We start from the raw sequence: 71815 nt of genomic DNA, 5'->3' as shown, positions 1-71815 counted from the left end.
CTAGACCCTTCTTGAGCCCTTAACTCCCAAAACCCTGGTTTAAGGGAAAGGTTAAGCAAATGTGCAAATCATGAGTTAACCCTTAACCAAAGTTTAATTAACATTATAATCTACAAAATGCAGAGGGGAAATATTACAAAAAGGCCCCTTAAAGACCCCAAATCCATTCTTTAAGTGGAAAGCACACTAGAGCTCTCTAATCCTCTCTAAGTCAAAAATAAACCCTAATCTAAAGATCAGGCGTGTTTACTTAGTAAATGGCACCAAAACCACTTGGTCTGAATACCAAAAAGGAGCCAAACTACCTAAGGAACCCACTGGAAAAATTTGAACCCGAGCCAAATTCGTTTGACACGATTTGACATCACTTTTGTCTCGGGGTGAACAGTGAGACAACCCAGGATTGGCGTCCGCAAATCTCCCTACCAAGGGCATATCTGCCATTGGAACTCACATACAAGAGACAGCCCTAGGTGCTAGGAAGAGGTCTGCGCCAGATTTTTGCCAAGATTCGCACGTTTGCGATCTCAGCAAGCTTTTGAACAAGGGCAGAAACACACCTCCATGTGTTAGATGCGCCCTAAACTCGCCAGAGCACGCCCGGCGCCCGACCCCGCGCACCCCGTGTCGCGCCAAGCCGAGCCCCTGCCATTGCCCGCGCCTATAAAGCCAGCCAAGGCTTCAACCGCTCGCTCTCGACCTCGCCGGAGCGCAAGATCACCGGCGTTTGCCCGACGCACAGCGTGCCAGCGGCCGCCCGAGCACCCACCGCCATAGACCGGCCAACCGAGCCATCCCCAGCCCCGTCCGACCCTCGAGAGAGACTCTACATGCCTCGGTGAAGCTCCCAGAGCGAGGAATCAAGCTCTGCCTCGCCTGAGACACCAGATCAAGGTCACCAGACTTCACCCGATCGCCAGCGAGCGTAGACCGAGCTCCACAGTGAGCTTTTCTTCAATTCCTTGCATGGGTAGACTCCTTAGCACCCCGTGAGGCTTTCCATGCCCTTGGATTGAACTATATCGTCGTGGATAGGCCAGAGCACCCACCGCCAACGAGCTCACCCGCCTGCGCACGTGGACCGGCCGATTCCGGCCATCACCGTCGTCGAGCCGTACCTCGTCGTGACCGCAAGGACATCCCGAAGCCAACCCCGTCCTTCGCCGGACCTCCCTCACCGCCGGTAAGCCGTGTCGCCCTATTTACTTCCGCGGGTACTGTTCAAAAGGGGGGAGGGACCTCGGGGAAGAAGGAATAGAAGTCAGGGGGTTTTTGAATTGTTAGAGACTCAGGTGAATAGTTGCGCAGGGGTATAAGTTAAAGGATTATTTTAGGAAAAGCCCAGGGTCCTCGGTGTAAACTGGTTTTCCAGAAAACCTTTTAAGCATTTCTCTTTTAAATACAAACAGAGCTTGTAAAATTCATAACTTCAGTTTTATTCAACCAAATTTAGTAAAACCAATTTTGCTAGATTCTAAACAAGGTAAACTACTTAGGAAAAATATAAAAACCTCTAAGTGTTGCAGAAGAATTTAAAGTTCTGAATTAAATAGTGTTCTAGCCAAAAGCTAAATAAAAGAGGGAAAAATAGTTACACTGTTAGACTGGGGTTAAGAAAAATCAAAGAAATACCTAATCACTCCCTAACCTGTTTAAAAATAGTACACCCCTCAGTACACTAAATTAAGGTAGTGTTTGCCAATTAAATCATTTTTATCCTAAAGTTAAAGAAAATAGAAAAGGTAGTTTAAAATAAGAACCAGGGGGCAACCACATTTTTGCTAGCTCACTTATTTAGTATAGTTCACTGGAAAATTTTATTAGACCCTCTGTTAGTGCAAAAGAAATGCATTTCCTTTTATTTTATGAAAACAATGGAAACTTAGGAAAAATCTTAGAAAAATAATCCTGAGGAAAAACCACCCCCAGCTTTGGGATAAATAATATTTTGTTATTATGAATATAGGAAAAATATGAGTTTTGCTGTTTGATATTTTTCAAATAACAAGTTAGTTATAAGTACCTTTTTGGAATTAAACTTTAGAAAATCACAACTAAATATTGAGTAAGTCTTTTTCTGTGATTTTTGACACAGAGGCCTAATATCACCTATGAATCTTAACAAAAATAAAATTTAGTGCAGATACCTCACCTAAATTAGAGCTATAGTATAAAGTGCCCTTTTTCCCCATACTTTTGATAATTTTACACAAGTAGTGTCTGAATTAATTTCAGCCTCAAACTTCTAGAATAACCCACAATGGTAAATGTTTACCCATTGTAATTTTTATGACATTTTTGAAAAATATAATCTGACCATGATAGTTCAAAATGCTTATTTAGAAGCACAATGGAAAGAAAAGGGAAAATGTTGGGAGAATTAGATAAGGGACAATCAAAACCTTTAAGTACCTCATGGGGCATAACAATATAATTAAAAAGTGTGACTTCCTTCAAAATCTCAAAGATGAGAATCTACAACCCTTAAGTATACCCAAAAGAAACCCTAGAATCTCACTCAACTTAGTACTATTTTACCATGCATAACCTCTACAATTTATCGTGTCATTAATAAGCATATATCTTATTCATTGCATTCGATAGACTGTAATCTCGCTAACGGGGAGTACATCCTCGTGCTGGAGCAAGGAGTTGCTCAGGAGGTAGCCCAGGATCCAGCACCAGAGCCTACCATCAAGGATCTGCCTGCCCCAGCTTTGGAAGGCAAGCCCCGGTTTATGCATAACCAATTATATTATGCTATTTTACTGCACTTATTGGTTGTAGGCTTGTATTGTGCACTTAAGTGTAGGAGTTGACTGAAACCTTAGTTGCATGAACTCAGGTTTTTCCCTTGTGGTGGATACTAGTATGCTAGGTCGAGTAGCTGTTTTACTAATTAGGGATCTCGGTAGAAGTTGAGTGATTTTTCTAGCACTCGCGCGAGGTCAGGAATTGGTTGTATCCATTTTTATATCATAATGATGTTGGTCTATGGACAACAATCCATGGGGATTGGTTGTCTACGAGACGGAAAAATTGGAATAAGGATTAAGGTGTGGTACCGTGTGTCAAGCATTTGAATGTACTAAGCACATGCCGAGAAATATGGTAAATCGGTAAGCCTAGTACCTAAGTGAACCTGCCCGCAGACTTTGCCCCTCACGCGACCTGAGACGTGGTCTCCCATTCCGGTTATGGTGGGTACAAGTGTTGTCACTGCACGATAGCAGTCGGGGTCAGTGAGGCATTGTACGCCAAGGCGGTGAGCCCTGCTCTGTTGCCAGGGAATCGATGGGGACAGCTGATGTGTGTGGGGACGGAGTGCCTCGCCACGTCGTGTGTTTAGGTTTACCTTGCAAGGTTGAAACTCGATTCGAATTGTCTGCTTCTCGCAGCTAATGAGACTGCTTGATCCATGCTGCTACATTGAGTAACAAGTGGAAATGTAATGACTTGGCAAAAGTTGTTGATTGCTAAATGTTTGATACCATGTATGATTAGATATGTACACATTTAGTCTTAAGAGAGTCACACTAAAACTTGAAAAAGCTAAAACTTGATTTTAGACTCAGCTAGTGCTTTTGGCAAACCAAACCCCTCAGCCAAACAGCTGCATGTCTAGAGGTAGAGGAGTAGACTCCTCACACCGGGTAAGTCTAACTGACTATTAGTATACTCAGCCTTGCTTGTGGCATAATTTTTACAGGTTCTCTGGAGGACATGGTTGCTGGAGTGACTTGGTCGTCCATCTTGCCACCGGGTTGGACAGTCGAGCGGGACCCTACCTCATCAGAGGAGGAGCATGAGGAGTGATGGGACAGGCTTCCCCATCTCTCCGTTTATTTATCATTAGTTTTATTCCGCTGCATTTCGAACAATGATCACTGTTTTCGTTAACAATCCGATGATGTTGTAATAAATTTAATACTCCTTAATATTGGTTTTATGCTTTATTGTATTTGCTCTGTGCCTCACCATCGAGTGAGTACGTGGTACTTGATCCTGTTAGTGGCCCCGTCGGACTAGATCCGAGGGACTGACGTTTTATTCCCATTTAAGTGTGGTCTAGCCTTTAAGGTTGGACTTAGGCACTAAGTTGGAATAATTCAGGCGGTTCCGCCATAAATAGTGTGCTACCTAATAAATTAATTGTACTTAGGAATGAAGGAAAGGACCAGCAAGGTCATGGTGAAGGACTTGGAGGCGTGGAAGGCCAGCAAGGACGTTCGGATCAAGGTGGAGGACCAAACCGACGTCCGTAATCTGTCTCGATGCTGCGACACCGTAATTGGCCTTTGGGCCTTGTATCTTTGTTGGGCCCATTAGGGCGCGTCCAGGGAGAGAGTCACGCTCCTAACCCTTATATAATCAGTAGCCGCCACCACATTAGGGCTCGGGTTTTGCTTAAGTTAGATCTGTCAAGAACAGTCGTCGTAGATCGGTTTTTGAGACCCCAACTTGTGAGCTTAGTCATTCATCCGCAATATTCTAGATTGTGTTCTTTCTTGTTCTTGCTTGTGTCTTCGATTCTCAGGCCAGAATTAGCCCTCGTGGTGAGGTCAATCGCGCAGTGCACGGTTGATAACCGGAGGAGAAGTGGTGCTGCGATTGCAGGGTTCTAGTCGTGTTGATTGGAAGCCGGATCGTCTGTGTGACATCTCCACCAAATCGATAGTTACCTTCACCTGATGGAAGATCGGGCACCCCCGTTCCTATCAGGAAGCTTTGTCTTTGCCAAATACTCCTTTTCCCTTTCAATATAAGACTAAGTATAGAAATACACTTGAAAGCACATTAGTCTTAGCCTTGGCACAAGAAGAATAAGAAATATGCATTTGAACCAAATGAAAGACACATGATCAAAGGTATATGAATTAGCTATGTGTGCAATGTTTCAATCAAAGTTCCGAGAATCAAGTATATTTAGCTCATTCCTAAGTTTGCAAAAAGTCTTCTCATCTAGTGGCTTGGTAAAGATATCGGCTAATTGGTTGTGGGTGCTTACATAAACAATTTCGATATCCCCCTTATGTTGGTGATCTCTCAGAAAGTGATACCGGATGTATATGTGCTTAGTGCGTCTGTGTTCAATAGAATTATCCGCCATGCAGATTGCACTCTCATTATCACATAGGAGAGGGACTTTGCTCAATTTGTAGCCATAGTCCCTAAGGGTTTGCCTCATCCAAAGTAATTGCGCACAACAATGACCTGCGGCATTGTACTCGGCTTCGGCGGTGGAAAGAGCTACTGGATTTTGTTTCTTTGAAGCCCAAGACACCAGGGATCTTCCTAGAAACTGACAAGTCCCTGATGTGCTCTTTCAATCAATTTTACATCTGGTATAATCGGCATCGAAATACCTAATTAAATCAAAGGTAGATCCCCTGGGGTACCAAAGCCCAAACTTAGGAGTGTAAACTAAATATCTTATGATTCTTTTCACGGCCCTAAGGTGAATTTCCTTAGGATTTACCTAGAACCTTGCACACATACATACTAATAGCATAATATCCGGACGTAAAGCACATAAATAGAGTAAGGATCCTATCATCGACCGGTATACCTTTTGATCTACGGATTTACCTCTCGTGTCGAGGTCGAGATGCCCATTTGTTCCCATGGGTGTCTTGATGGGTTTTCCATTCTTCATACCAAACTTCTTGAGTACGTCTTGAATGTACTTAGTTTGGCTGATGAAGGTCCCTTCTTGGAGTTGCTTGATTTGGAATCAAAGGGAATACTTCAACTCCCCATCATTGACATCTCAAATTTTTGTATCATTATCCTACTAAACTCTTCACAAGATGACTTGTTAGTGGACCCAAATATAATATCATCAACATAAATTTGGCATATAAACAAGTCTTTTGCAACAGTTTTAGTAGAGAGAGTAGGATCGGCCTTTCCGACTTTGAAGCCATTAGTGATAACGAAGTTCTTAGGCATTCATACCATGCTCTTGGGGCTTGCTTCAGCCCATAGAACGTCTTTGAGAGCTTATACACATGGTTAGGGTACTCACTATCTTCAAACCTGGTAGGTTGCTCAACATAGACCTCTTCCTTGATAGGGCCATTTAAGAAGGCACTTTTCACGTCCATTTGATAAAGCTTAAAGTCATGGTAAGTAGCATAGGCAAGTAATATACGAATTGACTCAAGCCTAGCTACGGGTGCATAGGTTTCATCAAAATCCAAACCTTCCACTTGTGAATAACCTTTTGCAACAAGTCAAGCTTTGTTCCTTGTCACCACACCATGCTCATCTTGCTTGTTGCGGAATACCCACTTGGTACCTACAACATTTTGGTTAGGACGTGGAACTAAATGTCATACCTCATTCCTCGTGAAGTTATTGAGCTCCTCTTGCATTGCCACCACCCAAATCGGTTCTCTTAATGCATCCTATATCCTGTATGGCTCAATAGAAGACACAAAAGAGTAATGTTCACAAAAATGAGCAACTCGAGTTCTAGTGGTTACCCCCTTGTGAATGTCACCGAGTATGGAGTTAACGGGGTGATCTCTTTGAATTTCTTCGTGGACTCTTGGGTGTGGCGGTCTTTGATCCAGAATCTCTTGAACATATTCCTTGTCTTGATCATCTTCATCTCCCCTTGATCCATGTCCTCCTCTTGAGGTGTCTCATCATCTTGATCTTCATCTTCTTCTTCTTGAGCCTTGTCCTCATCTTGAGTTGGTGCAGATGCTTGATTGCAAGATGATGGTTGATCTTGTGCTTGTGTAGGCTCTTCGGATTCCTTTGGACTCACGTCCCCAATGGACATGTTCCTTAGTGCGATGCACGGAGCCTCTTCACATCTAGTTCATCAAGATCAACTTGCTCCACTTGGGAGCCATTAGTCTCATCAAACACAATGTCACAAGAAACCTCAACTAATCCAGTGGACTTGTTGAAGACTCTATATGCCCTTGTGTTTGAGTCATAACCTAGTAAAAAGCCTTCTACTGCTTTAGGAGCAAACTTAGAACTTCTACCTCTCTTAATAAGAATAAAGCATTTGCTCCCAAAAACTCTAAAATAAGAAACATTGGGCTTTTTACCGGTAAGGAGTTCATACGATGTTTTCTTGAGGATTTGGTGAAGGTATAACCGGTTGATGGAGTAGCACGCGGTGTTAATCGTCTTAGCCCAAAACCGGTCCGGTGTCTTGTACTCATCAAGCATGGTTCTTGCCATATCCAGTAGAGTTCTATTTTTCCTCTCCACTACACCATTTTGTTGAGGTGTGTAGGGAGAAGAGAACTCATGCTTGATGCCCTCCTCCTCAAGAAATCCTTCAATTTGAGAGTTTTTGAACTCTGTTCCATTATCGCTTCTAATCTTTTTGATTCTCAATCCGAACTCATTTTGAGCCCATCTTAAGAATCTCTTTAAGGTCTCTTAGGTTTGAGATTTTTCCTGCAAAAAGAATACCCAAGTGAAGCGAAAATAATCATCCACAATAACTAGACAGTACTTACTCTTGCCAATGCTTATGTAAGCGATCGAGCCGAATAGGTCCATGTGGAGTAGCTCAAGCGGCCTGTCAGTCGTCATGATGTTCTTGTGTGGATGATAGACTCCAACTTGCTTCCCTGCTTGGCATGCGCTACAAATCCTGTCTTTCTCAAAATGAACATTTGTTAATCCTAAAATGTGTTCTCCCTTTAGAAGCTTGTGAAGATTCTTCATCCCAACAGGGGCAAGTCGGCGATGCCAGAGCCAACCCATGTTAGTCTTAGCAATTAAGCAAGTGCCTAGTTCAGCTTTGTTATCATTAAAATCAACTAAATATAGACGACCATCTAACACTCCCTTAAATGCTATTGAATCATCACTTCTTCTAAAGACAGTAACACCTATATCAGTAAAAAGATAGTTGTAGCCCATTTTGCATAATTGAGAAACAGAAAGCAAATTGTAATCTAAAGAATCTACAAGAAAAACATTAGAGATGGAATGGTGAGGAGATATAGCAATTTTACCTAAGCCTTTGACCAAACCTTGATTTCCATCCCCGAATGTGATAGCTCTTTGGGGATCATCATTTTCCTCGTATGAGGAGAACATCCTTTTCTCCCCTGTCATGTGGTTTGTGCACCCGCTATCGATTATCCAACTTGATCCACCGGATGCATAAACCTACAAAACAAATTTAGGCCTTGTTCTTAGGTGCCCAAACGGTCTTGGGTCCTTTGACATTAGAAACAAGCACCTTGGGTACCCAAACACAAGTCTTGGGACTCTTGTGTTTGCCCCCATCATATTTGGCAACTACTTTGCCTGATTTGTTAGTGAGCACATAAGAAGCATCAAAAGTTTTAAATGAAATGTTATGCTCATTTGATGCATTAGGAATTTTCTTTTTAGGCATTTTTACATGAGTGGTATGCCTAGAACTAGAAACCTCATTTTTATACATAAATGCATGAAGAGAAGCAGTGTGAGGTTTTCTAGCATGAATTTTCCTAATCTTATGCTCAGGATATTTTGTAGGATATAAAATGTAGCCCTCTCTATCCTGAACCATGGGATCATTACCCTTTACAAAATTAGACAATTTCTTAGGGGCATTAAGCTTGACATTGATTCGGTTCCCTTGTTGGAACCCAATGTCATCATTAATGCCAGGACGTCTCCCATTATAGAGCATGCTTCTAGCAAATTTAAATTTTTCATTTTCTAGCTTATGCTTGGCAATTTTAGCATTTAATTTTGCTATGTGATCATTTTGTTCTTTAACCATAGCAATGTGATCATCAATAGCTTCAACATTTATATCTCTACATCTAGTGCAAATGGAAACATGCTTGACAGTAGATGTAGATGGTTTGCAAACATTCAATTCATCAATCTTAGCATTTAGACTAGCATTTTCATCTCTAAGACATGAAATTGAATTATTGCAAATGCTAAGCTCTTTAGACAAATTTTTACATTTTTCTACTTCTAGAGCATAAGCATTTTTCAATTTAACAAACTTTTTGTTTTCCATAACGAGCAAGTCCTCTTGGCATTCCAAGAGATCATCCTTCTCGTTAATGGTTTCTATTAATTCATTTGACTTTTTCTTTTGGTCCATGTTAAGGTTAGCAAAGAGAGAAATTAAATCATCTTCATTATCGCTAGAGCTACCCTCATCATTGGATGTAGTATACTTAGGGGTGGCTCTAGAGTATACCTTCTTTTTCTTGTCGTCATTAGTGTAACGCCCCGAATTTTGCAGTTGAATTTTTTCTTTTCTTTACTCGCCAAAATTCGGGCGTTACCTTTTCCTTTTCTTTTTCCCCTCGCTAAACCTTGACCTTTTTCAAAGTTTAGCGGGATTCGGTTTGGAATTCCCGTATGTATAAAAACCCTAAATACTTTATGTTGTTTGATGCACCATGCCGCCCTTGCATTTTTGGTTGTTTGAAAGTGCAATCGCATTCATCTAAAAGATCGGATTTCGAGAACAAGCGGAAAATCTTTTATCTTTCTTTCTCTCTCTTTCTCTCTCCCCTTTCTCTCTCTCTCCCGCGCCCTGGGCCGACCCCGGCCGGCCCAGCCGCCCCCTGGCGCCCCCCCTTGGGCCCAATTGGCCCAAGCCGCCCCCCCCACCCCCTCTATTTTTCCCAATTCTCTCTCCCTCCCTCTCATTTTCTCTCATTTTCTCTCCCTCACCCTAAGCCGCCGCCGCCCCTGCCCCCTACCCTAGGCCGCCGCGCCGCCCCCTGCCGCCGGCCGCCCCTCGCCGTCGATCCCCGCCGGTGAGCCCCCTCCCCCTCCTCCCTCTCCTCCCTCCCCTCTTCTCTCCCCACCCCCCGCGCGCCCCCTGGCCGCGCCGGCCGCCGCTGGCCCGCCCCGGCCGCTCCCCTGGCCGCCCTGGCCCGGCCGCTGGCCGCCCCCAGCCGCGCCCCGCCCGGCCGCCAGCCGCCCCTAGCCCGCGCCCCGGCCGCCTGGCCCCCTGGCCGCGCCCCCCTGTCCCGGGCCGGTTCAGCCGGCCTCGGCCCCGGCTCAGCCGCCCCCGGCCCCAGCTCGGCCGCCCCCCGCGCTCGGCCGCCCCAGCTCGGCCGCCTGCCCCCGGGCCGGTTCAACCGCCCCTAGGGCCGGTTCAACCGCCCCCCCCCCCCCCCCTCTGTTTTTTTATTTTTTTATTTAATTTTATTTACTTTCTGTGATCATAATTACTGTATTTTAAGTAGGCTAATCACTGTTCATGCTATGGGAAAATAGGAAGTTTAATTTAAAATTCCGTTATGCTATTGATTCACGTAGTTAATTGTTTACCCTGTGCAATGTTGATCAACTAAAAGTGATTAGGTTTCCATTAGTATATATAAATATATATAACAGAATTATTTTGTTAAAAACCAATTGTGTCATTAGTGCATAAGATTTAACCCCCTGCGAGACCTTTCCCGTTTCTTTCTAACCATAACAAATGCGTTATCGAATGTCATACTTGATGCATATTCACTTTATTTGTTATCTTGTATGGTGTACTGTTCTTTTGTATTAAATATGTGGATGGATGTATGTATGTTTGCGCTCGCATAGAGAACGATCCGGTCGAAGAGCCCGAGGAATTCGCAGGAGAAGCCCCTGAGCAGCAGTCGGTTGGTGGAGGCAAGTGTCCTTTGACCTATCTCTGTCCTATTCATTATTTAATTCACCTCCCGCATTACACATTTATACCTAAGGATTGACTAGTTTTTGTTATCCATGTCCTTGTTTACCTATTTGGGTCGGATTATTACTACTTAGTCTGATGCTATTGCTCAACTCTAATCAATGAACATGATGTGATTATCTATGATACGCTGTTTTCCCGTTCTTCTTTATGATCATACTTGTGGTTTTCAAGGGGACTCGAGCGGTTTCTCGAGTGCCTCTCCGTAAGGACCTGTTCTATGGATGACCGCCCGGGAAAACAGTGCAACCATGAGGGTGGAATGGGGTGCCCTTAGCTGAATAATTAGAGGATCCGGGATGTAGTTCACTTAGCCGTCGTGCCGTCAATGGGGCTCGGTGTATGCGGCTCGCTCTGCCAAGTTTGGGTTCGCCCCTTGGGGAGGAGTGCGGTGCATTTAGGAAACCTAACGGGTGGCTACAGCCCCGGGGAATCGTTGTAAAGGCTACGTAGTGAAACCCTGCCTATTCACCTTGGTAGTGTTTAAGGGTTTGATCGGCCCGAGGCAAGAGGGAATCACGGCTTGTGGGTAAAGTGCACAACCTCTGCAGAGTGTTATGAAACTGATATATCAGCCGTGCTCACGGTTATGAGCGGCCAAGGGAGCTCCAGAGATTAGTGATACTTGATCAGAGATATTTTGGTACAGGTGGCAATGAGATTGATGGTTCTGGTTATGATTATGGTATTGGTAAGTGGTATTCTTTCCGTTTGGAAAGGATACATTGGGTTAATAACTTGGGTTAATGTTAAAACCTGGCTTTCTACTAGTAAGTAATAACCTGACCAACTAAAAGCAACTGCTTGACTTATCCCCACATAAAGCTAGTCCACTACAGCCAAACAGGATACTTGCTGAGTATGTTGATGTGTACTCACCCTTGCTCTACACACCAAACCCCCCCCCCCCCCAGGTTGTCAGCATTGCAACCACTGCTCAGGAGAAGATGAAGCTGTGGAAGGAGACTTCCAGGAGTTCCAAGACTACGACGAGTTCTAGGTGTGGGTTAGCGGCAATCCCCAGTCGGCTGCCTGTGAAGGCCGTGTTATCTACGTTTCGTTTTCGCACTTTGATTTATTGTAAGAACTATATGGACGTCTCAGACGTATGATGTAATCGACTATTATTTCCCCTTTTAATACTATTTGAGCACTGTGTGATGATGTCCATGTTATGTAACTGCTGTGTACGTGAATAACTGATCCTGGCACGTACATGGTTCGCATTCGGTTTACCTTCTAAAAACCGGGTGTGACATAAGTGGTATCAAAGCCGTGCTGACTGTAGGACCGCTAACCTAGAGTAGGAATGGTCGTTCTAAGGACTATAGACCTCTGTCTCTGCCTTGACTTTGATATCTCTTCAAAAGTTGGTCATACCGACCAAGCCTATGTTCTACTATATATTATACCTTGCTAAAAAAAATTGTGTTTCATTCTGATCCTTCATTTACTTATTACTTGCTGGTCATATTAATTCTGTTCTCACCCTTTTGCTTGCGATGTCTTTTGTAGATGGCTCGACTTAGACACACTGCACGAAAGTCAGTCATCCCCTTCTTACCCTCCCGCCTTGCTGAGCGTCCGCTTCGCCGTCCCGTGGCTGGACAGTCCAGCCACTTGGAGAGACTGCACCACCGCCTGCATGAGGAGCAGGAACGTCGACGACAGGAGCAGCAGAGCTCTTCCTTCTCGCTCCACCAGGAGATAGAGTCTGTGAGGAGCTGCTCTCCTGTGCTTCCCCTGGAGGCGCCCCCTGCACCACCACTGGGCGTCCCAGCTTCTGGAGTAGCTGCTGGAGGAGACCCAGACGACGGAGATGGCGACGACAGCTCGAGCCACGACACCGACTTCTCTGCTAACCTTGAGCCGGAAGGATGGGTTGCTCGACCCATCACTCGCGACGCCGCTCGCGGGTGTCACTTCCACGATGCGCTCGACACCCTGCTACGTCGGGCATTTGACCGGCATACTTGGTCCGTCGAGTATCGCTGTGTGGTCTACCAGCACAGTCGCGGGGTCTACCCGGATCGCTGGGAGGCAACTTGCTTGGTGCGCTGCCCGGAGAACAGTCTCCAGGGAGCGGAGGCTTGCTCAGAGCACTATTCTATCTCTGAACGGGACTCAGCTGAGGCCGCCATGCAAGATGCTGCACGGCGTGCGCTTTCGCACTACTGCTCGGTTTTCGGTGGGGCAGCTGACGGTCTTGACCTGAAGTATTACCCCCGCCGTTCATCTGGCAGCACAGGAGGCGTGATTGTCTCACCTGTCGGTGAGGGCAATCCTAGGTTGAGCAGCACAGTCAACCTAGCCGCCGTGCTAAACACGGAGCTGGACCATGCATTAGACGAGCTGAGTAGGGCTCGTGCTGAGATCGCCCTGCTGCGGGCTGAGCGCGCGGAACGTCGTCACCTGGACGGTGGTTCCCCCGCTCCCGTCGGGACTCAGCACCCGTACCGCTCACCTCAGCGTGGACACCAGTCTTATGGCAATCCCGACTGCAAGACCAAGATCAATCTAGAACCATAGATCGTTAGAGTTGGATCTTGTAATTAATACGAAATAAATATATACATGGAAGCTTCAGTCTTAGCGTTAGTCTCGGTCTTAGTTAGTTTTAGTTAGACAGGGTAGTTTGCTATATCCTGTGCATTTATGTTTGTCATGATGAACTATGTTTGGTTTGGATCTTTGTAATGATTGTCACCAGAGTGTGGGTATCCCCTGCATTTTGGTTTACATATTATGTCAATAAAGTTAGTTATATAGTTGGGAAAACCTTTATTCTACTTTCCTCTTTATCTGAGAAGCTGTGTGGTCTGTGTTGGAGATCAGTGAAGATGCTCATCTGTTCAGTGCTGTTGGAGAATTCTATACTCTTTTCTTATGCTGCAAGATTTGCCAGATCAGTTCTGATGTGTGGTTGCGTTCTGCAGATGTCAGAGAACAGGCGCAGAGGAGGAAGGCGTGCTCAGCAGGAGCAAGCCGGTCAGCAAGATGAGGCGCCCCAGCAGCAGCAGCTGCCGCCCCCGCCCCCGATGTCGATTGAGCAGATGTTTCTGATGCAGACTCAGGCAGTTCAAGCCATCGGTCAGACTCTGGCCGCCATTCAGCAGCAGCAGCAACAACAACAACAACAGCAGGCTCCACCCCAGCCTCAGATGCCTCAGATGCCTAGAGATAAGCGTGCTGAATTCATGAGAGGTCATCCACCAACGTTCGCTCACTCTTCTGACCCCATGGATGCTGAAGATTGGCTGCGCACTGTGGAGCGAGAGTTGCATACCGCTCAGTGTGATGACAGGGAGAAAGTCTTGTATGGTCCCCGTCTGTTGAGAGGAGCAGCCCAATCATGGTGGGAGTCTTACCTCGCCACCCATGCCAACCCCGACACCATCACCTGGGAAGAGTTCAGAGGTAGCTTTCGTCAGTACCATGTGCCTGCAGGTCTGATGACAGTGAAGAAGGAGGAGTTCCTGGCCCTTAAGCAAGGGTCATCGTCTGTCAGTGAGTATCGGGACAGGTTTCTGCAGTTGTCTCGCTACGCTCCCGAAGATGTCAACACCGACGCCAAGCGACAATACCGTTTTCTGAGAGGCTTGGTTGACCCTCTGCAGTATCAGCTGATGAATCACACCTTCCCGACATTCCAGCACCTGATTGACAGAGCAATCATGACAGAAAGGAAGCGTAAGGAGATGGAGGATCGTAAGCGCGAGATCAGTGGACCCCAGCCTGGAAGCAGCAGCCGTCCCCGTTTCTCAGGCAATCAACCTCAGCAGTTCAGGCAGAACCAGCGTCCACCTCAGCAGCGTCAGCAGTATCAGCAGTTCCAAAGGCAGTATCCTCAGCATCAGTACCAGAATCGTCAGAGCAATCAGTCAGGAGGAGGCCAGTTTCAGAGGCAGAATCAGCAGACACCTCGTCTTCCTGCCCCAGCAAATCAGCAGAACAGTCAGGCAGCACCAGCTCAGGTTGGAAACAGGGCATGTTTCCACTGTGGAGAGCAAGGCCATTGGGTGATGCAATGTCCGAAGAAGGCAGCCCAGCAGCAGTCAGGCCCCAATGCCCCAGCAAAGCAGAATGTGTCTCAGCCTGGAGCAGGCAACCGCTCTCAGCAGCGCTATAATCATGGAAGACTGAACCACTTGGAGGCCGAAGCAGTTCAGGAGACCCCCGACATGATAGTAGGTATGTTCCCAGTCGACTCCCATATTGCAGAAGTGTTATTTGATACTGGAGCAACACATTCTTTCATTACTGCATCATGGGTAGAAGCACATAATCTTCCAATTACTACCATGTCAACCCCTATTCAAATTGACTCAGCTGGTGGTAGAATTCGAGCTGATAGCATTTGTTTAAATGTAAGTGTGGAAATAAGGGGGATAGCGTTTCCCGCCAACCTTATAGTAATGGGTACTCAGGGAATAGATGTCATCCTAGGGATGAATTGGTTAGATAAGTATCAGGCAGTTATCAGTTGTGATAAAAGGACAATCAAGTTGGTGTCCCCACTAGGAGAGGAAGTGGTGACCGAGTTAGTCCCGCCTGAGCCAAAGAAAGGAAGTTGTTATCAGATGGCTGTCGATAGCAGTGAAGCAGACCCAATTGAGAGTATCAAGGTTGTGTCTGAATTCCCAGATGTGTTTCCAAAGGATTTACCGGGTGTTGGGGACTTGTTCTCAAATGCTATGAGTTAAGAACAAGGCAACACAGAAAATGTTAAACATTAAGATCCTTCGTCCTTCGAAGCATTATTTCCCTTAGGATATAACGATCCCCGGACGAAGGTCATGAAGGATTAACCTTCATCACTATAATATACATTAGTAAAAGACGAAGCATATGAAACATAAAAGATAGCGTGAATAATCGTATAACATTATTCATTTAACTTTATTAACTCATCATAAAGGAATAGAAACAATATTGAATTATAAATGTACCTTCGGCTTGGAAGGAAATGAAAATACAAGTGTGACGCAAAAGCAAATGCCAAGTCCGCGTGAACAGTACGGGGGTACTGTTCACCTATTTATAGGCACGGGGTACAACCCATACAAAATTACATACATGCCCTTTACATTTGGTGATAATTCTATAGCATTCTATCGAGGTCTAAATGGCCTTTTCATCTTTAAGTCGGTTCCCCTTTCTGCGATCATGCCGAAGCTTTCCTGCTTCACAGCTTCGGCACTGTGTCAACCTTCGTATCTTTTGAGCTTCTCCCTTTCTGATTCAAGTCCGAAGATACCTGTTCACACATTATACTCCAGAAACATTGTTAAATCATGTTTTTGAGGACCTTCGGAAGCCGAAGGCCCCCAACAGTAGCCCCTCGCAATATTAATTTGTTTGAAATAATAAATTCAGATTGCGATATGAACGAAGGCTTTATGCCGAAGGTCCGAAAAAACACCTTCCCTTTGCTAGAATAGCAACATTCAATGACAAGTGGGGTCTTTCAACTTTCAACGCATCAAGCGTATAAATACGGCCATACCGCAAACTTATTTTGCACGCTTTCTGGCCAACCACTCCTGCTCACTCATTTTTTAGCTCTTGTGCACTGTGATCTGCTAAGTTTTTAGCTTTGAAGCTTCGGCTTTTAGAAACAGTTTTTTAGCGCTTCCGAAGATGTCTGAAGCTGCTAAGAAGGCTGCTGCTGAGATGAAGCTGAGTCTTGATGAAGAGAAGAACCTAGGGTTTCTTATAGCGATGTCGAAGTCCAACACAGAAAAGATTACCAAGGAAATTCTGGAGGGGCTGTCTGAAGATACTGGTGACAGTGAAAGTTATGATATGGACAGCGGTGGCGAAGACTCCGAAGATCGCCCCTGGCGACCAAGCCATTCAGTTTATGGTAAATCAACTATCAAAGAGAATCATCTTGTTAATATGAGAGGAAGGTATTTCCGGGATCTGTCCATTGTGAGGGCGGACGAAGGGGAAAAAACTTGTCCACACCCTGAAGAAAATGAAGTTGTGGTGTACCGAAGCTTTTTGAAAGCTGGATTGCGATTCCCCTTGAGCAGCTTCGTCGTGGAGGTGTTGAAAATCTTCGAAGTCTATCTTCATCAACTTACTCCCGAGGCAATTATAAGGCTAAATATCTTCGTGTGGGCCGCGAGGAGTCAAGGTCTGAAGCCTGACGCAAGAAGCTTTTGTAATGTTCATGAATTATTATATGAAACAAAGCCTTGGGGCAAAGAACAGTACCATAACAACTTTGGCTGCTACAGCTTCGTTTCTCGGTCCGGGGCAAGCTGTCCCGTACCAACCTTTCGGAAGAGATGGCCCGGGGATTGGATGACAGAATGGTTTTATGTGAAGAATGACCTATCAGCACGAGAAGACATCAAAGGTATAATTATGCGTCCTATTTGGCAAAGCTTCGGCCTTCGGAGGCCGAAGGTTGAAATGAACGAAGCCGCCGAAGAGTGCCAAAGAGCCTTCGGCGTTGTCTGCTCTTTTATAGGAACAAGGGACTTAGTACAAGAACATATCGCCTTCAGGGTGTGGCCGCTTGCTGAGAAATGGGAAATGCCACAAGAAACCATAAAAGAGGCCGACGAAGGTGAGCTTGTGAGACTGAAGTACACCTTCAAATTTGGAGATAAATTTATTGAGCCAGATGATGAGTGGTTGAAAAGCATTGACAATTTAAGTGATGAGCTACTCGGGACCTACTCGAAGGCTGAAGATAACGCAATGTCAGCAGCCTTCGGAGGCCGAAAAAAGAAGAGACTGAATCGGGTATTTGATGCCATTGGGTTTGTCTACCCTGATTACTGCTATCCCATTCGAAGGCAGAAGAGAAAAAACACAATCTCTGCAAAAGAAGAAGCTGCAGCTGCTCCTAGCGAGCCAGAACCGAAAAGGAAAAAGATAAAGGTTCTTACGCAACGGCCGCGTTATATTGAACCAGCTTCGGTGCCGGAGTTTACCGGGAAAACTTCTTCAGCCACCGAAGCTGAAAAACTAATCCAGCCAGCCTTGTTGCCAGAGATCGCAGAAACGGCCGAAGTGCCACCAAAGATAGAATCAGAACAATCAAACATTTTGTTGTCAGAAACAAAAGAGAAAACCGAAGCGCCGCTCACAGAAAAAATTGAGGAGGTAAGAGAAGCAACTGAGGGCTCCAAAACATCAGAAGTTTTGAGTCCTACAGCAATCATTGGGACAGCAAAAAACCAAAAGGGGCCATCAGTGACCCCAAAAAGGAAAAGAATGGTAAATGTACTAGACGTCTTGGAGACAATTAAGTCTTCAAGCACAATTCCAAAAAAGAGTGTTGAAGTTGCTGAAGCTTCTACTGAAGCTTCGGCTCAACAAGCTGAAGCTGAAGCTGGGCCTTCAGAGCCCTTCAAAGAACATCCTTTTGAAGCCGAAGCAGTAAAAATTCCGGAACCAACATTAGTTGAAGAAACGGACACCGTCATCCCCGAAGCACTTGCCGGCATGCATGATTACATCATACGACATGCTTCGGGGAAAAAGCTATCTGAGGAAGAAACTCATGAGGCCAACCATTATGCAAAGGAGCTGAAATATCCGAAGGGGGCAGTAATATTCAATGGAACAAATGAAGATGACTTCTTATACTGCCTGCCTGATAACAAAGAGCTATCCGTCTGCCGAGAGATGGCGAGAAGCATAGGCTTTCCGAAGCTTGAAGCTGGGTTAAGTGCCATGACGAAAGAGGATCTCGCAGACAGCCTCGCGTACAACAGCCTGAAGGTACGGGAATTAAACACTTGAGAAAAAACCCCCTATTTTTTTTTACGCAACTCATTCCTTTTTTCTTATATGAATTCTTTTTTCATATAGGGCCTGATCCTAAGCAATGCGTTAAGAGCGCAAAAGAGCGCCGAAGATGAAAGTTATGAAATTGCGTTTAATAATTTACGCTCCGAAGTTATCAAACTGAGAAACGAAGCTTTGGAAAAAGATAAAATTCTACTTACACTGGTAGATAAAGTGAAAAAAGACGAAGCTGCTTCAAAGGCCCAGGCCGAAGCTCAAAAACGCGAGATTAAAGATCTTCAGAAACAGCTGGCTAGAGCTAAAGAGGAGCGCGCGCTTGAGGAAACGAAACGAGAACTTAGTGATTTTATGGTCAACAAATTGGAATCAAAAGTTAAGGAGCTTCGCACATCTCAGGGGAAATGCTATGTCAAATCTGTAGAATGTGTGAATAAAATTAAATCCAGCTTCGCCAGCGTAGGCGCCTTTTCCAGCGAAGAGAATTTCTCTCGAGGCAATCCCGAAGGTCCGCTGGAATGGATTAGCCACGAAGCAGAGGCCTTCGAAGAGATTCTGAACAGTCGTGGCGACATATGTGCTTTTTCGGGCGCCAGAGGAATTGCTTCCGTCTTAGAGAAGAAAGGTTGCGAACATGTAAAATTTTTAGCTCAATCCGAAGCTACCTTATCTACCGAAGACATCAAGGACCCCTCGGCCGAAGCGAGCGTGGTTGGTGGCAAATTTTTTACTGATATCTGGAACGACGGCGGCCGAGGAATGGCGCGAGAGATCATTGAAAGAAGCGAAAAAGGCATTCACGATGCTAGAAGAGTAGCAGACGCTGCCGAAAGGAGTAGGGAGCCCGAAGGACAGTTAGGTACCAACTAGTCGTTCTTGTTGCGTTGTAATTTTCATTTTAAACTTTGCTCACGATTTGTAAAAGTACTGAAGAAGTGCTCTCTTCGCTCAGAAACTGTTGGACGATCTGCCGACCCCCACACAAAAGGGGATGAAGAAATTAATCAAATGGCCGAAACTATCATGGACAAGGTTGTTGACCAACTTCTGAATGAAGCCGCCGAAGCAGTATTGAGGGAAGATTAGGTGCTATTTGGAAAAAACATTTAAAGTGTAATCTATGCAACATTTTGTACATTTGAATGTAATATACAAGTCTCTTTTCATTATTGAATTCTTTACGATGCATGAAACTTTAAATACATACCACTTTTGAGCCTTCGGCGAAAAAACACCTTCCCTTCTTTTCATGCGTCGTGAAGAAGATAGCCTTTGTCAAAATTATTCTGATGAATGACATCGATGCCTCGTGAAAACATTTTCCGAAGCTATTTTCCGAAGCTATGCAACTTTGATATTGATCTGATAAAGTTCGCCCATGTTTCGTGAAAATATTCCCCGAAACTGTATTCCGAAGCTATACAATTTCAATGTCACTTTTTCAAAGCATCCCTTCGAAGGTTGAGAGTGTCCCCTTCTCTTGCCAAATGCGATATGATGTATGATGCTTATGCTATGCAAAATGATGTGATGATGTTATGTTATGCATGTGACATTTGTTCCGAAGATACACATAAAATATATTCGTAAGCTCTGCATTCCCTTAGGAACGTCTTTGGAGCTTCTTCGTCTTTTACTTAGACGGCATCAGCGTTGACTTTTCGCTGTAAGCCTCCCTTAGGAGCTTCTTCGTCTTTTACTTAGACGGTATCAGCGTTGACTTTTCGCTGTAAGCCTCCCTTAGGAGCTTCTTCGTCTTTTACTTAGACGATATCAGCGTTGATTTTTCGCTGTAGGCTCTGCATTCCTTTAGGAACGACTTCTGAGCAGAAAACTTACGCTGCGCTCCCTTTGGAACGACTTTTTGTGACTTTATAAACTTACTCTGCGTTCCTTAGAACGACTTTTTGTTACTCCGAAGGATTTTTAGTCCGAAGGTCCTTCTTGGTAACGGAAGAAATTTTAGGCTTCGGCAACTTAGGCCTGTGAATCAAATAAATTTTTCTCGTGGAAACAACGAAATTATTACATGGAAACCATCAATGTTCTTTGCTTCACAGAAAATAAAACTGAATAGAAAAGACTGCTATCAAAGGTAGGATATGTCAATAAATGTGCTTCGACTCTGGCACAGTGCTGTTGACTGTGCGAGCTTCGGACTGTTCTCTGAAGTCCCTCTGCCGTGGAGCGTATTGACTCCCTTCTGGCTGTTGACCTTGCTGCAATGGAGGTGGAGGCGGAAGCTGCTGCCAGGAAGCTTGAGGTTGACTTGCCGAAGCTACAGAAGCCGCAGGGTGGTTGTCTATGTATTGTGGGACATAAGGCGGATGAAACGAAGCAGTATGCATAACCTGCTTCGACTGAGCTTGTTGAGATGCAGCTTCGGCTAGTTCCTTTTGCTTCTGGATTGTAACATGGCACGTCCTAGTGGTGTGGCCCTTGCCCTCTCCACAGAATAGGCAAAACAGTCTCCTTGGCTGATCTCCGAATCTTCCGCCGAAGCCCCTGGCGCCTCTGCCTCTTGGAGCTGGTGGCCGAAAGGAAGTTTGTTGTTGCCCCGAAGCCTGTGAGGAGCACTGCGGCCTGTTTTGCTGACTCCCCTTATCATCATTCTGAGTGCTGTGAATGGAACGGACATGCCTCGGGTAGTATCTTCCTCCGAAGCCCCTGGTCATCTCAGAAAATCTGAAGGCCTCCTCCCTTCTTTGGCGAAAGTCATTGTCGGCACGAATGTACTCATCCATCTTTTGGAGCAATTTCTCCAAGGTCTGAGGAGGCTTCCGAGCAAAGTATTGAGCTGCAGGTCCAGGACGAAGCCCCTTGATCATGGCTTCGATAACGATTTCATTGGGCACCGTTGGTGCCTGCGCCCTCAATCGTAAGAACCTTCGGACATACGCCTGAAGGTATTCTTCGTGATCCTGAATACACTGGAAGAGGGCTTGAGCTGTAACCGGCTTCGTTTGAAATCCTTGAAAGCTGGTCAGTAACATATCCTTCAGCTTCTGCCATGAAGTGATTGTTCCTGGCCGAAGGGAGGAATACCAGGTCTGAGCAACATTCCTGACGGCCATGACGAAAGACTTCGCCATGACTGCAGCGTTGCCCCCGTACGAAGACACTGTTGCTTCGTAGCTCATCAAGAATTGCTTCGGGTCGGAGTGGCCGTCAAACATGGGGAGCTGGGGTGGCTTATAGGATGGAGGCCAAGGAGTAGCCTGCAGCTCAGCAGACAGAGGAGAAGCATCATCAAAAACAAAATTTCCCTGATGGAAATTATCATACCAGTCGTCTTCGTTGACGAAGCCCTCCTGATGAAGGTCTTTCTGATGAGGCCTTCTGTTCTGCTCATCGTGAGTGAGATGGCGAACTTCCTCAGAAGCTTCGTCAATTTGCCTTTGCAACTCAGCTAGGCGGGCCATCTTCTCCTTCTTCCTCTGCACTTGTTGATGTAGCATCTCCATCTCTCTGATTTCTTGGTCTAGCTCTTCTTCCTCAAGCGTCGGGCTAACAGCTTTTCTCTTCTGGCTTCTGGCCTCCCGAAGAGAGACGGTCTCCTGGTTGTGGTCCAGCGGTTGCAGTGCTGCAGCCCCAGCCGCTGAAGCTTTCTTCGGCGCCATAGCGAAGGTCTATAGCTTCCGAAGGTGTTCACGAAGACTCGAAGTGGAAGTGAGTTCACCGGAGGTGGGCGCCAATGTTGGGGACTTGTTCTCAAATGCTATGAGTTAAGAACAAGGCAACACAGAAAATGTTAAACATTAAGATCCTTCGTCCTTCGAAGCATTATTTCCCTTAGGATATAACGATCCCCGGACGAAGGTCATGAAGGATTAACCTTCATCACTATAATATACATTAGTAAAAGACGAAGCATATGAAACATAAAAGATAGCGTGAATAATCGTATAACATTATTCATTTAACTTTATTAACTCATCATAAAGGAATAGAAACAATATTGAATTATAAATGTACCTTCGGCTTGGAAGGAAATGAAAATACAAGTGTGACGCAAAAGCAAATGCCAAGTCCGCGTGAACAGTACGGGGGTACTGTTCACCTATTTATAGGCACGGGGTACAACCCATACAAAATTACATACATGCCCTTTACATTTGGTGATAATTCTATAGCATTCTATCGAGGTCTAAATGGCCTTTTCATCTTTAAGTCGGTTCCCCTTTCTGCGATCATGCCGAAGCTTTCCTGCTTCACAGCTTCGGCACTGTGTCAACCTTCGTATCTTTTGAGCTTCTCCCTTTCTGATTCAAGTCCGAAGATACCTGTTCACACATTATACTCCAGAAACATTGTTAAATCATGTTTTTGAGGACCTTCGGAAGCCGAAGGCCCCCAACACCGGGTATGCCACCAGAGCGGAAAGTTGAATTTGCTATAGAGCTTCTTCCTGGAACCGCCCCCATCTCTAAGAGAGCTTACAGAATATCTGGACCAGAGTTGGTTGAGCTTAAGAAGCAGATCGATGAGCTGTCAGAGAAAGGTTACATCCGGCCAAGCACCTCGCCTTGGGCCGCCCCTGTCTTGTTTGTGGAGAAGAAAGATGGCACCAAGAGGATGTGTATCGATTATCGAGCTTTGAATGAAGTCACGATCAAGAACAAGTATCCTTTGCCCAGAATAGAAGATCTGTTCGACCAGTTGAGAGGAGCCAGTGTGTTCTCCAAGATCGATCTGAGGTCAGGTTATCATCAGCTCAGGATCCGACCTTCGGACATTCCGAAGACGGCATTCATTACCAAGTATGGTTTATATGAGTTCACAGTGATGTCTTTTGGTTTGACCAATGCACCAGCGTTCTTTATGAACTTCATGAACAGTGTATTCATGGATTATCTTGATAAGTTCGTGGTGGTATTCATTGATGACATTCTGGTTTATTCTCAAAGTGAGGAAGAGCATGCAGATCATTTGAGGATGGTATTGCAGAGATTGCGAGAGCACCAGTTGTATGCAAAGTTGAGCAAGTGTGAGTTCTGGATCAGTGAAGTCCTGTTCTTGGGTCACATAATCAACAAAGAAGGATTGGCTGTGGATCCGAAGAAAGTGGCAGACATTCTAAACTGGAAAGCGCCAACGGATGCTCGAGGAATCAAGAGCTTCATTGGAATGGCCGGATATTATCGGCGATTCATTGAAGGGTTTTCGAAGATTGCGAAACCAATGACAGCGTTGCTAGGCAACAAGGTTGAGTTCAAGTGGACCCAGAAATGCCAAGAGGCCTTTGAAGCGCTGAAAGAGAAGTTGACAACAGCGCCTGTCCTAGTCTTGCCTGATGTGCACAAGCCCTTCTCTGTGTATTGTGATGCTTGTTACACAGGTTTGGGATGCGTGTTGATGCAAGAGGGAAGAGTTGTGGCTTACTCGTCCCGACAGCTGAAGGTTCATGAGAAGAACTACCCAATCCATGATCTAGAGTTGGCAGCAGTGGTTCACGCACTGAAGACATGGAGGCACTATCTGTATGGACAGAAATGCGATGTTTACACAGACCACAAGAGTCTGAAGTACATATTCACTCAGTCAGAATTGAACATGAGGCAACGAAGATGGTTAGAATTGATCAAAGACTATGAGTTGGAGATTCATTACCATCCAGGAAAAGCGAACGTAGTGGCAGATGCTTTGAGCAGAAAGAGTCAAGTCAATCTGATGGTCGCTCGTCCGATGCCTTATGAGTTGGCCAAAGAGTTTGACAGGTTGAGTCTCGGGTTTTTGAACAATTCGCGAGGAGTCACAGTTGAATTGGAACCTACCTTGGAGCGCGAAATCAAAGAAGCGCAGAAAAATGATGAGAAGATCAGTGAGATTCGGCGATTGATTCTAGATGGCAGAGGCAAAGACTTTCGAGAAGATGCAGAAGGTGTGGTATGGTTCAAAGACCGCTTGTGTGTTCCCAATGTCCAGTCTATTCGGGAGTTGATTCTCAAGGAAGCTCATGAGACAGCTTATTCAATTCACCCTGGCAGTGAGAAGATGTATCAGGATCTGAAGAAGAAATTCTGGTGGTACGGAATGAAAAGAGAAATCGCAGAGCATGTGGCTATGTGCGATAGTTGTCGAAGAATTAAGGCAGAACACCAGAGACCAGCTGGATTGTTGCAACCGTTGCAGATCCCTCAGTGGAAATGGGATGAAATTGGTATGGATTTCATAGTCGGATTGCCTCGCACTCGAGCCGGCTACGATTCCATTTGGGTAGTAGTGGACCGTTTGACCAAGTCAGCCCACTTCATACCTGTCAAGACCAACTACAACAGTGCAGTATTGGCAGAATTGTATATGTCTCGGATCGTTTGTCTTCATGGTGTGCCAAAGAAGATAGTGTCAGACAGAGGAACGCAGTTCACCTCTCATTTCTGGCAGCAGTTGCATGAAGCCTTGGGCACGCATCTGAATTTCAGTTCAGCTTATCACCCGCAGACAGATGGCCAGACCGAAAGAACCAATCAAATTCTCGAAGACATGTTAAGAGCCTGTGCGTTGCAAGATCAGTCCGGATGGGACAAGCGATTGCCTTATGCAGAGTTTTCCTATAACAACAGTTACCAGGCCAGTTTGAAGATGTCACCGTTTCAAGCGCTGTATGGAAGGAGTTGCAGAACTCCGCTGCAATGGGATCAGCCTGGAGAGAAGCAGGTGTTTGGGCCAGATATTTTGCTTGAAGCCGAAGAGAACATCAAGATGGTCCGAGAGAATCTGAAGATAGCGCAATCAAGGCAGCGAAGCTATGCAGACACAAGAAGAAGAGAGCTGAGCTTTGAAGTCGGAGACTTTGTCTATCTGAAAGTGTCACCGATCAGAGGAGTCAGAAGATTCGGAGTCAAAGGCAAGCTAGCACCCCGCTACATTGGTCCGTATCAAATTCTCTCAAAGCGTGGAGAAGTGGCTTATCAGCTCAGCCTGCCAGAGAATTTGTCTGCTGTGCATGATGTCTTTCATGTGTCTCAGTTGAAGAAGTGTTTGCGTGTGCCAGAAGAGCAGTTGCCAGTGGAAGGTCTGGAAGTCCAGGAGGACTTGACCTATGTTGAGAAGCCAGCTCAGATCCTTGAGGTTGCAGATAGAGTCACCCGAAGGAAGACCGTCAGAATGTGCAAAGTCAGATGGAGTCACCACTCTGAGGAAGAAGCAACCTGGGAGCGTGAAGATGATCTGATGGCCAAGTACCCGGAGCTCTTTGCTAGCCAGCCCTGAATCTCGAGGGCGAGATTCTTTTAAGGGGGATAGGTTTGTAACGCCCCGAATTTTGCAGTTGAATTTTTTCTTTTCTTTACTCGCCAAAATTCGGGCGTTACCTTTTCCTTTTCTTTTTCCCCTCGCTAAACCTTGACCTTTTTCAAAGTTTAGCGGGATTCGGTTTGGAATTCCCGTATGTATAAAAACCCTAAATACTTTATGTTGTTTGATGCACCATGCCGCCCTTGCATTTTTGGTTGTTTGAAAGTGCAATCGCATTCATCTAAAAGATCGGATTTCGAGAACAAGCGGAAAATCTTTTATCTTTCTTTCTCTCTCTTTCTCTCTCCCCTTTCTCTCTCTCTCCCGCGCCCTGGGCCGACCCCGGCCGGCCCAGCCGCCCCCTGGCGCCCCCCCTTGGGCCCAATTGGCCCAAGCCGCCCCCCCCCCCCCACCCCCTCTATTTTTCCCAATTCTCTCTCCCTCCCTCTCATTTTCTCTCATTTTCTCTCCCTCACCCTAAGCCGCCGCCGCCCCTGCCCCCTACCCTAGGCCGCCGCGCCGCCCCCTGCCGCCGGCCGCCCCTCGCCGTCGATCCCCGCCGGTGAGCCCCCTCCCCCTCCTCCCTCTCCTCCCTCCCCTCTTCTCTCCCCACCCCCCGCGCGCCCCCTGGCCGCGCCGGCCGCCGCTGGCCCGCCCCGGCCGCTCCCCTGGCCGCCCTGGCCCGGCCGCTGGCCGCCCCCAGCCGCGCCCCGCCCGGCCGCCAGCCGCCCCTAGCCCGCGCCCAGGCCGCCTGGCCCCCTGGCCGCGCCCCCCTGTCCCGGGCCGGTTCAGCCGGCCTCGGCCCCGGCTCAGCCGCCCCCGGCCCCAGCTCGGCCGCCCCCCGCGCTCGGCCGCCCCAGCTCGGCCGCCTGCCCCCGGGCCGGTTCAACCGCCCCTAGGGCCGGTTCAACCGCCCCCCCCCCCCCTCTGTTTTTTTATTTTTTTTATTTTATTTTATTTACTTTCTGTGATCATAATTACTGTATTTTAAGTAGGCTAATCACTGTTCATGCTATGGGAAAATAGGAAGTTTAATTTAAAATTCCGTTATGCTATTGATTCACGTAGTTAATTGTTTACCCTGTGCAATGTTGATCAACTAAAAGTGATTAGGTTTCCATTAGTATATATAAATATATATAACAGAATTATTTTGTTAAAAACCAATTGTGTCATTAGTGCATAAGATTTAACCCCCTGCGAGACCTTTCCCGTTTCTTTCTAACCATAACAAATGCGTTATCGAATGTCATACTTGATGCATATTCACTTTATTTGTTATCTTGTATGGTGTACTGTTCTTTTGTATTAAATATGTGGATGGATGTATGTATGTTTGCGCTCGCATAGAGAACGATCCGGTCGAAGAGCCCGAGGAATTCGCAGGAGAAGCCCCTGAGCAGCAGTCGGTTGGTGGAGGCAAGTGTCCTTTGACCTATCTCTGTCCTATTCATTATTTAATTCACCTCCCGCATTACACATTTATACCTAAGGATTGACTAGTTTTTGTTATCCATGTTCTTGTTTACCTATTTGGGTCGGATTATTACTACTTAGTCTGATGCTATTGCTCAACTCTAATCAATGAACATGATGTGATTATCTATGATACGCTGTTTTCCCGTTCTTCTTTATGATCATACTTGTGGTTTTCAAGGGGACTCGAGCGGTTTCTCGAGTGCCTCTCCGTAAGGACCTGTTCTATGGATGACCGCCCGGGAAAACAGTGCAACCATGAGGGTGGAATGGGGTGCCCTTAGCTGAATAATTAGAGGATCCGGGATGTAGTTCACTTAGCCGTCGTGCCGTCAATGGGGCTCGGTGTATGCGGCTCGCTCTGCCAAGTTTGGGTTCGCCCCTTGGGGAGGAGTGCGGTGCATTTAGGAAACCTAACGGGTGGCTACAGCCCCGGGGAATCTTTGTAAAGGCTACGTAGTGAAACCCTGCCTATTCACCTTGGTAGTGTTTAAGGGTTTGATCGGCCCGAGGCAAGAGGGAATCACGGCTTGTGGGTAAAGTGCACAACCTCTGCAGAGTGTTATGAAACTGATATATCAGCCGTGCTCACGGTTATGAGCGGCCAAGGGAGCTCCAGAGATTAGTGATACTTGATCAGAGATATTTTGGTACAGGTGGCAATGAGATTGATGGTTCTGGTTATGATTATGGTATTGGTAAGTGGTATTCTTTCCGTTTGGAAAGGATACATTGGGTTAATAACTTGGGTTAATGTTAAAACCTGGCTTTCTACTAGTAAGTAATAACCTGACCAACTAAAAGCAACTGCTTGACTTATCCCCACATAAAGCTAGTCCACTACAGCCAAACAGGATACTTGCTGAGTATGTTGATGTGTACTCACCCTTGCTCTACACACCAAACCCCCCCCCAGGTTGTCAGCATTGCAACCACTGCTCAGGAGAAGATGAAGCTGTGGAAGGAGACTTCCAGGAGTTCCAAGACTACGACGAGTTCTAGGTGTGGGTTAGCGGCAACCCCCAGTCGGCTGCCTGTGAAGGCCGTGTTATCTACGTTTCGTTTTCGCACTTTGATTTATTGTAAGAACTATATGGACGTCTCAGACGTATGATGTAATCGACTATTATTTCCCCTTTTAATACTATTTGAGCACTGTGTGATGATGTCCATGTTATGTAACTGCTGTGTACGTGAATAACTGATCCTGGCACGTACATGGTTCGCATTCGGTTTACCTTCTAAAAACCGGGTGTGACAATTAGCCATGAGACACTTGTGGCTGACGTTGGGGAAGAGAAGTCCCTTGTTGATGGCGATGTTGGCGGCGTCCTCATCGGAGGAGAAGTCGGTAGAGCTCTCGTCGGAGTCCCATTCCCGCCCCATGTGCACCTCGCCGCCCTTCTTCTTGTAGTACTTCTTCTTCTCCATTTTCTTCTTCCCCTTCTTTTCTTCGTCTCTGTCACTTTCACTAGAATATGGACATTTAGCTATAAAGTGACCAGACTTACCACACCGGTAGCACACCCTTTTGGAGCGGGGCTTGTAGCCCTTCCCCCTCCTTTGCTTGAGGATTTGGTGAAAGCTCTTAATGATGAGGGCCATCTCCTCTTTGTCGAGCTTGGAGGCGTCGATTGGAAGCCTACTTAGTGTAGACTCCTCCTTCTTTTCTTTTGTTGCTTTGAATGCAATGGGTTGCACCTTGAGTGTAGAGGTGGCGCCTTGCTCCCAAGTTGACAATGTGTTCGGAGTCTTTGATCATAAGTTCAAAGCTCACAAACTTGCCAATCACCTCCTCGTGAGACATTTGTTTATATCTAGGATCCCCACGAATTAATTGAACTTGAGTAGGGTTGCAAAAAACAAGGGATCTTAGAATAACCTTGACCATTTCATGGTCATCCCATTTGGTGCTCCCGAGGTTGCGCACTTGATTGACCATCGTTTTGAGCCGATTGTACATGGCTTGCGGCTCTTCTCCTTTGTTGAGGACGAATCGACCGAGCTCTCCCTCGATCGTCTCTCGCTTGGTGCTTTTGGTCACCTCGTCCCCTTCATGCGCCGTTTTGAGGACGTCCCAAATCTCTTTGGCATTCTTTAACCCTTGCACCTTATTATACTCCTCTCGACATAAAGAGGCGAGGAGTATAGAAGTTGCTTGGGAGTTAAAGTGCCTAATTTGGGTGACCTCGTCCAAGTCATAGTCCTCATCCCCCACCTATGGTGCCTGCACTCCAAACTCAACAATGTCCCATATGCTTTCGTGGAGTGAGGTTAGATGATGCCTCGTTTTATCACTCCACATACAATAATCTTCACCATCAAAATATGGTGGTTTACCTAAGGGAATGGAAAGTAGAGAAGCACGCTTGGAAATACAGGGATAGCGTAGGGGCATCTTACTATACTTCTTGCGCTCATGGCGCTTAGAAGTAGTGGATGACTTGGTGCCGGATGTGGAGGGTGTCGAAGAGTCGATCTCGTAGTGGACCACCTTCTTCATTTTCTTCTTCTTGTCACCCCTCCGATGTGACTTGATGGAGGAAGAGGATTCTTCCTTATACTTGTTGCCGGACTCCCTTGATGGAGTCTTCCCCGAGCCTGTGGGCTTATCGTCGGTCACGATCTCCCTCTTGGCGTGATCTCCAGACATCACTTCGAGTTGGTAAGACTCTTAATGAAGCACTGGCTCTGATAGCAATTGAAAGTCGCCTAAAAGGGGGTGAATAGGCGAAACCTGAAATTAATAAACTTAAACACACACTAAGGTCGGGGTTAGCGTTAGAATTAAATCTGAGGAGGAAGATAGTTTTTCTTGCTATGAGTTGCTCAAATAATGCGGATGACGTTTGGGAGCAAACTCAAATCAATATTAGCAAGGAAACTTTAGAGAGAGGAAAGAGGGAAAAACAAATTAAATGGAAATCAACACAAGTGGATGTAGTGATTTGTTTTACCGAGGTTCTGTTCCAACGAACCTAGTCCCCGTTGAGGAGGCCACAAAGGCCGGATCTATTTCAATCCTTTCCCTCTCTCAAACAGTCACTTAGACCGATTGAGCCTTCTCCTTAATCAATCGGGTCACTAAGACCCCACAAGGACCACCACACACTTAGGTGTCTCTTGCTAGCTTTACAAAGCACTTAAGAATAAGAATGGGAAGGAGAGAAGGAAATCCAAGCAACAAGAGCGCAAATGAACACAAATGATCCTCTCTCAAGTTTCTAAGCACTAGAGTTGATTTTGGAAACTTGGAGTGGATTGAATGCTTTGAATGTGTCTTTGAGTGGTTGGCTTTGCTCTTGTATTGAATGGAAAGTTCAGAATGCTTGGATTCCTTTGAATGAGGTGATTGGGGGTATTTATAGCCCCCAACCACTTCCTAGCCGTTGGCTATTTCTGCTCGCAATGGGCGCACCGGACAGTCCGGTGGTGCACCAGTCAGTCATTGTTCATTGTCCGGTGCGCGCCACGTCAGCGTGCCCGTTAGGGTTTGGAGCTGTTGACCATTGGTGCCCTTTGTCTTTTTGCTGCACCGGACAGTCCGGTGCCACACCGGACGGTCCAGTGACCTCTGACTTCTGCGCTCTGACTTCTGCGCAGCACCGTTTGCCACTTTACACTTTTGCAGTCGACCGTTGGTGCGCAGGGAGTCGTTACTCCGCTGACTCACCGGACAGTCCGGTGCACACCGGACAGTCTGGTGAATTATAGCGGAGGGTGCCCAAGACATTCCGGAGAGTGGCCTGTTCGTGGGCTGTCTGGTCTGGTGCACCGGACACTGTCTGGTGCGCCAAAGACAGCACACACTCATGTCTTGCTCCCAATTTTGACTGTGTCCCCAACTGAATTTCTTTCTTGGTTTGTGTTGAACCTTATACACCTGAGATAAATGATATCTAGACAAACTAGTTAGTCCATGTGGTTTGTGTTGGACGTCAACCACCAAAATCGATTATAGGAAATGATTAAGTCCATTTCCCTTTCAAGGTTCATATATTACATGATATTAACCTCACAAAGTATATAATTTTCCTTTTTATTTTTCCTATTAATAAATAAGCCATCACTTAAACTAACATATAGTCTAGACTTAAAATTAACACATGCAGACAGTGAATGATTATAATTACAACAGATGGAGAATAATCTTATGAACATTTTGCAATTTGAATCACTCAATTTGGAGTTCATATGAAAAAGATATGAAATAAACAAGTTTTGGAATTCAAAATACAAAACTAGGTCTAATTCTACGATAAATTAAAAGGTCAGGGGCCTGCGTGCGAAACCTAGGGACGATGGGTTGATTTTCAGAAAGTCGAGGGTCCTTTTAACAAAACTACCACGCGAAGGGGTACGGGGTTCTGCCAGCCGTCCGATCTCCGAACAACGGACATGATTAGATCCAGCGGACAGACTCGTGGGCGCGAGGGCGTGGATGCCTGACAAGCGGGTCCCATGGGCCAGTAGCGCGGGCACAGCAGGGGAGTTCGCGAAGGAGCGCCAGAGCGCTGGCCTCTGACGAGCGGGGTCACAGCGAGGTCGGGCCCGTTGGTCAGCGGCGCGGGGCAGACACGAGCGCGGAAGCGGATGCGCGCTGACAGATGAGGCCCGCCAGTCAGCGGCACAGAGCGAGGGGAAGGGCTTCGACACAGTGCACAGTATGACGTGCGGAACTAGGGCCCACGGGCCAGTGACCACGCGAGAGAAAAGAGGGGAGGGAGTAAGTGAGGTTGTCGGGTGGGCCACGGCTGTCAGAATCATCTTCAACCCTGAGCCGGGCGCATGGCCGGCCATGCCCGATGGCGGGGGGGCTTTCTCTGGGTTGCGCGAGCTGTGGCCACCACGGCGGAGTTACTAGGCAACATGACCACAACGAATGGAGGAAGAAAGGAGGGAGTATTGGGCTCACCGCGGGTGGCGTCGGCGAGCACGAAGGCGCGGAACTCCGGCGGCGCGAATGTCGACGGTCAGTGTGCGATGACAACGGCCAAGGCATGGACGAGACCGAGGGTGGTTAGTAGAGGCGGGAGCACGCGGGGAAGGGAGTGGGGAGGGGGTTTTATGCTCTGAGGCCGGCCATGGCGAGTGGACGTCATGGGGGGAGAGAGAGGCTGACAGGTGGGTCCGGGGCGTCGTGGGCGAGCGCTCCGCACGGGGCAGCGGTTCGGGCCGAGACGCGGGGTGGGCTACTGACAGGCGGGGCCCACCGGACAGTGACCGCGAACATGACGTGAGTCGGGGCGCAGGCACGACTGGCAGGCGGGATCCACGTGTAAAGAGAGGAGGGCGTGCACCGGGGAAAGGCAGTTGCGCCGACACGCCGGTGTCACACCCGGTTTTTGGAAGGTAAATCGAATGCGAACCATATACGTGCCAGGATCAGAAATTCACGTACACGGCTATTATATAAATGACTCATCATAGCACAATGCTTCGAATAACAATAAAGAGTAAGTAATAATATTAAAGACTATAGTCATTTACATAATATAAATCAAAGTACACAGAATCGAAACGTAGCCAACGTAAATTAACCCAGCACAGGCAGCTGACTGGGGGAGGTCGCTAGCCTAATCCTCGAACTCATCGACATCCTGGAACTCCTGGAGATCCGCCTCGACGCCTTCTTCTTCTTTACCTAAGCATAGATTGCACCAAAGGCAACCTCGTGTTTTGTGAAAGCAAGGGTGAGTACACATCAACGTTCTCAATAAATGTCCCGTTTGGCTGAAGTGGACTAGCTTTATGTGGAGTTAAGATCAAAGCAGTTTCTTTTAGTTGGTCAAATATTTATTATTAGTGGGAGCCAAGTTTAGCAATAACCAACCCGTGAATCATTTCCTCGTCGAGGAACATCATTATCATCATCGAGCCAAAACCATAAATAGAACCATAGCATCTCGAACCATCTGTATCTCTAATCAAATAGGATCCCAAGGCCGCCCATAACTGTGAGCACGGCTGATATATCAGTTTCATAACACTCTGCAGAGGTTGCATACTTTACCCATGAGTCGTGATTCCCTTTCTGCCCGAGGATCGCGACTCCCCATTGATCACTTCCAAGGTGAACTGGCAGGGTCTCACTACGTGGCTTTTCCCTAGGGTCCTCACTATGCGAATGTTGGAAACGACCATTGCATCGCGACCATCTGACGTACCAAAACCTATACCTCCGCCCTCAGGAAAAAACCGAAAAAGTCGTGGGGCGATGCCCGTACCTAGATCCCTGAGCGAGATTATAAGAGCCATAACATATGCCACCATTGCCATAGAGATCATCTGACGTACCAAAACCTATACCTCCACCTTCAGGAAAAGCCGTGGGACGATGCACGTTCCTAGATCCCTGAGCGAGAATATAGGAGCCATAACAGATGCCTCCGTCCCCAATGACCAAAACCAACACCCAACATAAGACTTCCCTAATTACTTGGCCAAAGGCGTCCCATACCACCCTCATGGTTGCACTGTTTTCCCGGGTGGTCTCTCAACGAACAGGTCCTTACAGAGAGGTAATCAGGAAATAGCCTGAGTCCCCTAAAGTATCATAAGTTCATCATCATAATAAAAGATAGCATCATCGTATCATAAATGTTCTCATCATGTTCTTTGATTAAGGTAAAGCAATAACATAATACTAATCATAGTAACCAACTCCCAAAGGGTAAACAAGGACAGGAAAATAGAATACTAGTCAATCCTTAGGTTGTTCATGGTATGTGGGACGTGAATTATAAAGTAAATGGGACATAATGGGTCAGAGGACACTTTCCTTCACCAAACAGATGCTCAGGGTCTTCAACTTCGTAGGACTCGAAGAACTTGATCTCGGGACGAGTGGTTCACCAAATCTTGATCGTCGATTCCTCGAAGCTCAGAACAGATCGCAATCTATTCGCGACGCGCAACGAATACAAATAGGCACAAGCAAACATATACTTGCATAAGAACATTACACCATACAAGATAAAATATTATCAAAACGAGCAATATAAAAATAGAGAGCGCTTCTACGGTTACGCGGGGATAAGAAACGCGATGGTCGAAGCTACGCTACGCAAGTAATAGTCAGGACATTTAATTCGACACTATCAAAAATAAATTATAACTGCTATTTAGTTTTGATTAAATCTTCTACATTAACAGTTATCAAATAAATAAATAATATAATTAGCGCGAGAGATTCTAAACGAGGCGAGTTTACGATGCGCGAAACAGCATGACAGCGTGCGAACGACATGCGGACACGCGCGACATAGCATGCTGACGACTATAGGTGTACATTTAGGCTGCCCGGCCCGGCCCGGCCCAAGCTTGAAAAGGCCCGTATTGTTTGAATTTCGGGTTGGCCCCGCTCGTTGGAATTTTGGGCCAAGCCGGGCCGGCCCGCGGGCCTAGCCCTCGGCCCACGACCCAGCACGTAATTGCTTAAACATGTTAGGCTCATTTCGGGCGGCCCGAAATTATAAAAGCCCAAAATTCAATTTCTGGCCCAAAATTCACATTAGGGTCTGGAATTCACATCAGAGCCTTAAATTCAAAATAAATTTAATAATAAAAGATAAGACAAATAAATTTGAACAAAAGTAAACTTAATATTTGTATTAAAGTTACCAGAGCTATGTAATGACTACCTCGTTTACAAATCATTTTGTTAGAAGGAAAAGTAGTATAATCAGCTATATACAAAGTTTGTAAGTTCAGTTTATTATCTAATGTTCATCACAAAAGTAAAATTACATCACATACTCTAATTCAAAGCTACAAAAAATATCTAACTAGCATTATCTCTAGATTTGTGTTCTTTATCAAGTACAAGAAAGTGTGAAATGAAGTGTGGTTTTAATAAATATATGGCCCTTTTGTGCCTCTATATGGGTCATTTCGTGTCTGTCTTAAACAGGCTGTGCTCGTGCCCGCCCATGGGCCGCGACCTCGGCCCAAACCCGACCCGACACTAAAATATTTTGGGTCGTGCCATGTCTGGGCCGTGATTTTTTTCGTGCTTCAGGCCGGCCCATCAGGTTCGGCCCAAATGTACACCTATTCTGACGACGCACGAAAATAGTGTGCGTGACCAGCGCGAACCAGCATGCTACCACGTGTGGAACAGCACGCGCGACAGGCGAGAAAAACTAAATAGGTGTCGTGTTTATACTAAACAAGTATTAATTAAAAAACATTCGAGTTGACATTAATCACATTAACCGATATTTATAAAAACGCAAATTGAAAACTATAAATTAGATTTAATTGGAACGCTAATTTAATAAACGTTGTCCAAACAACCATTTAATAATTTATTTAAAACATATGGCATAATGAAACAATATTAACAACACGTGGACAGAGTTATAATGAAGCTAACGCAACTCGAATGAATTAAATCGGACATCTAACGTGAAAGATATGAAGGTTTAATGAATCGAGCGATGTGGCACAAACTGACTGGTCAAGAGATACCACGGAGGACTAAAGAAGCAAGCCACAGAAAATCTGATGTGAGGCTAGATCGTGGGCAGAATTTTTTTTCTTTCTCTCTGATGTGCACGACACTTTTCTTCTCTCATTTCCAATCGCACGAACATACCCTAAACCCTAAACATGCAGGGTTCTTCTTCCTTTATCCATCTTTCTCCATAGAATTAACAGCAAGGGGAGGGGGAAGGAAGCAGCACGGCCATGGGAAGAGGGGGAGCCGGTGTGATGGGGGCTGGCCACGGCCAGGGCTAGGCGCTGCGTGGGGCTGCTGGCCGCTCTGGGCGCTGAGGCCTGGGCGGGCTGGCCGGGACTGGCCGCCACGCCCTAGGACATCGGGCTGCCGGGCCGCTGCGCGCAATGGAGAAGAGGAGGGGCGAGAGGACCGCGGCCAGGGGCCTACGACACAGCACGCTAAAGGGGAGAGGACGTCAAAGGGAGGGACGAGAGACTCACCTGCGTACGCGATGACCAATAACCGCTGCTACCTGATTTGGATCTGAGGACGAAGTGACAAGCGATTAGGCAATGGCAGGGGTACCTATATATAAAAATAGGGCACGAGAGGTGGTTGCCAATTTCGCTGCGGATCACGACATGACTAGACGAGAGAGGCGGTTGTCAAGTGATGACTAAAAAGGATGGAGTAATTGTGTGAAGCGACGACTGGGAGTACCAACGGTAGACGAAAGCGAAGCTAGATGGAGGATAGACATAGGATTAGACAGGGTAACATACCGAGGGTAGACGCCAAGGATAGACGACGGGGTAGACACGAGTAGCACGACGTTTGCGAGGAGAGATGTTTTAACGATCCCGCGAAAAGGATATGAGATCTAGAACGGACTCGATGAGAGGAAAATATATACATATATTATCGAGTTTCCAGAATTTTATAGTTTTTCGCAAATGCTAAATTTTAGTTATTTAAATAATATTAGAAAAAAAATCAATTTCATATTTAATACCCGAGGAAACGTTCCGAGGATTCCAACAACTCTTGGGAATATCCTCGATATATTTTAACCTGTTACGATAATAATTTGCACTCAAACACTATGCAATGGCATGAATGCAACAATCGAAGCTTCTCTAGGATTCTATTTTACTACGCTAAAACTTATATATATAATAAAATAACTCTTCATTATTTAGAAAAAAAAGAAGGAAAGTAAGGAAATGAGAGAGTAACACCTGAATTTGGTGGATTTTAGAAAAGAAATTTTATACCCCAAATTCAGGGTGTTACAGTCGGCCCCACCGGGCAGGGAGAGAGAAAGAGAGTGTGCGAGCGCGGCTGATGCTGACTGGTGGGACCCACCTGTCAGGCGGAGCGGGGGGGGGGGCAGCTGGGCGGAGCTGGTCTTAACGGGCCAAAGACGGTTTTCCTATTTTCCTAGAAGTTTCCAAATGCTTTTCTTTTTAATTTTCTCTATGGATTTCAAATCAAATTCAAACCCAGTTCAATTCAAATAATTCAAACATGTGCATCAAACAAAAAAAATAATTTAGGCTCAGCGCGATGCAACATTTCATGACTCACATAGATTTTGCTATATTAAATAAATAGTTAATCCCTCATTCTAATAAAAAGGGAGGAGAAGTCTAGAGAGAGACAAGAGGTAACATCTGAATTTGGTAGATATTGAAGAAAAAATTTTATACCCCTAAATTCAGGGTGTTATATTAGGGTTGGATACAACTAGGCATGGCAACGTAAAATTCCCTGTTGGGGAATAGCTTCTCATTCTCGTTCCCGGATGAAATTTCTCAGCGGGGATCTCAATGGACGCTTGTGGGAGACATTTTATTCTCCATCATCGACCTCGCGAGGCCGACGGGATCCTCATCCTCACTTCAATTAAAATTAGAACGTGTGTTTTTTGTTATTAATGTAAAATATTGTTACTTATATACATTGTTAGATTAGATGTAAAAATTATTATGTGTACATTAAAATGAATATATGTGTAAAATAAGAGATCTCTTGACAAAGTAATTATTTATTTATATCATTAACTATTACACGAAAACATCGTCACGTGCAAGCTTAACTAATACCCATAGAAAACGGGGATGAAAAATGTTTCTATGTCCTTGTTTACTCGTTTATATTCCTATCTTTTAATAGATTAATTCTAAATCGGGACCTCAATGGCATCTCCAGATACAACCTTTTAGAATTCATGTTACATCGCGAGGGACCTTAAACTCTATATAACCACGTCATCGCGCATCAAAGACACAAAATCAAATTGCAATAAACTTACTGACAAAGTGCCAATGTCGGTGTTACGTCATGTGGCAAACATCCGAATTCTTTCGGATTTCTTAGCGCCAGTGTTTAAAGAAAAGTTTTGGGGTGGGATGGGGCATGAACGTCACAATTAGGGATGAATTGAACCAAAACGATCGGAAAAACTCCACTCATATTTATGTTACCATATTTTTTATTGAAAACGGGAGCGGAAGCGGGAGCGGTGCCAGAAACGAAAACGGTTGTGCAATATATGATTACACAAAAACGGATTAAAACGAATGGATATATAACAAAAACGGATAGTAACCGAAAACTTTGTCCGAAATATACAATATTATGCAATCACTCAACAAACTCCAATATTAAGAGTTTAGGACACTATAAATAACAACTTCACAAGTTTAAAAGTTAGCAAAAAAAAACATATGTTTTTAAAGATCAACATGTTGCGCAAAGGCAATACTTTTTTCATCAACATTCTTTAATCATAAACCACGAAATTACATATACATAAGATAACATCCCGTTTCGTTATCGTTTTTTTTTCCACAAATACGAAAACGTATGGATAAAAACAGAATATCGTATATGAAACCGGATTTTTTGTCCGTTTTCGCAGGAAAATGGTAGTCTTGCAAGTTTGCAATTTGCCCCGAGAATAATAAAAAAACCCTGCACATGGGCCAGACCGTCAGCCTCCTGTGGCACGTGTGAACAGCCGACCAGGCCACGTGGACCACCTGTTCTAGTTCTAGTGATCAGAGGGGAGGGAAGGGGAGGTGAACGGAGGGAGCGGAGGAAGATCTCGGGCTCTCAGAGCTGCATCCTGAACCCATCGCGTAGGAAGGGGCAAAGGAGTCGGAGCTGATCCGGCAGTCGCTCTCTCTCGGTAAGCAATTATACACTTCTTTCATCATTTGGGTACCCCTGATCTGTGGCGCATTCGTCCCCATCAATCGCGTTCGTTTGGGCTCCTGATTTCTCCGATGCTGAATCGCATGGGGTAGTTGGCGCTGTGTAGACTTGCGATTCGCGATTCTTCTCTGAGTAATTGGGCTGCCACCTGCGCTTGGTCCCAATTCACAGTAAAATCTACGCATTGCGTGGCCACGTTGGCTAGGAATTTGGAAGCAAGTACTCTCCGCTTTCAGTAATCCCAACGGTATTCTTCAAACTTTGGAATTTACATGCTTCTTTTATTCACGTTTTTTTCGTGCTCAACATCCATTTGGCAGGATTGAGTACGATTTGACGCATTTGCGGCCGAGCTTTCTTGCACCCAAGATGAGTGGGCATGGTGACACTGCGACCTCAGGTATGCGTAAATGGCTTTCTGTGACCACCTCGGAGTGGCATGGCACAAATTCCTGGTGCTCGCACTGGAATATTCTGTAGCAACCTTGAGCAAATACATATATGTTCGTGATAATGCACACACGATCTGCCGAAAACACAAGTGCAATTTTTTCCCTGAAGGCTTTCCAATTTTTGACACTTTTTGCTACATTTATGGTACAGCCACTAGTTTTCTCTATCAAGTATACTTATATTATGTATTAAGGTCACAGCAGCTTCGCTTATATTATGAACTCACATTCACCTTTGCCTTCCAGCTAAGATGGCGAAACTGAAGGAGTTGTTGCAAAAGAGTGAAAACCACATTTGTGCTGACTGTGGTGCATCTGATCCCAAATGGGCGTAAGTATTTGTGTGAGCATGAATAGGTCACCATGTGCTCAATTTCAGTTTGCTTGAACTTTCTGTCTTTTCTCCCATTTGGATATCAGCCCTGGCAGCTGGCAATGCATTTGTGGAAGACATATGAGTAGAACATGTAGAGCAATAATAAATCATGCATAACCTTGCAATATAATTTGGAAAATCCTCTGTTTGGTTCCCCATTCTTTTCTTTTTAACATAACCAGGTCTGTATACTATGCATAGGCCTTTGCTTCAAACTTTTGTGGCTGGAGAAACACAAATAACTGAGGTTTATCTTTGCAGATCAGCTAATATTGGGGTATTCATTTGCGTAAAATGTTCTGGCGTCCATAGAAGTCTCGGTACACATATTTCAAAGGTTTTTGTAGTCACACACTAAAACCAGAAATTACCTTACATGTTTCTTTCTTTCTATTTTTCTTTCCTTTTTTTGTTTGTTTTTAGAGTTTATTACTGTCTGCTAGCAATGATACCATCTTTGCAGGTAGCAATACAACATGCAAAATGCAATTGTTTGTTAGTCTGCAGTATTACTCCATGGTAATATCGTCCTTAATACATATAATGAACCTAATGTTTATCTGACACAGGTTCTGTCAGTGACACTGGACAAGTGGTCTGACAGTGAAGTTGACTCCATGATAGAAGTTGGTGGGAATTCTCAGGCAAACGCAATATATGAGGCTTTTATACCAGAGGGCTACCAGAAGCCACATTCAGATTCTACCCAGGAAGAGCGAGAAAAATTCATCAGGTTTGTGGTTATCTGGAAACGATTTTTTTTTCCCAATGGACACAAGAAATTTTGCCAAGTTCTTTGAAGATTGGTGTCTACTTGTTTTCTTTCCAAGCTTGATCTGCAGAAGGCATTTTTATTGAAGCGCGTGATCCATATTCTCCCTGTCATAAGTTGTCAGCTACCGAAGTATGTATTTCCATTGTTTCAGGTCTAAATATGAGCTGCAGGAATTTCTGAAGCCAAGCTTGCGCATTGTTTCTCATCAGCCTAGTGACTCTGGAAAACATGCCGGAAATGCTTCTCATTCTGATGGTTCCAAGAGTCAAGTATGGCTGCCCAAATTGAACATTTACTATATGTATGGTCACTAATTTGTTGCCCGGTATTTGGGTGTAGTGATTCTTTTTTTTCGTTTTTGCAGGTCGGCATGATCGAGTTCATTGGAATATTGAATGTCAAGGTGATTGGAGGCACCAACCTAGCCATCAGGGATATGTCAAGCAGTGACCCTTATGTCGTCCTGACACTTGGGCAACAGGTAATTTTGGTCGTTTTGTTAGAATCACAACAAAATAAACATATACTTTGTTATCAAATTACAGCGCCCTCTTGTTGATTGCAGAAAGCACAAACTTCAGTAATCAATGGCAACCTGAATCCTGTCTGGAATGAAGAACTGAAGCTCTCTGTTCCCCAGCAATATGGACCTCTGAAGCTGGTAATGAACTACACCATTACTATATATCACATACAGTAACAGATAATGCCATCTAAATTTTGAGGGTCCCAATAATTATGCCAACTTGAACAAACCCTTTGATCCGTTCTTTCACTCACGCAACAATGAAAGCAGCAAGTGTTCGATCATGACATGGTGTCCAAGGACGACCTCATGGGTGAGGCCGAGATCGACCTGCAGACAATGATCAACGCTGCCGCAGCATTTGGCGACCCGGAGCTGCTGGGCGACATTCAGATCGGCCGGTGGCTCAAGTCCGAGGATAACGCTCTCGTCAGGGACAGCGCCGTGGTGGTCTCTGGTGGCAAGGTGAAGCAAGGGATGGCACTGAAGCTGCAGCACACCGAGTCCGGCGAGCTGGAGTTGGAGATGGAGTGGATGCCGCTTAACGTGTAGAAATCTGCTCAAGTTGCCACCTTTATAATGGGTGTGGGATACAAAGAATTTGTTTTGCTTTTGTTGCCAAGAGAAATTGTTATATTTTGGTAATTGGCAAGGGCTCTCTTCAAAATAAAGATCTGAATCGCTAAAAGGTGTGTTGTGGATACTAAAATTTGAGAGATGATTCACAAGAAACTCCTTTTTTTCTAATCTAAATTCAAGGTTCACCATGCAGTTTATAACAATCAATGTCCTCTCGATTTGTTGATATCAATGTCCATTACATGCAAAACGACGCAAAATAGAATTGTGGGTTTGTTTTGCTATCTTGCGGGTAAAATTTTTTGCCACAGTAAATGGTGTGCATTATCTGTGGCAAGGGTCTTGGCAGTTCAAAAAACTAGATCACATGGCTCCGGTTTTTCCGTGGTGTTGGCACTGTATCATGTTTTTGCCACCAGAAAATGGTGTGATTTTTTTCCACGCCAGAAACTCATAGGCTCCGGTTTTTCCGTGGTGTGTTGCCACTGTATCATGCTTTCTTTACCGTGTACAAAATTGTACTGCATCATGTTTTCTTTACCGTGTACAAAATTGTACTGCATCATGTTTTCTTTACCGTGTATCAATTTCGGTGTCAGATGTTTATAGTAATAACAATTTGAAATTGTTGCACCGTATAACTTCCACCATTCACTTGGATATCAATAGGACAGAAGATTATCCGGCACTAGGACCTCGATAAAGGTAACACAAATCATTTCAGAAAAATGAGAAACAGGAGAGGATCACAAAAATCACAATGCTCAGTGGAAAGAGAAGTCGTTTTTTGGTTTGACGGCTCACGGTGACCAAATGGCTAACCACTGCCAAAACCATATGAATCATCATCGCATTGCCACTGCACCAAACGAATTTACCGTAAACGTAGGATCCGAAGAGAGGATACCAAAAGGAACGATACGAGGGACGTATCAAAAGGGCCTCAGTGTGTGTAACAACATAGAGCGATCAACGGCGGACGAATCCGCCTCACCGAAATCCGCTAAGATCCTTTCGGATCCAAATCATCATGAGCCCAAACCTCGAATCCATCCCTCACACGATAGGGTGCGGGGCAAAAGAAGACACAGAAGCACAAAACTAATGAACAGGAGAAGAGATTAGCACGACGAAGAAAAACCGAGCAAATAAAGCGCAGAGTGGCATAGGCGGCGACGACGGCGGAGGGTAGGGTTCAAGTTGGTACGTCAGTTTAGCATCGGCAGGTCAGGTTATATAGGGAGAGAGAAGGTGCGGACGGGAGTGGGAGGCGGCGGGCCCTAGGGTTTCCTCCACACAGCGCAAGCAACGATCTCGGAACAGTTGACGGGCCGCTTGTTGGCATTCGAATGACTTTTCAGTTGGAATGGGCCGAGCCAGCGCAAATAGAGACTTGCTAAGTAGCCCAAAAATATTTCAATCAACGAATGTTTGAGAGCACACAAAGATCTATTGAGTCCATAATTCAGAAAATCAATCCAAACGGATCCCAATGCGTACAAAGACTAGTTCGAAATTCCTAAGGCCTTGTTCGTTTCTATCGGATTGCACCCGGAATCGTTCTAGCTAATCAAAGTTTATATAAATTAGAGAAAGCAATCTTGTTAGGAATTGTTCCGACCCACCAATCCGACACAAACGAACAAGGCCTAAGTAATTTGGGACCCGTTTGGAAGCATATAAGTTTTAAGAAACTGATTTAAAAAATTATGGTAATTCTAAATAGATTAGTTTATGCTTCAGCCTCGCGGTTTCTAAGAAATCAAGACACTGTTATTGTCTAGATGAAACTAGATTTTACTCAATAATGAAAATTGCAATGATTGTCACCATTCCTAGATTATGCATATGATCCCCTCAATGTCAGATTTGTCTGATTTTATTATTTAATTATTATTTAAAATTGAATGGGAAAATATGAGTCCAAACGATATTTAAAATTTGCAGCAAAGAAAAATAAATAGAATAATTGAATCAATTATTTTTAAAATAGGGTAAGGATAAACTTGTCTGTGTATCGAAAAAGGTAGAAACATTTTTCTAAGAAATTGTGTCCTAAATACACATCCAACTTTCTTTTCATAAACTAGTGGTGCTTCCAAACGGATTCTTTTTATGTGTGCCATTATAAAAGAGCACCGGTCCTTCCATAACATTTCTCGTGCTATGAAGAAAGAAGTGTCACCTCGTGTGCTCAGATAGTTTTTTCCTGCCTTCCTCTGACTTCCCTCGCCTCACATCCAAGCTCTCTGCCTCCACGGTCCACGTGTATGTCCTGTGGCTTCTTCCTATGACATTGTCGGTAAACCACCTGTTAGGAAAAGGGGTTTACCAAAAGTGCTGAAATAATAAGATCTAATGTCTTAAATATACAGTTAGATGTTTGTGCTTTGCTACGATTTCTATATATCACATAGGTAGACCTTGTTTAAATTGGATAGTTGTTCAAATGCGTTCTAAATCTTTGCAATGAGCATCCAGAAGTTCTGAGCGGCTTATCAGGATGGTGGCACAACAAGGAGTTCTTGCTCGCGTCCTCACAACTTTATGCAGTGTGACGGGCGACGATGCCACAACAAGTGCCTGCGCCAGCGCCCCTTCCCTCTTAAATCAAGCAACTACAATCTCAAAACGAACCTAACTAATCTCAAATTTATCACAATCGAAAACATATGTATCTTAATTGATGACTTGACAGCTCTATTGTGTTGGCACCTATTAGCCTCGTCTGCACAGGCCATCATCTTGATTATGTCTCTGCATGCCTATGCGGGCGCATCACTAGTGTACGGGCATTTAAAACAAAGTCTATCATCCTTGTTAATAATCAAGCCATTTTTAATGTAGGGACATGACCTAATCAAGTGTCCCTCTTCAAAGCATTCACTGCACTTCTTATTTATCTTAGTGTGAAGTGTGGCTTGATCATTACCTTGGATGTTACCTTTTGTGGAGGCGAGGCTTTTGGAGGAGGTATTGAATTTCATCTTTTGTTTCTTCCTCTTGGCAATCCTCAAGTCCTTGACATTCTCTTCAAGGGATGTAGTGCATGCCACGGTTGTTCCCGTCTCAAGCTTCTTCACCATGTGATCACGGTTATCTTGAGAAGGTCGAGCAATGCACTTCCCTTTAAGTTGTGTCAAGCTCATCTTTAGCCTCTCATTTTCTTCTTTGAGCTTTTGATAGGTATCATCATTTGTTCCTGCAAATTCTAGCTCAAAGGAAGATTTGCTTGTCGACGGACAACAAGCATTAGCACATGGTAATATAGTTTCTATTTGAATACATGTGCATGAGTGAGGTTGTTGGGATTTTAAGTTTTCTATTACAACCTCATGAGCAATGTTTAATATGATATGATCATCTCTAAGATTTTCATGAGAACATAGAAGCATATCATATTTTTGTTGAAAAGCTAGATTTTCAATTTTTAGCTTTTCTACTTGGTCCTTAAGCAAGGTATTCCTATTTACTAATTGAGCGATACAATGTAAAGCATTATCTTGCTCAATTGAAATAGTTTCATACCTTTGGACCAAATCAACATGAGAGCACTTTAGCTCCTCATGTTCTTTAGTCAACTCGTCAAAGTGTAGCATTTTAATGGAGAGAATATCTTCTAGCCTTTGACGAGCTTCGCTTTGCTCTCTCGCTCTTTCTAGCAGTTTGAGCATGACCGCCTTATCTTCTTGGCTTAGGCGAGCGTAGAGTTGCACAAAGCTCCTTTCTTCCTCCTCATCCTCATTTGTGCTTCCGCTATCATTTTCATTAGCCACACAACACATGTGGGAATCAAAATGGAAAGACAAACCTTTTGGAGAGGTGGATTCATCGTTTGGTCTCCATCGTTCATTTTCCTCTTCCTCCTTGCAAGGGTTAGTATCACAAGTACCAAAGGAAGTAGAAGCACAAAATGGACTATCATAATAGGACTCATCAAATTTGCTTCTAATTCTAGTCCAAATATCATGCGCATCATGGATTGATTCGTCATAATTTGATATGAAGGCACGATAATCTTCTTTACTAAGAGAATTAGTTAAGATGTCAAAAGCTAGATAGTTTAATTGATAACATCTTTGATCCTCCTCGGAATTAATTTTTCCATTGAAATTAGAGGAAAAAATACTCTTGTCTATAATTTGTTCTAATCGTGGATCTATGGTTCTAAAAGCATTTATCACACTAGAGGACCATGAGTCATAATTAGAACAATCATCAAATAATACTTCAAAAGTTACCTCCTTTTGAGTTGCGTTCGATGGAGGAGTCCTCTTGTTCTTTTGGGATCTTCTACGAGCCATCACTTCGAGTTGTTAGACTCAAGATGAAGTGCCTAGCTCCGATACCAATTGAAAGTCGCCTAGAGGGGGGGTGGATAGGCGAAACCTGAAAGTTAAAACTTTATCCCCCTACTAGATCCCTAGATTAGTGGTTAGAACAAGATATACAATTATCGGAGTATAAAAACTAAGTCCTTTCTTGTAAAGAGTATTGCAAATAATGCGGAATTGATAGATCAATACTACTAATAAGTCTATGAGAATAAATCACAAGGGCTTAGATAAGAAGAGTAATGCAACGAGTTCTTTCTTGCAATGTGTTGCCTCACTAAATGAGAATTTAACTTAAGGCAACACCAAATAAGTTTAGCAAAGAATAGTGCAAGGAAAAACTTAGAGTGAGGAAAAAAACGAACAAATCACAAGCAATAAACACAATGGACACGTGTGATTTGTTTTACCGAGGTTCGACCCTCGAAGGCCTAGTCCCCGTTGAGGAGTCCACTTAAGGACGGGTCTTTTTCAACCCTTTCCCTCTCTCCACCGATCACACAAGGATCGGCGAGCTCTTCTTCTTTTCAAGGATCACTCTCGATCTCACAAGGACCACCACACTCTTTGGTGTCTCTTGCTAGCTTTTACAAGCCTCCAAAACTTTGGAGGAAGTTCGAATGGGAGTCAAAACTCCACGCGCAAATGAACACAAAGATGAAGCACACACTATCTCTCAAAGGATCTCACAAGGCACTAGGGCTAAACTCAATTGAGTAGCTCTCAATTGCTTGCTCTCTCTTTTGTGGCACTTGTGTTGGTTGTAGTGGTCTAAATCTTGTGTATAGGATGGAGCAATGAATATAAGTGGTTGGGAGGGCTTGAGTATGTCAACTAGATGACTTGGAATGTTGCTTGGGCTCCCACACCTTGAAGTGGCCGGTTGGGGTGGTATTTATAGCCACCAACCAAAATGTAGCCGTTGGAGAAGGCTGCTGGCGATGGGCGCACCGGACAGTGTCCGGTGCGCCAGCCACGTCATCCTATCCGTTGGGGTTGGAGCTGGTCGACCGTTGGAGGCTTTGTCCTCATGTGGCACCGGACAGTCCGGTGCACACCGGACAGTCCGGTGCCCCTCTGTCCTTCTACTCTGACTTCTGCCGCGTGTACTATTGCGCACTGTTCGCTGTCAGAGTCGACCGTTGGCGCGAAGTAGCTGTTGCCCCGTAGTTGCACTGGACAGTCCGGTGTACACCGGATATGTCCGGTGAATTATAGCGGAGCAGCCGCTACAGATTCCCGAGGCTGCCAAGTTCCAGAGCCGTGTCCTCTTGGAGCACCGGACGCTGTCCGGTGTACACCGGACAGTCTGGTGAATTATAGCGCGCCGGCTTCTGAAAATTCCCGAGGCTGAGAAGTTCTGTGCGAAGTCCCCTGGTGCACCGGACACTGTCCGGTGCGCCACCGGACAGTCCGGTGCGCCAGACCAGGGAGCCTTTCGGGATGCCTTTAGCTCTCCATTTTGAACCCAACTTTGGTCTTCTTTTAATTGGCTTGTTGTGAACCTTTTACACCTATATATCTTATACACTAGAGCAAACTAGTTAGCCCAATTATTTGTGTTGGGCAATTCAACCACCAAAATTATTTAGGAACTAGGTGTAAGCATAATTCCCTTTCAATAATCAAAGTACGACGGAAATAACATGGACACTCTTTCACAGGAAGGTGACTGGCGTATCGTTTGACTCAAAACTCATCAATGTCATCAGTGTAGTCTTTGTCATCACCCTCTGATCAAAATATTAGCAAGGGTGAGATCACTTATGGTCAGGACTCAACAAGTGGGGGAAAATTAATGCAAGTTAACAAGGTAGGTTATGGATAAGCGGTAAGCATTTTAGTTGGTCAATATTTTATTAACAACACATGTCTTACTAATAGGTGTGTATCCCAAATATCCCAATTAATCAAAGGTATGAGATTATATCAAAAGCACTTAAGTGAAATCACTTAAGCAAACCATTGGTAGATGAAAGTCGCCTAGAGGGGGGTGAATAGGCAAATCTGAAATTTATAAACTTTAAGCACAACTACAAGCCGGGGTTAGCGTTAGAAATATAATCGAGTCCGAAAGAGAGGGTGAAAACAAATCACAAGCGAATAAGAGCGGATGACATGGTGATTTGTTTTACCGAGGTTCGGTTCTTGCAAACCTACTCCCCGTTGAGGTGGTCACAAAGACCGGGTCTCTTTCAACCCTTTCCCTCTCTCAAATGGTCACCTAGACCGAGTGAGCTTCTCTTCTCAATCAAACGGGACACTAAGTCCCCACAAGGACCACCACACAATTGGTGTCTCTTGCCTTGATTACAATTGAGTCGGAAATAAGAAAGAAGGAAGAAGAAAAGCAATCCAAGCGCAAGAACTCAAATGAACACAATTGTCTCTCTCACTAGTCACTATTTGATTGGAATGATCTTTGGACTTGAGAGAGGATTTGATCTCTTGTTTGTGTCTTTGAATGAAGTCTAGAGCTCTTGTATGAGGTTTGAAGGCTGAAAACTTGGATGCATTGAAGTGTGGTGATTGGGGGGTATTTATAGCCACAACCACCAAAATGACCATTGGTGGAGGCTGCTGTCGTATGGCGCACCGGACAATCCGGTGCGCCACCGGACACTGTCCGGTGCGCCAGCCACGTCACCAGGTCGTTGGGTTCCGACCGTTGGAGCTTCTGGCATGTGGGCCACCGGACAGTCCGGTGGTGCACCGGATAGTCACTATTCACTGTCCGGTGCGCCTTCTGGCGCTGCTCTGACTTCTGCGCGCGCAGGCGCGCACTGTTCACTTTTACCGTTCCTCTGCAGACGACCGTTGGCGTTGTGTAGCCGTTACTCCGCTGGCACATTGGACAGTTCGGTGCTACACCGGACAGTCCGGTGAATTATAGCGGAGTGGCTCCTAGAATTCCCGAAGGTGGCAAGTTCGGAGTTGGGTTCCCTGGTACACCAGACAGTCTGGTGCGCCAGACCAGGGCTGCCTTTGGGATGTCTTTTGTTCCTTTTATTTGAACCCTTTCTTGGATTTTTATTGGTTTGTGTTGAACCTTTGGCACCTGTAGAACTCATAATCTAGAGCAAACTAGTTAGTCCAATTAATTTGTGTTGGGCAATTCAACCACCAAAATTCGTATAGGAAAAGGTGTAAGTCTGTTTCCCTTTCAATCTCCCCCTTTTTGGTGATTGATGCCAACACAAACCAAAGCAAATATAAAAGTGCAGAATTGAACTAGTTTGCATAAGGTAAGTGCAAAGGTTGCTTGGAATGAAACCAATAATTATTTCTACTAGATATGCATGGATGGCTTTCTTCTTATTTAAAATTTTGGACCACGCTTGCACCACTTGTTTTGTTTTGCAATGTTTTGGAAATTCTTTTTTCAAAATCTCTTGCAAATAGTCAAAGGTATATGAATAAGATTTTGGGAGGCATTTTCAAGATTTGAAATTTTTCTCCCCCTGTTTCAAATGCTTTTCCTTTGACTAAACAAAACTCCCCCTTAATAAAATCCTCCTCTTAGTGTTCAAGAGAGTTTTAGATATTAATTTTGAAGAGGGTATACCAATTTGAAATTATATCAAAAATAAGATACCAATTTGAATATCTTTAAAAATACTTCTTTAATACAAATTGAAAGACTACAAATTTTTGAAATTGGTGGTGGTGCGGTCCTTTTGCTTTTCGTGGTGGTGCGGTCCTTTTGCTTTGGGCTAATACTTTCTCCCCCTTTGGCATGAATCGCCAAAAACGGATACTTGTGAGTGAAATATAAGCCCTTTTTCAAACTTTCTCCCCCTTTGGTAAATAATATAGGAGTGAAGATTATACAAAATTGGAGAACGGTGTGGAGCGACGGCAAAGGATGAATAATTCAATGGAGTGGAGTGGAAGCCTTGTCTTCGCCGAAGACTCCATTTTTCCTTTCAATCTATGACTTAGCATAAAAATGCACTTGAAGAACACATTAGTCATAGCACATGAAAGAGATGATCTAAGGTATATACATGAGCTATGTGTGCAAAACATCAATCAAAATTCCTAGAATCAAGAATATTTAGCTCATGCCTAAGTTTGGTAAATGTTTTATCATCTAGTGGCTTGGTAAAGATATCAGCTAATTGTTCTTTGGTGTTAATATATGCAATCTTGATATCCCCCTTTTGTTGGTGATCCCTCATAAAGTGATACTGAATGGCTATGTGTTTAGTGCGGCTATGCTCAACGGGATTATCCGCCATGCGGATTGCACTCTCATTATCACATAGAAGAGGAACTTTGGTCAATTTGTAACCATAGTCCCTAAGGGTTTGCCTCATCCAAAGCAATTGCGCGCAACAATGGCCTGCGGCAATGTACTCGGCTTCGGCGGTAGAAAGAGCTACAGAATTTTGTTTCTTAGAAGCCCAAGACACCAGAGATCTTCCCAAGAACTGGCAAGTCCCTGATGTGCTCTTTCTATCAATCTTACATCCTACCCAATCAGCATCGGAATATCCAATTAAATCAAAAGTGGATCCCCTAGGGTACCAAAGGCCAAACTTAGGAGTATAAACTAAATATCTAAAGATTCGTTTCACGACCCTAAGGTGAACTTCCTTAGGATCGGCTTGGAATCTTGCACACATGCATACAGAAAGCATAATATCCGGTCGAGATGCACATAAATAGAGTAAAGATCCTATCATCGACCGGTATACCTTTTGATCTACTGATTTACCTCCCGTGTCGAGGTCGAGATGCCCATTAGTTCCCATGGGTGTCTTGATGGGCTTGGCATCCTTCATCCCAAACTTGGCAAGAATGTCTTGAATGTACTTCGTTTGGCTAATGAAGGTGCCTTCTTGGAGTTGCTTCACTTGAAATCCTAAGAAATACTTCAACTCCCCCATCATTGACATCTCGAATTTTTGTACCATGATCCTACTAAACTCTTCACAAGTAGATTTGTTAGTAGACCCAAATATGATATCATCAACATAAATTTGGCATACAAACAAATCATTTGCAATTGTTTTAGTAAAGAGAGTAGGATCGGCTTTTCCGACTTTGAATCCATTAGCGATAAGGAAATCTCTTAGGCATTCATACCATGCTCTTGGGGCTTGCTTGAGCCCATAAAGCGCCTTAGAGAGTTTATAGACATGGTCAGGGTACTCACTATCTTCAAAGCCGAGAGGTTGCTCAACATAGACCTCCTCCTTGATTGGTCCATTGAGGAAGGCACTCTTCACGTCCATTTGATAAAGCTTGAAGCTATGGTAAGTAGCATAGGCAAGTAATATACGAATTGACTCAAGCCTAGCTACGGGTGCATAGGTTTCACCGAAATCCAAACCTTCGACTTGCGAGTATCCCTTGGCCACAAGTCGGGCTTTGTTCCTTGTCACCACACCATGCTCATCTTGCTTGTTGCGGAAAACCCACTTGGTTCCTACAACATTTTGATTAGGACGTGGAACTAAATGCCATACCTCATTCCTCGTGAAGTTGTTGAGCTCCTCTTGCATCGCCAACACCCAATCCAAATCCCTTAATGCATCTTCTACCCTGTATGGCTCAATAGAAGACACAAAGGAGTAATGTTCACAAAAATGAGCAACATGAGATCGAGTGGTTACCCCCTTATGAATATCGCCGAGGATAGAGTTCACAGGGTGATCTCGTTGTATTGCTTGGTGGACTCTTGGGTGTGGCGGTCTTGGACCTTCATCATCTTCCTTGTATTGATCATTAGCATCTCCCCCTTGATCATTGTCTTCCTCTTGAGGTGGCTCATCTTCTTGATCTTCATTTTCATCCTCTTGAGCTTGATTCTCATCTTGAGTTGGTGGAGATGCTTGCATGGAGGAAGATGGTTGATCTTGTGTGTGTAGAGGCTCTTCGGATTCCTTAGGACACACATCCCTAATGGACATGTTCCTTAGTGCGACGCATGGAGCCTCTTCATCATCTAGCTCATCAAGATCAACTTGCTCTACTTGAGAGCCGTTAGTCTCATCAAACACAATGTCACAAGAAACTTCAACTAGTCCAGTGGACTTGTTAAAGACTCTATATACCCTTGTGTTTGAATCATAACCAAGTAAAAAGCCTTCTACAGCCTTAGGAGCAAATTTAGATTTTCTACCTCTTTTAACAAGAATAAAGCATTTGCTACCAAAGACTCTAAAATATGAAACATTGGGCTTTTTACCGGTGAGGAGCTCATAAGATGTCTTCTTGAGGATTCGGTGAAGATATAACCGGTTGATGGCGTAGCAAGCGGTGTTGACCACCTCGGCCCAAAATCGATCCGAAGTCTTGTACTCATCAAGCATGGTTCTTGCCATGTCCAATAGAGTTCTATTCTTCCTCTCCACTACACCATTTTGTTGTGGTGTGTAGGGAGAAGAGAACTCATGCTTGATGCCCTCATCCTCAAGGAAGCCTTCTATTTGTGAGTTCTTGAACTCCGTCCCGTTGTCGCTTCTAATCTTTTTGATCCTTAAGCCGAACACATTTTGAGCCCGTCTTAAGAATCCCTTTAAAATCTCTTGGGTTTGGGATTTATCCTGCAAAAAGAACACCCAAGTGAAGCGAGAATAATCATCCACAATAACAAGACAATACTTACTCTTGCCGATGCTTATGTAAGCTATCGGGCCGAATAGGTCCATGTGGAGTAGCTCAAGCGGCCTGTCAGTCGTCATGATGTTCTTGTGTGGATGATGAACGCCAACTTGCTTCCCTGCTTGACATGCGCTACAGACCCTGTCTTTCTCAAAATGAACATTGGTTAGTCCCAAAATGTGTTCTCCCTTTAGAAGCTTATGAAGATTCTTCATCCCAACGTGGGCTAGTCGGCGGTGCCAGAGCCAACCCATGTTAGTCTTAGCAATTAAGCAAGTGTCGAGTTCAGCTCTATTAAAATAAACTAAGTATAGCTGACCCTCTAACACTCCCTTAAATTCTACTGAATGATCACTTCTTCTAAAGACAGTAACACCTATATCCGTAAAAAGACAGTTGTAACCATTTTGCATAATTGAGAGACAGAAAGCAAGTTGTAATCTAAAGAATATACAAGAAAAACATTGGAAATAGAATGGTCAGGTGATATAGCAATTTTACCAAGTCCTTTGACCAAACCTTGATTTCCATCCCCGAATGTGATAGCTCTTTGGGGATCTTGGTTTTTCTCTTTGGAGGAGAACATCCTTTTCTCCCCAGTCATGTGGTTTGTGCACTCGCTATCAATGATCCAACTTGAGCCTTTGGATGCATAAACCTACAAAACAAATTTAGGCCTTGTTCTTAGGTACCCAAACGGTCTTGGGTCCTTTGACATTAGAAACAAGCACCTTGGGTACCCCAAACACAAGTTTTTGATCCCTTGTGTTTAGCCCCAACATATTTGGCAACTACTTTGCCTGATTTGTTAGTGAGCACATAGGAAGCATCAAAGGTCTTGAATGAAATGTTATGATCATTTGATGCAATAGGAGTTTTCTTCTTAGGTATTTTAACATGTGTAGATTGCCTAGAACTAGATGCCTCACTCTTATACATAAAAGCATGATTAGGGCTAGAGTGGGACTTTCTAGAGTGAATTATCCTAATTTTGTGTTCAGGATAACCGACAGGGTATAAAATGTAACCCTCGTTATCCTGAACCATGGGAGCTTTGCCCTTAACAAAGTTAGACAATCTTTTAGGGGCATTAAGCTTGACATTGTCTCCCTTTTGGAAGCCAATGCCATCCTTAATCCCAGGGCGTCTCCCACTATAGAGCATGCTTCTAGCAAATTTAAATTTCTCATTTTCTAAGTCATGCTCATTAATTTTGGCACTAAGTTGAACTATGTGATCATTTTGTTTCTTAATTAAAGCTAGGTGATCATGGATAGCATCAACATTAATATCTCTACATCTAGTGCAAATAGTAACATGCTCAATGGTAGATGTAGAGGGTTTGCAAGTTTTTAATTCAACAATCTTAGCATGTAAAATAGCATTCTCATCTCTAAGATTGGAAATAGAAACATTGCAAACATCTAATTCCTTAGCCTTAGCAATTAATTTATCATTCTCAAACTTAAGGCTAGAAAGAGAGGCATTCAATTTTTCAATCTTAGCAATTAGACTAATATTATCATTTCTAAGATTGGTAATTAAATAATCACTAATGTTTGACTTTTCAACCTTAGCAATCAAATTAGCATTCTCAATTCTAAGGTTGGAGATAGTGTCATGGCAAGTACTTAGCTCACTAGTTAATTTTTCATTTTTCTCTACCTCCTGAGCATAAGCATTTTTAGTCTTAACATGTTTTTTGTTTTCCTTAATAAGGAAGTCCTCTTGGCTATCCAAGAGTTCATCCTTCTCATGAATAGCACTAATCAATTCATTTAATTTCTCCTTTTGTTGCATGTTAAGATTGGCAAAAAGAGTGAGAAAGTTATCCTCATCATCACTAGAATTATCCTCATCACTAGAGGTTGCATACTTAGTGGAGGATCTTGATTTTATCGTCTTTTTTTTGCCGTCTTTTGCCATGAGACACTTGTGGCCGACGTTGGGGAAGAGAAGCCCTTTGGTGACGGCGATGTTTGCGGCGTCCTCATTGGAGGAGTCGGTGGAGCTCTCGTTGGAGTCCCACTCCCGGCAAACATGGGCATCACCGCCCTTCTTCTTGTAATACTTCTTCTTTTCTCTTCTCTTTCCCTTCTTGTCGTCGCCCCTGTCACTATCACTAGATAATGGACATTTAGCAATTGAATGACCGGGCTTACCACACTTGTAGCATACTTTCTTGGAATGGGCCTTATAATCTCTCCCCTTCCTTTGCTTGAGGATTTGGCGAAAGCTCTTGATGATGAGCGCCATTTCCTCGTTGTCGAGCTTGGAGGCGTCGATGGGGATCCTACTTGGTGTAGAGTCCTTCTTTTCTTCTTCCGTCGCCTTGAATGCGACGGGTTGCACCTTGGGTGTTGAGGTGGCGCCTTGCTCGATGATTTTCTTGGAGCCTTTGATCATCAATTCAAAGCTCACAAATTTTCCTATCACTTCCTCGGGAGACATTACTTTATATTTAGGATCACCACGAATTAATTGAACTTGAGTAGGATTAAGAAATACAAGTGATCTTAGAATAACCTTGACCATTTCATGGTCATCCCATTTGGTGCTCCCGAGGTTGCGCACTTGGTTCACCAAGGTCTTGAGCCGGTTGTACATTGCTTGTGGCTCCTCTCCTTGGTAAAGCATGAAGCGACCGAGCCCCCCCTCGATCGTTTCCCTCTTGGTGATCTTGGTCACCTCGTCTCCTTCGTGCGCGGTCTTGAGCACATCCCAAATCTCCTTTACACTCTTCAACCCTTGCACCTTATTATACTCCTCTCGACTTAGAGAGGCGAGGAGTATAGTAGTGGCTTGGGAGTTGAAGTGTTGGATTTGTTCGACCTCCTCGGAATCATAATCCTTGTCCCCCTTCTTTGGTACCTGCGCTCCATACTCAACAATATCCCATATGCTTTTGTGGAGTGAGGTTAGGTGATGCCTCATTTTATCACTCCACATAGAATAATCTTCACCATCGAACATAGGTGGCTTGCCTAATGGGTTGGAAAGTAATGGAGTGCGTTTTGAAATACGAGGGTAGCGAAGGGGCATCTTACTATACTTCTTGCACTCATGGCGTTTAGAAGTGGCGGATGCCGATTCCGAGCCGGAGGTGGAGGGTGACGAAGAGTCGGTCTCGTAGTAGACCACCTTCTTCATCTTCTTCTTCTTGTCACCCTTCCGTTGGGACTTGATGGAGGAAGAGGATTCCTCCTTGTGCTTGTGGGCGAACTCTCGTAGAGTGTGTTCTCCCCGAGCTTGCGGACTTGTCGCCGGTCCCGATCTCCCTCATGGCAGATGCTCCCGACATCACTTCGAGCGGTTAGGCTCTAATGAAGTACTATGCTATGATACCAATTGAAAGTCGCCTAGAGGGGGGTGAATAGGCAAATCTAAAATTTATAAACTTTAAGCACAACTACAAGCCGGGGTTAGCGTTAGAAATATAATCGAGTCCGAAAGAGAGGGTGAAAACAAATCACAAGCGAATAAGAGCGGATGACATGGTGATTTGTTTTATTGAGGTTCGGTTCTTGCAAACCTACTCCCCGTTGAGGTGGTCACAAAGACCGAGTCTCTTTCAACCCTTTCCCTCTCTCAAACGGTCACCTAGACCGAGTGAGCTTCTCTTCTCAATCAAACGGGACACTAAGTCCCCACAAAGACCACCACACAATTGGTGTTTCTTGCCTTGATTACAATTGAGTCGGAAATAAGAAAGAAGGAAGAAGAAAAGCAATCCAAGCGCAAGAACTTAAATGAACACAATTGTCTCTCTCACTAGTCACTATTTGATTGGAATGATCTTTGGACTTGGGAGAGGATTTGATCTCTTGTTTGTGTCTTTGAATGAAGTCTAGAGCTCTTGTATGAGGTTTGAAGGTTGAAAACTTGGATGCATTGAAGTGTGGTGGTTAGGGGGTATTTATATCCCCAACCACCAAAATGACCGTTGGTGGAGGCTGCTGTCGTATGGCGCACCGGACACTGCCCGGTGCGCTAGCCACGTCACCAGGCCGTTGGGTTCCGACCGTTGGAGCTTCTGACATGTGGGCCACCGGACAGTCACTATTCACTGTCCGGTGTGCCTTCTGGCGCTGCTCTGACTTCTGTGCGCGCAGGCGTGCACTGTTCACTTTTACTGTTCCTCTGTAGACGACCATTGGCGTTGTGTAGCCGTTACTCCGCTGGCACATCGGACAGTCCGGTGCTACACCGGACAGTCCGGTGAATTATAGCGGAGTGGCTCCCAGAATTCCCGAAGGTGGAAAGTTTAGAGTTGGGTTCCCTGGTACACCGGACACTGTCCGGTGGCACACCGGACAGTCCAGTGTGCCAGACCAGGGCTGCCTTTGGGATGCCTTTTGCTCCTTTTATTTGAACCCTTTCTTGGACTTTTATTTGTTTGTGTTGAACATTTGGCACCTGTAGAACTCATAATCTAGAGCAAACTAGTTAGTCCAATTAATTTGTGTTGGGCAATTCAACCACCAAAATTCATATAGAAAAAGGTGTAAGCCTGTTTCCCTTTCAGTAGATCATCAGATCTTGATTTATTTTCCATCTTTAAGTTCAATTATCATGTGAGGGTTCAGGTTGCTCTTAACCGTGAGCATGGCTGACATATCAGTTTTACACTCTGGAGAGGTGGTACAACTTTACCCACAAGCCATGTATCCCATCTAGCCTTGGTTGATTGGACCCATAAATACTGCCAAGGTGAATGCTTAGGGATCTATTATGAGGCTTTCACAAAATATCCTTAGTACAAAGCCACCTGCTAAGGTTTCCACATCAGTATTGATGGCCCTCTCAGTGAGGTAACTTAGCCAAGACTACCACCCCATGTTAACATGAGCTGCCACCAAACCACTGCCGCCCCCTCTTGCCCATCTTTCAGGTAGGGTTGCTAAGCACTATGTCTATAGAGCTAATTACCAAAGCCAGAGCCATTATAGCACTCGTGGTTGCACTATTATCCTGGGTGGTCACTCCATGTTCCATTTAACACAAAATGTTTTTGTTTAACCATCGGTTAACATCATAATAAAACTTCATTTCCGGAACATAGTATCATTAAAAGAGTGACATCATATTCATCAAGTTGAGCAATAGCAAAAATTGCTAAGCAAAGCATTTATCCCAAGGTAATTCAAGGTATAGGGTTGGTAATTCTAGGAAATCCTTATTTAGGCAAATCCCATCAAATTATGCAATATATCCAAAAAGTAAACATTATTATATGCATTATTTGGGTACAAATAGAATATGCAGAGGGAGAATCCATTTGCCTTGCACGAAAGTGTCCTGTGGGTCGTCCTCGAACGAGTTTGGTTCGTCTACCTCACAGTCAACTTCTAGCATCGATTTGCGTATCGTACATACAAAAGAATACGTACGCCAAATAAATAAACATACACCATTACAGGGGTAATCATTCACCATTACATACACATTCATACATCACACAATTATACCCATAAATACGTCTTAAAGCATAAATACTTATTAATCCATTATGACTACTACTACGAGTTATTATTGGTGAAAATATGAGTAGGTGACTATGACACTAGTTTTATCTAGTATAATATAGATAAATATGTATTAACAAACCTTTATTACTAATAATAGACTTTTGAGTTTTATCCCTTTTCTTTCTAAATAAAAATTATACGTATAGCTAAAAATGTTCATTTCTAAAATCACCTAACATTAATATTCTAAAAATTAATGTAAATTACTAATTGGACTTTTAGTAACATAATCATGGTTATGACATAAATAAGTATTTTACTAATTCTAAGTAATTAAGTGCTATACTTATGAATACATTTATCATGACTAGTAACATCTATATTTTCATCTGATCGAAAATAAGTGGCCTAGTATTTCTTCTACTTTCTTGTATCAATAAAATTATACTTAAACCACTACTAACAAATATTGTTCCATGTGCTAAATCGTAAATGTTTCTAGCATGAAAATCACCAAGTTAGTGAATAGTGACGTTATTTTTTTTTTGAAATATAAAATAATACACCTGTCCAAAATATTGTTGCGGGGCTTGTTTACGATTACACGTATACATCGGGGTCACTTTTCGATAATTTCTAAACTAAAAATCTCAAAATTAAGTTTATTTACACGCAGGGACTAAAATGCAAAATATGCTTCTTCTACCTTGAGCTATAGCTCACGTGCAGGAATGGAGATCGACGGGGGAGGGGCTCGGCCGGGCAGGGGAGGAGCAGGGCGAGCGAGACGTGGACAGTCCGGCCGGGGCACTGCGCGGACGCGGTCGACGGCGGACGGTGAGCGCGGATGGTCCGGCAAGGTGGCTCGGGCGGAGCTCCGGCGACGACGAACGGCGGCGCGGGGCACGGTCGACGGCGAGCTCGGGAGTGAGGAGAACGTGAGAGAGAGAGAGAGCTCAGGGAGGGAGAGAGGGAAGGGGCTCGACCTTTTATAGAGAGAGGGGAGGAGAGGGAGAGTCACCGGGGGGAGAACGGCCGGCCATCAATGGCGTCATTAGGGAGAGAGAACGTGGGGGAGGGAGAGAGAGGGTCGCGGCGGTTTACGGTGCGGGATCCAAACGGCGCGGCGCAGATGAGGTCGGGCGCGCGGGCGCCTGGCGGCGGCGGGAGAAGGAGGGAGGGAGAGGAGAGGAGGGAGGCCCGAGTGGGGCCCACCTGTAAGAGAGAGACATGGAGGGGATGGGGGCACGGCTTGGGCGGCTTGGGCCTATTGGGCCGGTTTCGGTTAGGGTTAGGGTTTTTGTTTTCCCCTTTTTTTCTTTTCTTTTCTATTCTTTTCTATTTAAAAATACAAATAAATATATTTTTAAATAATTCTAAAAACCATAATAATTATTCTAAAATTATGTATAACTAAAATATTTATTTTTTGGACCAATATTTCTATATTAATTAATTGAATTTTCAATATGAAAGAAATTCTACTAAACATCCAAAAATCAAATATGAGCAAACAAAATTACTCTAAATGCAAATAAAAATTAAACACTTGAAAGAAAAATTCATTACCATATTTACCATTAATAAACTAAATGCATTATTTTTAGTTGATGGTTTTGTAGTGTTACAAATCTACCCCCTTAAAAGAATCTCGTCCTCGAGATTAAGGAACTTCTGAGAATAACTGGGGAAATTCAGCTCTGAGTTCATCTTCTCTTTCCCAAGTGGCCTCATCTTCCAAATGATGACTCCACTAAACTTTACACATGTTGATAACTTTACTCCGTGTAATTCTGCGAGATGTTTCCAAAATTCTGATAGGGTACTCCGAATAAGTCAAATCCTCCTTAACATTGAGTTCTTCCATAGGTAATTGTTCTTCAGGTACTCTTAAGCATTTCTTGAGTTGTGGCACATGAAATACGTCATGCACATCTGACAAACTATCGGGTAGCTATTACTGGTACACTACTTCACCTTTTCTTTCCAAAATCTTGAACGGGCCAATGTAGCGAGGAGATAGTTTACCCTTAACCTTAAATTTTTCATGCCTCTCATAGGTGAAACTTTAAGGTATACAAAGTCTCCTACTTCAAATATCAACTCTCTTCTTCTATTGTCAGCATAGCTTTTTTTGTCTCGACTGTGCTGTTTTCAAATTCTCTCTGATAATATGTACTTGCTTTTCTGCTTCTTGGAGAATTTCTAGACCAAATACTTGACTTTCTCCAGTCTAATTCCAATAAAGCGGAGTTCTACACTTTCGTCCATAAAGTGCCTCAAACGGTGTTATTTTTAGACTTGCCTGGTAACTATTGTTGTACGAGAATTCTGCATAAGGCAAACTCTTATCCCAGCTTCTACCATGCTTTAGAACGCAAGCTCTTAGCATATCTTCCAACACTTGGTTTGTTCTTTTAGTTTGCCCATCCGTTTGCGGATGATAGGCTGAACTGAAGTTTAGTTTGGTATCCATGGACTCATGTAGTCTTTTCTAAAAGCATGAGGTAAATTGGGTTCCTCGATCTGATACGATCTTCTTTGGTACTCCATGCAGACAAACAATCCTCGACATGTATAACTCTACTAATTGGGCTCCTGAGTAGGTTGTCTTCATAGGTATAAAGTGTACTACTTTGGTCAACCAGTCCACTATAACCCATATTGAATCATAGCCATCCCGAGTACGGGGTAGTCCAACTATGAAATCCATACTGATTTCTTCCCATTTCCATTCTGGTACTTTGAGAGGTTGTAGCAATCCTGCTGGTCTTTGGTGTTCAGCTTTAACTCGTTGACACACGTCACATAGTGCAACATGAGTAGCCACATCTCTTTTCAAACTGTACCACCAATACTTTTCCTTTAGATCCTGGTACATCTTAGTACTTCCAGGGTGAATAGAATAAGCCGAATTATTAGCATCTCTTAAGATAAGTTTGCGTAGGTGCTCAATTTCTAGTACACAAATTATATTTTTAAACCATACCGTGCCTTGATCATCTTCTGTGAAATCTGGGGCTTTTCCCAAACTATTTTGTGTCTGAATTTCCTTGATTTTCTCATCAGACTCTTGTCCTTTACGAATCTCTTCTTCCAAAGTAGATTCAACTTCCATAACTATTGCCTCCATATTATTGAGCATTCCGAGGTTGAGTTGTTCCATCTCCTAGCACAATTCCTGTGACATCAAATGAGTAGTGATGCTGTTCACTTGACATTTACGGCTCAAAGCATCTGCCACTACATTTGCTTTTCCTGGGTGATATTGTATTTCCAAATCATAGTCTTTGATTAACTCAAGCCATCTTCTCTGTCTTAGGTTGAGTTCTTTCTGCGTGAAGATGTATTTCAAGCTTTTGTGATCTGTGAAGATTTTACACTTGTTTCCAATCATGTAGTGCCTCCAAATCTTCAAAGCGTGCACTACGGCAGCTAATTCCAAATCATGCGTAGGATAATTCTTTTCATGCTTCCGTAACTATCTTGAAGCATATGCAATTACTTTTCATTCTTGCATTAACACACATCCAAGTCCTAGATGTGATGCATCACAATACACATCAAATCCTTTATGAATATCAGGCATAATTAACACTGGTGCAGTGGTTAGCCTTTCCTTTAATTCCTCGAAACATTTCTGACATGCTTCATCCCACTTAAATTCTTTACCTTTCTCCAACAGTGAAGTAAGAGGTTTCACTATTTTGGAGAAGCCTTCGATAAATCTTCTGTAGTATCCTGTTAATCCAAGAAAAATCCTAATCTTGGACACATTTGTTGGTTGTTTCCAATTTAGTATTTCACTTATTTTATCGGGGTCTACTTTAATTCCTCCATTGGTGATAATATGACCTAGGAAAGCAACTTTCTTCAGCCAAAAATCACACTTCGAAAATTTCGCATACAGCTGATTGTCGCGATGTTTCTGTAGAACTAATTGTTAGAAATATGCCCTAGAGATAATCATAGAGATGAGCATATTTCTTTGTATCCATGACATATATTGCTTAATTGAATATCCATGAAAGGCACCTTGTATTGATTAGCAATTATGTGAATTGTTTGTGAGATTCTTTACTTGTATGGTTATTCTAAATGATGTCCCTGGTCAGAGTTGATGACTAGCACATATATTAGTTTATGACTACATTTCATAAGTCATGGACATGGAGATGTCGAACTAATAATGTGGGCGCATGTATGACATGAGGCTGGACCGACCTAATGTGAGATATTGTAATACAGTTCTCTTTTTGCAACATGTATACTGTGTCCTTAGACCTGAGATTGTCGCATGTTCTCAAGATGTAGATTGACCTACTTAGGTACGATCAAACGCTACTCCGTAACTGGGTAACTATAAAGGTAGTTTTGGGTTTGTCAGGAAGCATGCTGTGAGGCATGGTCAGTCAAGATGGAATTTGTCCCTCTCTTCTTGAGAGAGATATCTCTAGGCCCCTTGAGTGATTGGATCAAGAAATGCATGGTCGTGCTAGGGTTAAGAGTTAACCATTGAAAGGATTCCAATTCACAGTATCGAGAAAGAGAGGTCAGCTTAGAGCCAGACCAAATATCGTGAGACAAAGGGAACAACATATATGTAATGTTGCAATGGTTCGTCTGATATGGTCTTTACGTGCGCATAGGAGTTGAGATGTTTTGCTAGAGGCCGCTGTTAATTATTGGGCCAAGTAAGAGTACTTGGGCCATGTCTATTTGTACGTGAACCTATAGGGTCACACACTTAAGGGAAAGGAAGCCTAACTCGGATTAGATCCGAAATTAGACTGGGCTTTAGGGTTACTGTAACGCCCTGAATTTGGGGGTAGATTTTTTTTTCTTCTTTTCTCTCACCAAATTCAGGCGTTACCCTTTTCTTTTCTCGTTCCCTCGCTAAACCTTGATCTTTTCCAAAGTTATAGCGGGGTTCGACTTGGAATTCCCGTGTAAAGAAAAAAACCCCAAATTACTTTATGTTGTTTGATGCACCATGCCGAACTATGCATTCTTTGATTGCTTAGAGATGTAAGTGCATTCATCTAGAAAGATCGGATTTCGAAAAGGAGAAAAACCTTTTCTTTCCTTTTCTTTTTCTTTCTCTCTCTCCTCTTTTTTCTCTCTCCCGCGCCGTGGGCCGCCCCGGCCGGCCCAGCCGCCCCCCCGCGCGCCCCCTTTGGGCCCATTGGCCCAGCCGCCCCCTCCCTTCCCCCCCAATTCCCCCAATCCCTCTCCCTCCCTCTCATTCTCTCTCTTCCCCACCCCAGCCGCCGCCCCCTGCCCTAGCCGCTGCCCCTGCTCGTCGCCGGTTCGGCCGCCCGCCCCCGTCCCCGGTGAGGTCCCCCTCCCCCTCCCCCTCTCCTCCCTCCCCCATCTCCCCTCCCCTTCCCCCTACCCGGCTCGGCCCCGCCGCTCGGCCGCCCCTGTGCCCCGGTCCGGCCGCCCGCCGCCCAGCTCGGCCACCGTCGCCCCTGCGCGCCCTGCCCCGCCCCTGGCCGGCTCGGCCACCCCTGCGCGCCAGCTCGGCCGCCCCCTAGCCGGCTCGGCGGCCCCTGCGCCCCCTGCCCCTGCGCCCCCGCCGGTTCGGCCGCCCCCCCCCCCGCCAGCTCGGCCGCCCGCCGCCGGCTTGGCCGCCCCCGCCCCTGCCCCAGGCCGGTTCAACCGCCCCCTGGCCGGTTCAACCGCCCCCCTTTTTTATTTATTTTTTTTATTTTATTTTACTTTATTTTCTTTCATTACTGTTATTTATTTTATTTTAGGCAGGTTAATCATTGTTCATATTATTGAAATAGGAAACTTAATTTAGAATTCCGTTACACTAGTTAATTCATATAATTAATTGTTTATCCAGTCCAATGTTGATCAACTAAAAATGACTAGGTTTCCATTAGTGCATATAACTAAATTCTTTTGTTAGAACCAATTGTAACTAATCATTAGTGCATAAGCTTTAACCCCCCCCCCCCCCCCGCGAGACCTTTTCCCGTTTCTTTCTAACCATAATGAATGCGATATCGAATGTCATACTTGATGCATATTCACTTTATTTGTTCCCTTGTATGATGTACCGTTTGTTTCCCAATTTGAATGGATGAATGTATGTATGCTTGCAATCGCATAGAGAACGATTCGGTCGAAGAGCCCGAGGAACTCGCAGGAGAAGCCCCTGAGCAGCAGTCGGTTGGTGGAGGCAAGTGTCCCTTGACCTATCTCTGTCCTATTCATTCTTTAATTCACCTCCCGCTTTACACATTTATGCCTAAGGATTGACTAGCTTTGTTATCCATGTCCTTGTTTACCTATCTGGGTTGGATTATTATTGTTTAGCTTTATGCTATTGCTCAAACTCTAATCAATGAACATGATGAGATTATCCATGATACGCTGTTTTCCCCTTTCTTATGATGATGTTATACTTGTGGTCTTCAAGGGGGCTCGAGCGGTTTCTCGAGTGCCTCTCTGTAAGGACCTGTTCTATGGATGACCGCCCGGGAAAACAGTGCAACCATGAGGGTGGAATGGGATGCCCTTAGCTGAATAATTAGAGGATCCGGGGTGCAGTTCACTTAGTCGTCGTGCCATCAATGGGGCTCAGTGTATGCGGCTCGCTCTGCCAAGTTTGGGTTCGCCCCTTGGGGAGGAGTGCGGTGCATTTACGAAACCTAACGGGTGGCTACAGCCCCGGGGAATCTTTGTAAAGGCTACGTAGTGATGCCCTACTAGGCCACCTAGGTAGTGGTCAATGGGGAGTAGCTCTCTCCGGGCAGAAAGGGAATCACGGCTTGTGGGTAAAGTGCACAACCTCTGCAGAGTGTTTGAAAACTGATATATCAGCCGTGCTCACGGTTATGAGCGGCCAAGGGAGCTCCAGTGATTAGTGGTACTTGATCAGAGATACTTTGGTACAGGTGGTTATGAGATCGATGATTCTGGTCATGACTATGGTGCTGGTAAGTGGTATTCTTTCCGTTTGGAAAGGGTACATCGGGTTAATAACTTGGGTCAATGCTAAAACTTGGCTTTCTACTAGTAAGTAATAATCTGACCAACTAAAAGCAACTGCTTGACTCATCCCCACATAAAGCTAGTCCACTACAGCCAAACAGGATACTTGCTGAGTATGTTGATGTGTACTCACCCTTGCTCTACACACCAAACCCCCCCATCCCCAGGTTGTCAGCATTGCAACCACTGCTCAGGCGAAGATGAAGCTGTGGAAGGAGACTTCCAGGAGTTCCAAGACTACGACGAGTTCTAGGTGTGGGTTAGCGGCAACCCCCAGTCGGCTGCCTGTGAAGGCCGCGGTTATCTACGTTTCTTTTCCGCACTTTGATTTATTGTAAGGACTATATGGACGTCTCAGACGTATGATGTAATCGACTATTATTTCCCTTTTAATACTATTTTGAGCACTGTGTGATGATGTCCATGTTATGTAACTGCTGTGTACGTGAATAACTGATCCTGGCACGTACATGGTTCGCATTCGGTTTGCCTTCTAAAACCGGGTGTGACATAAGTGGTATCAAAGCCGTGCTGACTGTAGGACCGCTAACCTAGAGTAGAATGGTCGTTCTAAGGACTATAGACCTCTGTCCCTGCCTTGACTTTGATATCCCTTCAAAAGTTGGTCATACCGACCAAACCTATGTTCTACTATATAATATACCTTGCTGAAAATTGTGTTTTATTCTAATCCTTCATTTACTCATGATTCATTATTTGCTGGTCATATTAATTCTGTTCTCACCCTTTTGCTTGCGATGTCTTTTGTAGATGGCTCGACTTAGACACACTGCACGAAAGTCAGTCATCCCCTTCTTACCCTCCCGCCTTGCTGAGCGTCCGCTTCACCGTCCTGTGGCCGGACAGTCCAGCCACTTGGAGAGACTGCACCACCGCCTGCATGAGGAGCAGGAACGTCGACGACAGGAGCAGCAGAGCTCTTCCTTCTCGCTCCAACAGGAGATAGAGTCCGTGAGGAGCTGCTCCCCTGTGCTTCCTCTGGAGGCGCCCCCTGCACCACCACTGGGCGCCCCAGCTTCTGGAGTAGCTGCTGGAGGAGACCCAGACGACGGAGATGGCGACGACAGCTCGAGCCACGACACCGACTTCTCTGCTAACCCTGAGCCGGAAGGATGGGTTGCTCGACCCATCACTCGCGACGCTGCTCGCGGGTGTCACTTCCACGATGCGCTCGACACCCTGCTACGTCGGGCATTTAACCGGCATACTTGGTCCATCGAGTATCGCTGTGTGGTCTACCAGCACAGTTGCGGGGTCTACCCGGACCACTGGGAGGCAACCTGCTTGGTTCGCTGCCCAGAGAACAGTCTCCAGGGTGCGGAGGCCTGCTCAGAGCACTATTCTATCTCTGAGCGGGACTCAGCTGAGGCAGCCATGCAAGATGCTGCACGGCGTGCGCTTTCGCACTACTGCTCGGTTTTCGGTGGGGCAGCTGACGGTCTTGACCTGAAGTATTACCCCCGCCGTCCATCTGGCAGCACAGGAGGTGTGATTGTCTCACCTGTTGGTGAGGGCAATCCTAGGTTGAGCAGCACAGTCAACCTAGCCGCCGTGCTAAACACAGAGCTGGACCATGCATTAGACGAGCTGAGTAGGGCTCGTGCTGAGATCGCCCTGCTGCGGGCTGAGCGCGCGGAACGTCGTCACCTGGATGGTGGTTTCCCCGCTCCCGTCGGGACTCAGCACCCGTACCGCTCACCTCAGCGTGGACACCAGTCTTATGGCAATCCCGACTGCAAGACCAAGATAGATCTAGAACCATAGCTCGTTAGAGTTGGATCTTGTAATTAATACGAAATATATACATAGAAGCTACAGTCTTAGCGTTAGTCTCGGTCTTAGTTAGTCTTAGTTAGACAGGGTAGTTTGCTATATCCTGTGCATTTGTGTTTGTCATGATGAACTATGTTTGGTTTGAGTCTTTGTAATGACTGTCACCAGAGTGTGGGTGTCCCCTGCATTTTGGTTTACCTATTATGTTAATGGAGTTAGTTATATAGTTGGGAAACCTTTTGTTCCACTCTCCTCTTTATCTGAGAAGCTGTGTGGTCTACGTTGGAGATCAGTGAAGATGCTCATCTGTTCAGTGCTGTTGAAGAATTCTATTCTCTTTTCTTATGCTGCAAGATTTGCCAGATCAGTTCTGATGTGTGGTTGCATTCTGCAGATGTCAGAGAACAGGCGCAGAGGAGGAAGGCGTGCTCAACAGGAGCGAGCCGCTCAACAGGAGGAGGTGCCCCAGCAGCAGCACCTGCCGCCCCCGCCCCCGATGTCGATCGAGCAGATGTTTCTGATGCAGACTCAGGCAGTTCAAGCCATCGGTCAGACTTTGGCCGCCATTCAGCAGCAGGCCCCACCTCAGCCTCAGCCTCAGATGCCTAGAGACAAGCGTGCTGAATTCATGAGAGGCCATCCACCAACGTTTGCTCACTCTTCTGACCCCATGGATGCTGAAGACTGGCTGCGCACTGTGGAGCGGGAGTTGCATACCGCTCAGTGCGATGACAGGGAGAAAGTCCTGCATGGTCCCCGTCAGTTGAGAGGAGCAGCCCAGTCATGGTGGGAGTCTTACCTCGCCACCCATGCCCACCTTGACGCCATCACTTGGGAAGAGTTCAGAGGTAGCTTTCGTTAGTACCATGTTCCTGCAGGTCTGATGACAGTGAAGAAGGAGGAGTTCCTGGCCCTCAAGTAAGGGCCATTGTCTGTCAGTGAGTACCGGAACAGGTTTCTGCAGTTGTCTCGCTATGCTCCTGAAGATGTCAACACCGACGCCAAGCGACAGTACCGTTTCCTGAGAGGCTTGGTTGACCCTCTGCAGTACCAACTGATGAATCACACCTTCCCGACATTCTAGCACCTGATTGACAGAGCAATCATGACGGAGAGCAAGCGTAAGGAGATGGAAGATCGTAAGCGCAAGATCAGTGGACCCCAGCCTGGAAGCAGCAATCGTCCTCGTTTCTCAGGCAATCAACCTCAGCAGTTCAGGCAGAACCAGCGTCCACCTCAGCAGCATCAGCAGTTTCAAAGGCAGTATCCTCAGCATCAGTACCAGAACCGTCAGAACAATCAGTCAGGAGGTCAGTTTCAGAGGCAGAATCAGCAGGCACCTCGTCTTCCTGCCCCAGCAAACCAGCAGAACAGTCAGGCAGCACCAGCTCAGGTTGGAAACAGAGCATGTTTCCACTGTGGAGAGCAAGGCCACTGGGTGTTGCAATGTCCGAAGAAGGCAGCCCATCAGCAGTCAGGCCCCAATGCCCCAGCGAAGCAGAATGTGCCTCAGCCTGGAGCAGGCAACCACTCTCAGCCGCGATATAATCATGGAAGGCTGAACCACTTGGAGGCTGAAGCAGTTCAGGAGACCACCGGCATGATAGTAGGTATGTTCCCAGTCGACTCCCATATTGCAGAAGTGTTATTTGATATTGGAGCAACACATTCTTTCATTACTGCATCATGGGTAGAAGCACATAATCTTCCAATTACTACCATGTCAAACCCCATTCAAATTGACTCAGCCGGTGGTAGAATTCGAGCCGATAGCATTTGTTTGAATATAAGTGTGGAAATAAGGGGGATAGCGTTTCCCGCCAACCTTATAGTAATGGGTACTCAGGGAATAGATGTCATCCTAGGGATGAATTGGCTAGATAAGTATCAGGCAGTTATCAGTTGTGATAAAAGGACCATCAAGTTGGTGTCCCCACCAGGAGAAGAAGTGGTGACCGAGTTAGTCCCGTCTGAGCCAAAGAAAGGAAGTTGTTATCAGATAGCTGTTGATAGCAGTGAAGCAGACCCAATTGAGAGTATCAGGGTTGTGTCTGTGTTCCCAGATGTGTTTCCAAAGGACTTACCGGGTATGCCACCAGAGCGGAAAGTTGAGTTTGCTATAGAGCTTCTTCCTGGAACTGCCCCTATCTTTAAGAGAGCTTACAGAATATCTGGACCAGAGTTGGTTGAGCTTAAAAAGCAGATTGATGAGCTGTCAGAGAAAGGTTACATTCGGCCAAGCACTTCGCCTTGGGCCGCCCCTGTCCTGTTTGTGGAGAAGAAAGATGGCACCAAGAGGATGTGTATCGATTACCGAGCTTTGAATGAAGTCACGATCAAGAACAAGTATCCCTTGCCCAGAATAGAAGATCTGTTCGACCAGTTGAGAGGAGCCAGTGTGTTCTCCAAGATTGATCTGAGGTCAGGTTATCATCAGCTCAGGATCCGACCTTCGGACATTCCGAAGACGACATTCATTACCAAGTATGGGTTGTATGAGTTCACAGTGATGTCTTTTGGTTTGACCAATGCGCCAGCATTCTTCATGAACTTGATGAACAGTGTATTCATGGATTACCTTGATAAGTTTGTGGTGGTATTCATTGATGACATTCTGGTTTATTCTCAAAGCGAAGAAGAGCACGCAGATCATTTGAGGATGGTATTGCAGAGATTGCGAGAGCACCAGTTGTATGCAAAGTTGAGCAAATGTGAGTTCTGGATCAGTGAAGTCCTGTTCTTGGGTCACATAATCAACAAAGAAGGATTGGCTGTGGATCCGAAGAAAGTGGCAGACATTTTGTACTGGAAAGCGCCAACAGATGCCCGAGGAATCAAGAGCTTCATTGGAATGGCCGGATATTATCGGCGATTCATTGAAGGGTTTTCGAAGATTGCGAAACCAATGACAGCATTGTTAGGCAACAAGGTTGAGTTCAAGTGGACCCAGAAATGTCAAGAGGCCTTTGAAGCGCTGAAAGAAAAGTTGACTACAGCGCCTGTCCTAGTCTTGCCTGATGTGCACAAGCCCTTCTCGGTGTATTGCGATGCTTGTTACACAGGTTTGGGATGTGTGTTGATGCAAGAGGGAAGAGTTGTGGCTTACTCGTCTCGACAGTTGAAGGTTCATGAGAAGAATTACCCAATCCATGATCTAGAGTTGGCAGCAGTGGTTCACGCACTGAAGACATGGAGGCACTACTTGTATGGACAGAAATGCGATGTTTACACAGATCACAAGAGTCTGAAGTACATATTCACCCAGTCAGAGTTGAACATGAGGCAACGAAGATGGTTAGAGTTGATCAAAGATTATGAGTTGGAGATCCATTACCATCCAGGCAAAGCAAACGTGGTGGCAGATGCTTTGAGCAGGAAGAGTCAAGTCAATCTGATGGTCGCTCGTCCGATGCCTTATAAGTTGGCCAAAGAGTTTGACAGGTTGAGTCTCGGATTTCTGAACAATTCGCGAGGAGTCACAGTCGAGTTGGAACCTACCTTAGAGCGCGAAATCAAAGAAGCGCAGAAGAATGATGAGAAAATCAGTGAGATTCGGCGACTGATCCTAGATGGCAGAGGCAAAGATTTTCGAGAAGATGCAGAAGGTGTGATATGGTTCAAAGACCGCTTGTGTGTTCCCAATGTCCAGTCTATTCGGGAGTTGATTCTCAAGGAAGCTCATGAGACAGCCTATTCGATTCACCCTGGCAGTGAGAAGATGTATCAGGATCTGAAGAAGAAATTCTGGTGGTACGGAATGAAGAGGGAAATCGCAGAGCATATGGCTATGTGCGATAGTTGCCGAAGAATTAAGGCAGAGCACCAGAGACCTGCCGGATTGTTGCAACCGTTGCAGATCCCTCAGTGGAAATGGGATGAAATTGGTATGGATTTCATAGTCGGATTGCCTCGCACTCGAGCCGGCTATGATTCCATCTGGGTAGTAGTGGACCGCTTGACCAAGTCAGCCCACTTCATACCTGTCAAGACCAACTACAGCAGTGCAGCGTTGGCAGAATTGTATATGTCTCAGATCGTTTGTCTTCATGGTGTGCCAAAGAAGATAGTATCAGACAGAGGAACGCAGTTCACCTCTCATTTCTGGCAGCAGTTGCATGAAGCTTTGGGCACGCATCTGAACTTCAGTTCAGCTTATCATCCGCAGACAGATGGCCAGACCGAAAGGACCAATCAAATTCTTGAAGACATGTTGAGAGCCTGCGCGTTGCAAGACCAGTCCGGATGGGATAAGAGATTGCCTTATGCAGAGTTTTCCTATAACAACAGTTACCAGGCCAGTTTGAAGATGTCACCATTTTAGGCGCTTTATGGAAGGAGTTGTAGAACTCCGTTGCAATGGGATCAGCCTGGAGAAAAGCAAGTGTTTGGGCCAGACATTTTGCTTGAAGCCGAAGAGAACATCAAGATGGTCCGAGAGAATCTGAAGATAGCGCAATCGAGGCAGCGAAGCTATGCAGACACAAGAAGAAGAGAGCTGAGTTTCGAAGTCAGAGACTTTGTCTATCTGAAAGTGTCACCGATCAGAGGAGTCAGAAGGTTCGAAGTGAAAGGCAAGCTAGCACCCCGCTACATTGGTCCGTATCAGATTCTTGCAAGACGTGGAGAAGTGGCCTATCAGCTCAGTCTGCCAGAGAATCTGTCCGCAGTGCATGATGTCTTTCATGTGTCTCAGTTGAAGAAGTGCTTGCGTGTGCCAGAAGAGCAGTTGCCAGTGGAAGGTCTTGAAGTCCAAGAAGACTTGACCTACGTTGAGAAGCCAGTGCAGATCCTTGAGGTTGCAGACAGAGTCACCCGAAGGAAGACCATCAGAATGTGCAAGGTCAAATGGAATCATCACTCTGAGGAAGAAGCAACCTGGGAGCGTGAAGATGATCTGATGGCTAAATACCCTGAGCTCTTTGCTAGCCAACCCTGAATCTCGAGGGCGAGATTCTTTTAAGGGGGATAGGTTTGTAACGCCCTGAATTTGGGGGTAGATTTTTTTTTCTTCTTTTCTCTCACCAAATTCAGGCGTTAACCTTTTCTTTTCTCGTTCCCTCGCTAAACCTTGA

General features: G+C 45.0%; 1 protein-coding gene and 2 non-coding genes across 8 annotated transcripts; 1 reads left to right on the top strand and 2 right to left on the bottom strand.

Annotated features, from left to right (window-relative positions):
- Positions 1 to 38616: 38616 nt before the first annotated feature.
- LOC100382772 (putative calcium-dependent lipid-binding (CaLB domain) family protein) lies at positions 38617 to 41737 on the top strand. 6 transcript variants are annotated; one of them, XM_008645797.4, is made up of 10 exons: positions 38617 to 38796; positions 38994 to 39069; positions 39143 to 39222; positions 39521 to 39605; positions 39912 to 39987; positions 40220 to 40383; positions 40577 to 40694; positions 40790 to 40906; positions 40991 to 41086; positions 41222 to 41737. In XM_008645797.4, the coding sequence occupies exons 3-10, from the start codon at positions 39192 to 39194 to the stop codon at positions 41501 to 41503; spliced, it is 969 nt and encodes a 322-aa protein (XP_008644019.1). In that variant the 5' UTR covers positions 38617 to 38796; positions 38994 to 39069; positions 39143 to 39191; the 3' UTR covers positions 41504 to 41737. The 6 variants fall into 6 exon arrangements, with proteins under 6 accessions (XP_008644019.1, XP_008644021.1, XP_008644020.1 ...); XM_008645799.4 differs by having other exon boundaries at positions 38619 to 38796; positions 38929 to 39069; XM_008645798.4 differs by having other exon boundaries at positions 38619 to 38796; positions 38915 to 39069.
- Positions 41738 to 42289: 552 nt separating this feature from the next.
- LOC111589441 (small nucleolar RNA Z152/R70/R12) lies at positions 42290 to 42385 on the bottom strand. Its single transcript, XR_004849863.1, has one exon. It is a non-coding gene; the product is annotated as a small nucleolar RNA Z152/R70/R12 (small nucleolar RNA).
- An 83-nt stretch (positions 42386 to 42468) lies between these two features.
- LOC111589440 (small nucleolar RNA R11/Z151) lies at positions 42469 to 42568 on the bottom strand. Its single transcript, XR_004849861.1, has one exon. It is a non-coding gene; the product is annotated as a small nucleolar RNA R11/Z151 (small nucleolar RNA).
- Between the last annotated feature and the right edge of the window lie 29247 nt (positions 42569 to 71815).

The sequence above is a fragment of the Zea mays genome, chromosome 5 (genome assembly GCF_902167145.1).
Source record: "Zea mays cultivar B73 chromosome 5, Zm-B73-REFERENCE-NAM-5.0, whole genome shotgun sequence".
Lineage (NCBI taxonomy): Eukaryota > Viridiplantae > Streptophyta > Magnoliopsida > Poales > Poaceae > Zea > Zea mays.
The sequence above is the reverse complement of the archived record's forward strand: the minus strand, read 5'-3'. Positions and strand labels throughout refer to the sequence as shown.

What these genes read in the sequence shown, in the direction of transcription:
- LOC100382772 (XM_008645797.4), top strand. Translation starts at nt 39,192, where the DNA reads ATGAGTGGGCATGGTGACACTGCGACCTCAG. An exon ending in TCGGTACACATATTTCAAAG is followed by an intron (nt 39,988 to 40,219) that starts GTTTTTGTAGTC and finishes TATCTGACACAG; the next exon opens with GTTCTGTCAGTGACACTGGA. An exon ending in AATATGGACCTCTGAAGCTG is followed by an intron (nt 41,087 to 41,221) that starts GTAATGAACTAC and finishes CAATGAAAGCAG; the next exon opens with CAAGTGTTCGATCATGACAT.